The sequence below is a fragment of the Chanodichthys erythropterus genome, chromosome 13 (genome assembly GCF_024489055.1).
Source record: "Chanodichthys erythropterus isolate Z2021 chromosome 13, ASM2448905v1, whole genome shotgun sequence".
In the NCBI taxonomy this organism is placed as follows: Eukaryota; Metazoa; Chordata; class Actinopteri; order Cypriniformes; family Xenocyprididae; genus Chanodichthys; species Chanodichthys erythropterus.
In genome coordinates, this window is record NC_090233.1 from 52,804,287 (window position 1) to 52,876,375 (window position 72,089).

Below are 72,089 nucleotides of genomic sequence, written 5' to 3' on the forward strand. Positions count from 1 at the left end.
GGAATCTCCTCAGTTTCTGCTGCTGAAAAAAGCCCTGCTCAAAATTTCTTTATTGTGATTCACAGCAAAAAATAAATTTACTGTAGAATTTACCCACCATTAAACTTTAACCATGATGCTTTGCAGATTTACAGCAACATGCTGTGTACATGTTCTACAGTAAGGATTTGTTCATTTTACAGTAATAATGCTGTGAAAACTACAGAAATTTGTTACAGTGTACACATGTTCTCTTCCACAGTAAAATTTATGGGAACACTTTACTTACAGTTTTTTCCAATTGCTAACACACTAAAATGACATGCACAGCACAATTATTTAAACTGACACACAGAGAGCAAAACTTCTTCTCAAGTCTCCAAAAGTCTAAACACCTTTTCTGTTTTACACACATTTTGCATTTCAAAATAGCACTTTTTAAATTCACTAAATACAGTTCTCTGCATAAGACACAACAATCTGACATAAAGTCACATGTTTGCCATTTCAAAACACTGCCATTCAAAATGACACTACATGAGCTAATTGGCCAATTACATGTGCCACCTGGCCAAACACCTCAGTGGTTAATTGTTAACACTTCAATCAGGATGTAAGCACTATGAAAAGACCACAGGTGAGAACCTTTTTTTTTTTACAACAACAATGGAAGACATTGCAGAGAGAGGAAGAGGAAGAGGAAGAGGAAGAGGGAGGTTGAGAATAAGAGGGGACGGAAGAGTGAGAGGTAGGGGTAGAGCAGGTAGAGGAGTTCATGGCCAAAGAAGACAAACACTTTCAAATGAAATCAGAGCAACCTTAGTAGATCATGTCATCAACCATGGGTTGACAATGCGTGAGGCTGGACAGAGAGTGCAGCCAAACTTGAGCCGTTTTACTGTCGCCTCTGTCATCCGGACCTTTAGACTGGAGAACAGGTATGTAACCAAAATTTCATGTAGTACACATGTAGTATACCCCATGTCATAGTGTATCAGTTGGGTGACACCTGTTTACTTAGTGTATGATATCAGCCATTCATGAACTGTACAAGTTTCCTGTACAATGTACTCTACTGTGGGGGAAAATATTTAGGCTGCATTGTCCAAGCCCTATATATATTTTTATTTTATTTTTTCTAAAGGACTGAGAGACGACACCATGGTGGAGGAAGGGGCCAAATGTTCACCGGGGTACAGGAAGCTGCCATTGTAAACTTGGTTTTGGAAAATAATGAAATCAGATTACGAGAAATTCAAAGCCACATCATCCAAGACAACACCTTATTCAACAACATTCAACGAGTTAGTCTGTCCACATTGGCTCGCATTCTCAAGCGAAACCAAATCAGAATGAAACAACTTTATAAGGTGCCGTTTGAGAGAAACTCTCAAAGAAACAAAGAGTTCAGACGAGCATATGTGGATGTAAGTACTATATTGACTGCAGTACACTACACACAACATTGTTTCCCAGTGTACTGGATAACACCATATTGAGTGATTTTTGTTCTTTGTTTTCAGGGAGTACTGGAAATGGATGCTCATGCAATCCCACATGAGTTCATCTTTATAGATGAGGCTGGGTTCAACCTAGCAAAGACCAGAAGAAGAGGGAGAAACCTCATTGGCCACAGAGCCATTATAGATGTTCCTGGCCAACGTGGTGGGAACATCACAATGTGCGCTGCCATCTCCAATATGCATGGTGTCCTCCACCGTCATGCCAAACTTGGACCATACAACACAGCCCATATTCTCACATTTCTGGACAGACTTCACAACATTCTCATACCACCAGAGCGTATGAATGATGCAGACCATCAAAGAAACCGGTACGTTGTAGTATGGGACAACGTGAGCTTTCATCGTGCAGCCCCAGTCCAAAACTGGTTTGCTGACCACCCAACATTTCTCGTGCAATACCTCCCACCATACTCACCATTTGTGAACCCCATAGCAGAATTCTTTTCGGCATGGCGGTGGAAGGTATACGGCCGGCAGCCCTTTGTGCGCATGCCTCTTGTGCAGGCCATGGAAGAGGCATGTGATGAGATTGATGTGGGTGCAATTCAGGGATGGATAAGGCACTCAAGGCGCTTCTTCCCTCGATGTCTGGCAAGGGAAGATATTGCCTGTGATGTTGACGAGGCGTTGTGGCCAGACCCGGCTGTGCGGCAAGATGCTGCCTAATTATTTTTCTTGCCTTTTTTTTTTGTTTGTTTTTTTTACTGTAATATATTTTTTTTCAGAAATTTTCTTTTTCAGTTTACTTTTTTTGTAAGAATATTTTTGTTCAGTCCCATGTAAATATATCTGCTGTGCTTATGTTGTACTGACTTGTTTACTGTAGTGAAGGAATAAAAATAATTTTGCAACAGCATGTGTGTGTATCTGCAAATATTTCTGTGCATGTGAACAATCTGATACATATTTTAGTATTATGGCAAAGCATACTAAAGATGGGGGTGCTTTTCATTATGCCCAACAGTGTGTAGGTGGTTAGGCAAAAATCTGGTAATATGAATGAAGTGTGTGCCATTTCATGCAAAAGTTTGATTTTGATAATGCTCTGTGTAGTTTCGGTTGCAGTGCTTCATTTTGCAGGATATATGAGGTATTTTGCAGTTTGGGTGTGTGGTTTTGTGAATTGTGTTAAGTGTTTTGATAAAACCAGACTAGTTTGAAAAATTGTGTGTTAGCAATTGGAAAAAACTGTAAAGCCTTTATGTATAGTGCACTATAAAGGTATTCATAATGTATGTTTATAATGCATTATAACTTTTCATAAATAATTGTAACCAGTTAAAATGCATTATAATAATTGCAGATTCCTTATTACATTTGAAATTGTTTGTCACTTGTTTTAATGCATTATGGATTCTAAAGGTGTAACATAAGTATTATGATGTATTATAACTGTGTTAAAAAGTATTTTTAAGATTATGCAATGCAGTGCATTACAAGGAATAATTAACATATTAAAAATATAAGGCATTATATATAAATATTTTAAGTGTTACCAAATTTATATTCAATTATTGATTAGTGACACTATAATTCATAAATCTATTTTATAAATACTCTTATTTGTATTTGATTATTTTGTCTTTTGTATTTGATGATTTTGATAAAGTTTTATCTATACATAGGGAAAGGAAAGGGAAATGAGCCTTCGCAGGGGATGTTTTAGTTGAAACGTCAGGGCTGTGTTATCATCATATCTAAATGCAGGTCGAAAGATGGTGCTGTACTTCATATATCTCTCTTAATCCAGACACTTCTTCCTGTAGCTGCTTCAGTATTTCCACCCGCTCAGCCTCTCTTTTAACATTTAACACTTTCTTTACCCAGTGCTGGGTGGTCTGTCACATCTGAAGTTCTTCAGTGTTCACTTCATTCACTTTAACCTCTTCACCAAACTGCCACTTTTGCTGTCTGTACCACTTATAACTCAATACCACATTTATCTTGTCTATCAGGTCTTTATCAGCCCAAGACTTACTGATTTCCAAAACTTTCAGTATTAACCCAAAACTATACTGGCCAGAACCTCCGATTTTCCTTTAACTCAGCTGCCATGAACAGGAAGCCCAGAGCAGATTCCTGAGCATCTTGGGTGATATTTATAAATCTGTGTTATAAATCATTTGAAGTTATAAATCATTTGAATTTCAAATATAATTCCTTTGAAGTGATGGTGCTTTATGTAACATTATGTAAGTTGACATTTGTGCTGGCTACTGTATACAGGCCACCAGGGCACCATACTGACTTTATCAAAGAATTTGCTGAGTTTCTATCAGAGTTAGTACTGGCTGCGGATAAAGTCCTTGTTGTTGGTGATTTTAATATCCATGTAGATAATAATAAAGACGCATTTGGATTGGCATTTGCAGATATTTTAAACTCTATTGGAGTTAGACAACACGTGTCAGGACCCACTCATTGTCGTAATCATACCCTAGATCTAATACTGTCGCATGGAATAGATATTGATGCTGTTGAAATTCTACAGCAGAGCGATGATATATCAGATCATTATTTAGTCTCGTGTATAATACAATTAGCCAAGGCTACAAAACCACCACCCAGCCATAAATATTGTAGAACAATCATGTCTACCACTAAAGATTGCTTTATAAATAATCTCCCCGAGCAGTTTCATCGCCTTAGTATACCTGACAACTTAGAAGAACTCGATGCTGCAACAGAAACTATTGGCTCTCTCTTTTCCAGCACATTAGATGCAGTCGCTCCTTTACGTCTAAAGAAGATTAAGGAAACTAATCCAACGCCGTGGTATGATGAGCACACTCGGGCTCTAAAAAGAGCTGTTAAAAAAGCTGAACGTAGTTGGAAGAAAACAAAACTAGAAGTTTTTCGCCTTTCGTGGAAAGAAAAAATTATTGAGTACAGAACAGCCATAAGAAATGCTAGATCTACTTATTTTTCAAATCTCTTAATAGAAAACAAACATAATCCTAGGTATTTATTTGACACAGTGGCTAAATTAACTAGAAACAGAGATTCAACTGCTGACGTTTCCATAGAGCACAGCAGTAATGACTTTATGAACTTCTTTACTTGCAAGATTGATAATATTAGAGAGAAAATTATAAACACGCAACCGTCTACAGTTTCGCTTCAGACAGTGCACTGTAGTGTCCCTGAGGTAAAACTAGAATCATTCGCCGCTATAGGAGAGGAAGAATTATCTAAACTTATCAAATCATCAAAATCAACGACATGTATGTTAGACCCAATGCCGACTAAACTACTGAAAGAAATGCTTCCAGAGGTCGTAGGTCCACTTCTTGATATAATTAACTCATCTTTAACACTAGGACACGTGCCAAAAACCTTTAAGCAGGCTATTATCAAACCTCTTATTAAAAAACCTCAACTAGATCCGAGAGATTTAGTAAATTACAGGCCAATCTCGAATCTACCTTTTCTGTCAAAGATACTAGAAAAGGCAGTTTCAACACAACTGTGTTCCTTTTTAGAAAGAAAAGGAATCTGTGAGGATTTCCAGTCAGGATTTAGACAATACCATAGTACTGAGACTGCTCTCGTTAGAGTTACAAACGATCTACTCCTATCATCCGATCGTGGCTGTATTTCTCTATTAGTGTTATTAGATCTCAGTGCTGCTTTTGACACTATCGATCACAACATTCTTCTAAAAAGACTTGAAAACTATATTGGCATTAGTGGAATTGCTTTGGCATGGTTCAAATCATACTTATCTGACCGTTATCAGTCTGTGGTAGTTAATGAAGAGATATCGTATCGATCACATAAATATGGGGTACCACAAGGCTCAGTATTAGGACCGTTGCTTTTCACTCTGTACATGCTGCCCTTAGGAGAGATAATTAGGAAGCATGGTGTTAGTTTTCACTGCTACGCTGACGATACTCAGCTCTATATTTCCTCGCGCCCTGACGAAACCTACAAATTCACAAAACTAACAGAATGCATAGCTGACATTAAAAACTGGATGACAAGAAATTTCTTATTATTAAATTCAGAAAAAACTGATATCCTAATCTTTGGACCAAAAACTTCCTCACGAAAAAACCTTGAATACTCTCTAACACTTGACGGGTGCTCCATTAAACCTTCGTCCTCAGTTAGGAACCTGGGTGTGCTCTTTGATACCAATCTTTCATTTGAAAGTCATGTTTCTAGTACACTCAAAAAAATAACTTGTTGGTCTAACTTAATTCAATTATGACACCTATTTCCACACAGTTGAACTGATTTATTTGAACTTAAGCTAGGTTAATTGTACTAATGAGTGAAATTCATCCTAATTGAATGAGATCACACCAGTTTCATTTGACGTATTCTGTGTATGTTTCCTGAACATAATTCATTCTTGTTGATCCAACCAGTGCTTTTTTTTTTTTTTTTTTTTGTTACCATCATGGTGAAGATGTGCGCTTGTGCTTAGGTTTTGAGTAGCTGTTGTACACAGACATACATGTTTCATTACCATTGAGAGGGGAAAAGCTGATGACCATATGTAGACTGTGTAAAATTTGTGCTGGCCCTCCAAGTAATTTATTTATATTTCTATAAAAACTAAACTAAAATAACACTTATTCATATGCTAAGTAACATTTATAGCATGCAAGTAATGATCAGATAAAGAACTTCTCATTACTGGCTTGAGCACAGTTAATGCTCGTTGAAAACAATATAAATTTGTTTTACATAGCCACCTAGAGCCTAACCACAAGGTCTACACTTCAGCATAATGGTAACCTCAAAAAATCGACATAACATAAACTCTTTTAAATGTCAAATATAACTGAACTTCAAACTTTAAAAGGTATTTCCCTTTACTAAAAAACACATTAAACAGCACTTAAGTTCAACATTTACTGTCCCAATCTTTCCCTATGCAAAGCATGCTGGGAACTAGAAATCCACTGCCCAGGTTCAATCAATGCAACATAAATGATTCATGTAGTCCCAACACAAATGGTTTAGGTTGACCTAACATTTTGCAAATTTAATTTCATTTAACATAATACAATTGAGTGCGAATGCCAATTAAGTAAAAAACTAAAGATTTGTGTTGGTTCAGCTTATTTTATTTAAATAAACTGAACAAGCAGCTAGAATCATTTTTTTGAGTGTATCTGTAAAACCGCCTTCTTATCTAATTTATCTAAATTACGACATATGCTCTCAATGACAAATGCAGAACAGTTGGTTCATGCATTCATGACCTCAAGACTAGATTATTGTAACGCTCTACTGGGTGGTTGTTCTGCTCGGCTTTTAAACAAACTACAGTTGGTCCAAAATGCGGCAGCTAGAGTTCTTACTAGAACCAGAAAGTATGACCATATTAGCCCAGTTCTGTCAACATTACATTGGCTCCCTATTAAACATCGTATAGATTTTAAAATCTTGCTACTTACTTATAAAGCTCTAAATGGTTTAGCTCCCCAGTACCTAAGTGAGCTCTTAATGCATTATAGTCCTTCACGTTTATTGCGATCTCAGAATTCAGGCCAGTTGATAATACCCAGAATATCAAAATCAACTGAAGGCGGCAGATCCTTTTTTGAAATCCATAGTTGAAATCCTTTTACATGAGCTGAGTAATATGAATAGAGGAAGTGGTTTGTGACCAAGATAGTGTTTCGTGGTCGCGGTAGAAACCACCCAGGGGGTGACGGGGCACAGCAGTCCTCATCAACGACATTCATGTTTAAATAAAAACACAACATTAGTTGAGGTTTCTTAAAGTTACCTCTCGAAAAGTAACCTTTCAATTAATTTTGATGTATTGTAACGGTGCCTGGGAAGAGACGGGTTTGGTTCGGTTTAGTTAGTTTTGTCAAGTTGAGGGATCAACACCCTATTCATTGTGGCCATAAGTCTTTCTCTTTTTTTTAGGGGAAAAAAAAAATTCCTGTAAATTCTCTTTACAGGAATTTAACAAGAAGGTGCCAAAGTCCAAAAAAATATTACAATTAAAACTAGTACTAGGGAGGCTCTTGTGAAGCCTGTGACATGATGCAACTCTAGGGAGCCAGGATACTGAAATTAGCTGGAAAAACCTAGCTCGACCCAGAGGATCACCTTCAAGGTGACCTGAGCAGGGCCAACTACTTGGTAGCGAATCTAGAACTCTAGTACCATGGAGGCTCCTGTGGAGACTGCAATATGATATCAGTCTGCACCACTCTAGAGGACAAGGGGAGTACAGATCTCATATAACTAGATTGCCTAGAACACTCAACCTCGTGACTTGATGGTTACAATCAAGGAGCTTTCACAGGAGAGCCTGCTCTAAAAGGCCACAAGCTAGATAATGCTACTAACCAAAGCTCTAGAGAGCAGAGGCTTCAGCATAGTGCTTGCCACTTTTGAGAGGAAGCCTAACAACACCCAGAGGACATCCACAGTGGAGGCTTTCTAGGAAATAGCTTGCAAGTTGCAACACCTGGCTATTTGTCTGTTATTTGTCTATACCACTAGGGAACTGTAGCTCAGCATATCACATTTTATTCTAGTAACAAGAGGAATCCAGCTCAACCTAGACAGATTGAGGAGCCCACAGGGCCTGCAACTCGCATTGTTAGCCTAATGCAGAAGATGGGTCCCGGCCCAACGACTTTCACAGTGAGAAAAAGCTTACCAGGATCACCAGCTGCCAGCCTTGGGCTGGAGAGGCTCTCCTTTAGGAGCAGCCAACTCTGAGCTACTGCAGACAAGGAGATGCCTCTCCAGCCACGAGATAGTTTGAAAACTTCTCGTCTATAGGAGGCATTGGCATATATCCATGCTCATGAACCTCCTCTGCACCTGCATAATTTGCATGCTGATGTCCACGGATGTGGGTCAAATACAGATTCTTCAGGGGATGGAAATACATTTTGCAAATATTCAGAAGACGAATGTTATCAGTTGCTCATGGATCTGGTGGACATCAATCTCTCTGTTTTGAATGACAAAGATTCATCTGATCTCAATGTATCCATCAGAACAAAGCTGAACGGTAAGATTTTCCTAAGGTGTGCTACAAAATATATCATTAATGGCTTTTCAGCAACATTTAAGCAAGCTAATTGATGAAACCATAAATATGGATACATTAACATGCAAAAACATCCAAAACAACCACTAATTAATACAAGATACTGTACACAAACTAGAATTATACAGATAACAAGAACTCAATCTGCACATTCTCCTCTTTTTACAGAGCTCACCGGAGGCAAACATCAGCTGATTTTTCAAGAGGAAAAACTAAATCTCACTGATAAAGAAGCTGCAAAACAGTATATGAAACAATACACTGAGGATGTGTGTAATGATTTGAGTCATTGCTTCTGTTTCCGGCCTTTTGGTAAATTGAACTATCTTTACAATGTTAATTTGTATAATGTACTAAATTTTTGATTTTCAAGCCAGATTAATGTATAAACTGAAATGTGTTGATTCCATAAAGCTTCCCCTATTAGCATCAACAAAGACTGATGCCACAGAAAAACATTTAGACATCCAATGATGTACTTTAAAGCTGAAGAAACTATAATGAAACATCAAAAACTTTTCTCCAAAGAACCATGTAGTGAACTAAAAACATATACAGAATATAAAACAATATTGAAACCATTTACTGAATATAGTGATGATCTTGATCCTTTCACGGTATTATACACACAAAGAATTCACTCATTTAAAGGAATTAATCCTCTAGAAATCATCATTTACTCCCTCTCATGACATTCCAAACCCGTGACTTGTTTATTCTGTAGAACGCAACACCAGACTTTTTTAAATAAAATCTTGCTGCCTTTTTATTTATTGTAATGTTTGGGACTCGGAATGACAGAAATTATAAGGAGAGGATGACTGGTTTCACAACATTGCCAACACTATTTTATTCTCCTTTTTTTCATTCCTTCTCAACCAGAACATTGACTCTTGCAGCCTCTAGTGGGCTGGCCCAGTATTGCAGTCTGTGAACATTAACACTTATGACATTCATAATGACCACCAGAGTTCACACTAACCTAAAATGTACAGGATTTTAAACACATTAACTGATAATTACAAGTGCTGTATTTCTGGAATATAATTTAATATGTTAAACATGCTTCTGCATGTTTCAGTCTGTTCATTAAGCAATAAATTGCTGATCATTAATAATGAAATCAACCATAACACAGACTGAATTACAATTATAATTGCTGATTAAAATATTGTCTTACTTTGCTTCTGTTCCAATGAATTAATAAACCGTTCTCTAAAAATAAGGTTTTGTCCTGGTCATTTGATATCAAGCAGCACAAACACTCATTATTATAAAACTGATAGTTGTGGTCCTGGATGCTGATTGGACAATCCAGAGCTACAGTGTACAACCTCATATTAACCCTTTTTTCTAGCATTTTGGACATACAGTTTTTAAGTATTGATCAGTATTACAGTATTAATCTCTATTCATATGAGAAGAACAAGAAGATGACAGGAGAATACTACAGTAAGGATGACAGAACAATATGACACAAACATCAACAAGTATGAATTTATCTGAACAAGTAGCCAATGACTGTAGACAAGGATAAGTGTAAAGCAGTCAACTCATTTTTGGCACAAATGGAACCTCATAGTTGTGATGTAATTACTAATTAATAAGTACCAACTCAAGACAGTATGCTATTTTGGATACAGCCGATGAAGCTTTTCAAAACTTTGAATCAATTGAACCATGAATGGAGAAGATTACTCAATCAGCTCTGCTTCTACGGTGGTGAATCAGGTCATCGCTGTTCCAAGTGTCCTGTTAAACCTGCTGCCAACTCCTCTCCAAATTTGAGAGTGAGTTACATTTAATACTTTACAAATCAGTTTATGCTTGTCACTTCCCATGATTTTGTCAGTTGCTAATCAAGACAACCATTACTCTACTCAGCGCTAATAGATTCTGGAGCTGCTTCAAATGTGATTCATCAAGATTTAGTGAAGCAGTTGAATATTCCTACAACCAAATGTGAACCACCTGTTGCTGTTACTGCCGTTGAATATGGTCCCATCAGTAAAGGTCATATTACTCATCAAACACTCCCCATAAAAGAGTTGGCCTGCTTCACACTGAAGAAATCACTCTCTATGTCATATCATCACCACAAAACCCACTTATCCTATGATATCCTTGGTTATCTACTCACAATCACAGTTTTCATGGAGGGCCCATTGGTCACCTCATTGTCACACTCACTGTCTGGAACTGCCCACCAAACTTACAGTCTACACTACCCATCTACCCAAGAATCCTTTTTCATTACCAAATAACGTCCCTAATGAGTATGCTGACTTAGCCAAGGTATTTAGTAAAGACAAGGCCACCAAGTTGTTACCTTATCGCCCCTGGGACTGTGCCATCGACTTCCTTCCTAACACCTCTCCACATAAGAGCTGTGTTTAACCACTGTCCATTCCTGAAACAAAAGCCATGGAAGAATACATTGAAGAAGCCTTATCTTATGAATTTATTACATCCACCTCTCCTGCAACATCTGGGTTCTTCTTCGTTGACAAGAAAGACGGCGGCTTGAGACCTTGTATTGACTATCGACCACTCATCACAGTCACTGTTAAGAATCGCCATCCCTTGCCTCTTATTTCTTCCTATCTGGAGCCTGGTATTTCACTAAATTGGACCTCAGATCTGCCTACAATCTCATCAGAATCCGTAAGGGTTATGAATGGAAGACAGCTTTTCTCACCACCAGACGGCACTACTACAAGTAATTGGTTATGCCATATAAGCTGGCCAATGCACCTTCAGTTTTCCAGTCCTTTGATAATGAAGATTTCAAAGATGTCCTAAATCAGTATGTGATTGTCTACATAGACGATATCCTAATTTGGGGGCTCGTCCGGGATCGTTCCTCAGTATTGGGGAAGTTCTGGTAGTTAGCATAACTTGTTGTTTTGCTCTGAGGATGTGTGTGTCAAAACTAAGACTGACCGTCAGTTCTTGCTCACGATAATGTGTGTTGCAACTCGATTCCCAAAAGCAGTGCCATTGCGAAAAAATACTCCCAAAGCGGTCATTAAGGCATTGGTCAAATTATTTCTACTTTTGGTCTGCCCAAGATAGTGCAAACCAATCAGGGCACAAATTTTATGTCTAAGTTGTTCACTCAAACCTTGTGTTTACTGGGTATCAGTCATCGTACTTTCATCCATATCATCCTGAGAGTCAGGGTGTGGTTGAGAGATTTCACCAGACACTTATGTTAAAGAAGGCTATGTTAAAATAGTACTGCTGGGAGACAGGTAACGAATGGGACGAGGGTGTGCCATTTGTTCTTTTTGCTATTCATGAAACCACTCAGAAGTCTCTGCAATTTAGTCCAACTGAACTGGTGTTAGGACATAGTGTCCAAGGACCAATTAAAAGATCTTAAGGAACAAAGGCTGGGTCTTGACAACAGTTTAACACTAGAAGTCCCAGAGATTTGTAACCCTCCTTTAGCCAAGTGGATGCTAACTGGCTAGTCTTTTGGCTATCATTAGCATCAATTCATGTGTAAATATGGTCATATCTCTGTATAGAAAAATGTTTTAAGTTACCACTTGTAGTACACTTGAAACCATCTTTCAAACACTTTTAAAAATGGACTTATGATGTATTTCAAATATAAGATTAATATATAATGAATATATACAAAATGTATTTATAATATATTGCCAGGCAGTGCCAGGATTGTGAGTGATTGCTGGAATGTACTCACTCACTTTTTAATATTATTTGTAAATATGTGTACAAATGGTTGGTTTCCTTATTTTATTGTGTACTATTTTTATCAATAGATCTCAGCAACAAAGTAAAAAAAAACATGTGTGTTGATTTCTCCCTAAGATGGCAAAGTGAAACACAAGTTTCCTTGAAGTGGCTCAGCATGGCCCCACATTGTTTACATAACAAAAGCAACTGTTCACAGCTGATTAAGGATATTAGCCTAAAGACTTCCAGCCCATCGGCTGTCCTGCGGGTTTTATAGGTAGAAAAGCCAAATGGCTGCTCTCTGGGACTTCTAGTGTTAAGTCCTAGAAAAGAACATTCTTGATTATGTGGTCCGTTTTCGTGAATGAGTACAAGAAGCCTGTGCATGTGCTGTAGAAGCTCTTGCTGAAGCTCAGTCTAGCATGAAACATCATTTTGATAAAGCAGCAGTATCTCGTTCATTTTCAGTTGCTCCGAATGATCTTTTTGTCAAGGCCGAGAAATGTTACGTCAACCAAATTCCTGGGATACAATATTAGCCATTCAGGAGTTGAGAAGTATGATACCAAGGTAAAAGCTGTCACAGACTGGATCATACCCAGCACTATCAAGGTGTTACAATGATTTCTAGGCTTTGCTAACTTCTGCTGTAGATTCATCGTGACTTCAGTACCATAGCTGCAACTATCATCTCACTTCTTAAAGGAAAACCCAAGAAGTTATTATAGATGGAGGCCACTACATCAGCATTCAACAGGCTCAAGTCCAGTTTCACCACAGCTCCAATTCTTAGGAATCCAGACCACAGATACCTAGAATATAATAAGGACTACAAGCGTTTGAATCCTCACCAGGCAAGGTTTTCACTCATTTCAATTTCAGTCACAAGCTGTCCATGGAGCAAAAATAGTAAAGCAGATGCATTGACACGTATCCACGACTCTATCTAAACTATCTTGCCAACCTTTATCATCATCGCACCCATCCAGTTGGATATTATGGAAGAAATTCAACATGTCCAACATGTAGAGCCATCCCCTCTAGATGCCCAGCTGGAAAAATCTACATTCCATCCCTTGTTTTTAGACATCCTGAAATTAATCCCACCACTGCTTTGGTCAGAAATGTATTTTGGTGGCCCACATTATCTGCAGATGTCAATAATTATGTAACTGCTTGTCAGATCTGTGCTCAGTCACAAATACCTTGACAACTGCCTGCAGGACTTTTAGAACCACTACCTATTCCCCAACAACCCTGGTCAGACCTGTCCATTGACTTTGTCACTGATCCGCCTATCTCTTAAGGATTCACCACCATCATGGTCTCCAATGACCGCTATTCTAAGTCTTGTCATCTCATTGAATTGGAAGGTATACCCACTGCCATGGAAACTGCCCAAGTTCTGTTTAATCAAGTATTTAGAATTTATGGACTACCCGATGATATTGTTACTGATCGAAGGCAACAATTCACATCACGGGTTTGGAGAGCCTTTCGCAAACATTTAAACATCAATGTCAGTCTCACATCTGGCTATCAGCTAATGGACTTCCTCTGAAGAATTTTAATCAGGAAATTGGTAGATACTTGACATCGTACTGTCACCAGGAACAGGAAAAGTGGAGCATGTTCCTCCCATGGGCAGAGTATGCCCAAAATTCCTTCACACACTCTTCAACTGGTCTGGCCCCCTTCGAATGTGTCCTAGGATATCAACCTCCTCTATTCTCCTGGTCTGGGAAGCCATCTGAAGTGCCTGCCATAGATGATTGGATTAGAAGAAATGAAGAGGTCTGGGACAATGCTCATGTCCATCTCCAGTGAGCATTTCAATCTCAAAAGATTCAAGCTGATCGACACCGACATCCTCATCCTGAGTATCAGCCAGGTCAAATGGTGTGACTTTCCACTCGCGACTTACACCTGAAACTCCCTTGCTAGAAATTAAATCCATGGTACATTGGCCCTTTTAAGATTATATATCAAGTTAATTCTGTCATGTATCATTTAGAGTTGCCTGGTAATTACTGCATCTCTCATTCCTTTCATGTGTCCCTGAAACCAGCCCACTGCTCAATGAGTCCCGAAACCACTGATGAAGAACCTGCTCCACCACTTGGGATCAATGGAGCTCCTGTCTACCTAGTTCGAGAGATCCTAGATTTTTGCAGTAGGAGGGGTCAGATGCAATACCTTGTAGATTCGGAGGAATACGGCCCGGAGGAGAGATCATGGGTAGCAAATAAGTACATCAGTTCCTGTCTTGTAATTTCCTGTCACCCTGTATTTAAGCCATTTGTTATAACTGCCACATTGTGAAGTATTGCCAGTTCACTGCCTTACTAGCGTTTTTTTCCATGCCAAAGGGAGCTTTATTTGATCACTTTCTTTATATAATTTAATCACCGTTAAATAACAGATTATTTTCATCCTACTAAGAGAAACAAAGCAATTTGATGTTTAGTCACTGGTTTGATTTACTGACACACAGACAAAGAACATCTGACTGTACATGAATCATTAATATCACATCAGGCATTAGAATTAGAAGTTACTTACATGTTGCATTACTGTCGAATCCAGGCACTGCACAATATTTTGTAATCCTCAATGGCATGTTTATTGCTTGGTAGCTCGATCTGGTTTAGCACCACATAGGGCTATGTTACTTGTATGTCATGCACGAATCGGTGGGCGGGACTAAACAAGCAGTGATGAAGTAGGCGTTGATCTTCTTCTGCAGAGGCGGTGCTTGTTGCCCTTTGACGTCATAGATCCCCACCAAAACTGTCGTTTGCTGGGTCTGGTGTCAATAAAAGCTTTTATTGGACTAACAAGGAAGTTTTCAGCTCTAAAACTTACAGGATATTTTTATAGTATGATTAACCCCTCTTATATGTCAAAAGCTCAAGGAAAATTTGATTTCTCAGTTCATCACCCCTTTAAAATCTTCAGGAGCAATTGTTGAGCAGGGCTGGAGGAAGAGGAAGAGGAGGAAGGTAGATCTCCAGAAACAGGATTGGGCACCCCAACTGTAATCAATCAGGCAAAACAGCTCAGATTACTCAAACTATGCATTGTTTAGATGCAATGATAACTACATGTTTAAACCTGTGGACTTTTCGAAAATAAACTCTCTTAAAACACTTTTCACACTCTTTCTAGTTCATTTAGATGCAGAGGAGGTAATGTCTCCACAACACAAAACCATCCAAAAAGGTATTTTTGCTTGTGTATGTAAGTTTTAATTTTATTTTAACTGTTTTTTATCTATTACAGAAAGAAAGAAAGAAAGAAAGAAAGAAAGAAAGAAAGAAAGAAATCTGTACCAGCAAAGTACATGGAAAACTTTTTCCATTCCCTGGATTTCAGGTTTATCACCTCCACCTCCCACGCTAAAATCTAGACTTTCATAGTCCTATAAAAGAGGCTCTTCTGTCTGATCTGAGAGTCGACAGCTGCTGACTTGCTACTGATGAAGTCTCTAGATTTTATAAGCCTATTCAAAAACAGTGAGTATATGTTTTAAAGTTTTTACAACAGGGCAATTAATAGACTTAATATTATTATAAGTGACAACAGTATATGAATTAATGCATTTTTTTTTTTTTAGTAAAGAGCTTTAATTCATAATTAAAACTTCACCAAAATCAATGGCCTAATGCAAACTAGTAAATACTATAATTTCCACTGCTAGCAACTAACATTAAAAAAACACACACTATGAAGCATCAGTTAAGCGTTAGTAAATAGTCAATGAATCATTTATAAAACATTAATAGACATTAATAAGCAGTTTATAAATACAGCTATAAATGCTTTGTTCTTGATTTATAAGCATATCTTTAATGTGTTTAACTTTATTAATGTGTTAATATGTGTTAATAAAGCATTTATTAACACACTGAGTAACTATTACTATATGTCTAAATGATAAGATGTATAAATGTTTGTTTAAATAGTTTATTAATCATTTACTTCATTCACACTTTCTAAATGATTTTATGAACCGCTGACAACTCCTAAATAACTGGTTTGTAAATAGAAATGATAAATTGATCATTAATAAAGTATGAAAATACAATTATTAAACACATTATAGATATGCTTATAAATCAAGAACAAAGCATTTATAGCTGTATTTATAAACTGCTTATTAATGTATTTTAAAGCTTTATAAATGATTAATTGATTATTTACTAATGCTTAACTGATGCTTCATAGTGTGCAGTTATTATAAAGTGTTACCATAGATGTTAACATTAATGCTGACTTCATTGTTTTATAGATGAGTGCATCCAAACCCCAGGAAAGGTAATTCTGCTCAGATTTCTATGATTGAAGCTGTGCACTTCATTATATCACCTATAAGTACTGAACTGCATTACTTACACAATTAACGTCTATTACAAATTGAATAATTAAATACCCATTCAAAATACACTGAAGAGTTATTTAAATCAAAATGTATGAAAAAGCAGTATGTGATGTTAAATTCAGTCTGTCTCTGTCTCTGAGGTGAGAATCGAACACTCTCTGAATGAGAAGGAGAAGGAGTTTGTAGCCAGAAGGAGAAACGCTGTTCTAGAAAGCCTGCAGAAGCTTCAGATACACTGCAGTCAGGTAAAACCTTATTTATAGGCTACTTCATACAATGCAAAGCACAAATGAGTACACCCCCTCTGAACAAATACAAAAGATGTATTTTCTTTATGATCACTAATACAATTCATGTCATTAATAGCCATAAAATAAGTAAATTAGCCAATTTTTTTAAAATTAAGGATTGCAGAAATGAGTACACCCTAGATTTAATTCAACAAATGTATAACATTCCAGTATGTAGTATTCCCTCCATAATTGTGACCCTTCTTGGCACAGAGTGTACAAGTTGCAAGGTTAAACAGTATCAGCAGAGATTGAGTCAACTAGATCATTCACTGTGAAGGCCTCATCGACACGACAGCTCCTCAACAACCGTCCATACTGGCGTGATGAATACGATCCTCAACTGGATGGAACTGGAATAAATACTTTGACTGTTGCAATCCCATCGGACTTATGGTAGCTGCCAGAATCATTATAAAGCACCGTTCGCTGTTGGCCAGAGGAGAACTGGCCCCCTCAACTGAGTCTGGTTTCTCCATTTTAACACATTTTTGGCACCTGATGTCACCTGTTGGAGTTTGGGTTCCTTGCCACTGTCGCCTTTGGCTTGCTTAGTTGGGCACACTTGATATTTGATATTCAACAGTGTTTTGATCTGCCTGCATTGACATCATTGTATGCGAACTGAACTGAGCTGGATGATGACATCACTGTTTACTCCAGTGCTGATATAGATAAATTAACTAAATTAATAACTATTGATTCTTACAACTGAATGAATCAATACTGAATTTTTCTTAAAGATGGATAATGACACCATTTTCTTTAAGAGCTGCTATGCAGCCAAAATTATATACCAGTTATCACTGTAATGCTGCTTTGACACAATCTGTGACACAAAAGTGCTATATAAATAAAGGTGACTTGTCTTGTCTTTACTTGTTTAACTCCTGTATGATGAGCTCCTTAAATGGGGAATGTTGCTCAGCTTGTCTCTGCATCTTACTCTGTGAGAAAAACAGTCACTCTTTCATAGCTTTTGCTGGCTCTGAGACACTCGCTTGGTATTTCTCCTGCTCTTTGTCTAGCAAAAAAATCCCTCATCACTAAACGAAAGCTTAAAATGAAGGCCTGGTTATTTCAGGGGCCGTGTTACAAGTCCATTGTTTTTTAATTTCTGTTACTTTTGCTATATTTTATATTTTTAGGAGGGTATACTCATTTTTGCTACACCACATTTTATCACCTTGATAATAAGATTATTTTCTTGAATAATTCTGATATACTTCTGTGGTAACTGATTAAGCAGACTTGCTGGAACAGTATATCTCTAAAGAACCCTAACATTTCAGTAATTGCTGACTTTCAGAAGTTTCAGAGGGGGTGAACTAATTTATGCTGTGCGTTGTATATATGCCTGGCTATTCCTTTTTCAAACAATGTCATAACTGATAAACATCAAATGTCAAACTGTGTGTGTTTCAGGATGAGGTGCCAAACATTGCATTATTGGGTTCTGGAGGAGGAGAAAGAGCCATGGTGGCTTTGCTGGGATCCCTGGTTCAGCTCCAGAAAACAGTTCTTCTGGACTTCATCCTTTATCTGAGCGGAGTCTCTGGATCCACCTGGTACAAACCCTGAGAAATAACACTCACTCACACACACACACACACACGCACACTCACACACACACACACACACACACACACACACACACACACACACACACACACACACATTAACATCCCTAATGTCTACCCAGTGACCCTAAACCTACCCATCACAGAAAACTTACATTTTCAAAAAACATCATTCACTATGATTTAGTAATCGTAGTAAGTCAAAAATGTCAAAATTTTGACAAAAATGTCAAAATTGTTCCTCTGAAGGAGCATGGCCTGCTTATATAAGGAACCAGACTGGTCCACCAAACCAGAGACTGTGAAAGACAAGATCATCAAGAGACTCAGCAGTTCTAAAGTCAGCTGGAAAGAAGCATTTGCAAAACTGAAGAAATATTACAATGAGAAAGATGAAAACATATTCAGCTTGACTGACGTCTGGGCAGTGATGGTCGTCACAACATATGTGAAAGAGGTCTGTGCCACATACCTCAATGATCGTAATGAGGTGCTCGTTCAGACTTATATTTTAGTAGGCTATTGATGTGTATGCCACACTTGATTAAAAATAGGATTTTGTAAGTCATAATGATGAGAAACTCTCATAATCTCATTATATTGAGAAACTTTCTCATAATAATGACTTAGTAGTATGTCATAATGAGAACAATTCTCAAAATAATGGAAGATTGTAATTATTAGCCATAATGGCACTCAGCGACATCTGCTGGTCAAAGCCGTGTGAATGGGAGAACACAGCAGTTTATATATTTAATTAAATAAATAATATAATTTTACATTTTAATTTAAATAATAAACATTTGGACACAAAATATTGTTTTGAAATACAGTATTTTATTATCTAATTAAATTCAAATCTTCTGGAAAGAAATAAGTTTCTAGCAAGAGGTTTTCACTTGAGCTTGTTTGTGACTTAAGAAACTGTCTCAGGTCTCCCCTAAACTGACATGATAAATTACAGCTGTAATATATTTTTTTCTCTTCAGATAGACGAGCACACACTCACAGACCATTGGGACCAGCAGAGTAAAGACCCGTTTCCCATCTACACAGTCATCGACAAGGAATGCAAACAGCACAAAGATGGAGGTTTGTGTGTGAGAGAGAGAAAAACACAGAGTTAATGTGTTTGTTTCAGCTGTTATATAGACGTGTTTCTGTCTGCAGACCCCTGGTTTGAGTTCACTCCATATGAAGCAGGTTATTCTCTCACTGGAGCGTTTGTGAAAACCTCCAGCTTTGCCAGTCAGTTTGAAGATGGACATAAGATCGAGGACCAGCCTGAAATTGACATGCTGTACCTGCAATGTAACAAACTCTGTGTTAATAGAGAACTTATTAATATTTATCATGTCCACTTACATTGTACAGATTATCCATTATAAACTGTACATTAGAGAATACAGTAAAATAGATCAGTAGTCTCTGGGATGTAAATTGATCTGGAGATCAGGTCTGTCAAAACTGAAATATAAATATTACAATTAGAAATGTTGAAAAATTATTTAAAAAGCAATTTCACCAATACATTGAAGTGCTGCTTTCCAACATAAACTCATCATTACACAGCTCATTTTAGCTTAAAAATAAGAGCTTAAATAACAACTATGCATCAGACTGTATGTATTACACATTTTATTTTTGTTTACTGTAAATACTTTTAAACTTAAATGTGTTTTCTGCAGCTCTGTGTGGCAGCGTTTTAGCTGATGGAGATGAGAACAAGAAATTCCTCTGGGAACGAATAAAAGGTGCAGCTTAATTTGTTCTCAAGATTCATTTCTGTATAAAGCTGACAGTCATCATGTAAACTTGAATTCCAATTGATCTCCCCCAGAGTTCCTTCATCATTTCCTGCAAGAAAGAAAAACAGGGATATTTGAGGAAATAAAGAAAGGTAAAACTTTTCTTACTGCTTTTATTTATTGACAAACTGATCTATCTTTTGTGTCTAATGATCTGTTAATTCTACCTTCTGATAAATAATAAGTTAAACTCTTTAATGATGAAAAATAAAAGTGAGCTATAATGATGATTATCACCTGAAAACACCTGATGTCATAAATTTGGGGACGGAAAGACATTTTGCATGTTTGTTTTCTTCAGGAGATCCAAAATCCCCACCTGTAGATGAATGTTATCAGGTGCTCAAGGATCTGGTGGACATGAATCTCTCTGTTTTGAATGGCATCGATCCGTCTGCTCACGATAAATCCATCAGAACAAATCTGAACAGTAAGATTGTGTGCTAGAAAATGGCTTTTCAGCAACATTTAAAATGTAAAACAAACTACAAATTGATGAAACAACAATATGGATAGAATAAGAACTGTTTTGGCATACAAAAACTTTAATAACATAATATACACAAACTAATTTTACCTGCATCAGATAACAAGAATCTCAATCTGCACATTCTCCTCTTTTTACAGAGCTCACTGGAGGCAAAAATCAGCTGATTTTTAAAGAGGAAAAACTGAATCTCACTGATAAAGAAGCTGCAAAGCGGTATATGAAACAATACACTGAGGATGTGTGTAATGATTTGTATCATTGCTTTCGTTTCTGGCCTGAAAGTAGGTTGAACTGTCCTTACAATGTGTTGATTTGTATAATGTACTTAATTTTGGATTTTCAAGCCAGATTAATTTTAACTAATTCAATCAACTGAAAACATACAAAATATAAAACAATATCAGAACCATTCCCTGAGTTTAAGAACCACTGTGTATATGTTTTACAGATATTTGGATAAGAATTTTCATATGCATGGCTCAGTGGAAATGGGGCAGGAATAATAACTTCCTCCACAACATGAAAGGTGAGAACAGAAACTCAAATTGACAGGTGCTGACTGGAAATTCATTGTGAATAATACTGTATTATAATGCTGTGATTCTCAGATGAAGCAGTGCCCTCCACTCTTCAGGAAACTGAGACGAGAGACTATGAAGATGGTGGACTGTTGCTGAACTCACCCTACTTCTCAGTGCTGAGAAAAGAGAGAGACATCGACCTCATCATTTCACTGGATTTCAGTGATGGTGATCCTTTCACGGTATTATACGCACAAAGAATTCACACATTTAAAGGAATAAATCCCCTAGAAATCATCATTATGACATTCCATAACCGTGACTTGTTTATTCTGTAGAACACAACACTTCTTTAAAATAATCTTGCTGCTTTTTTTCCTCATGACATTAATGCCCTCCAGAGTTCACACTAACCTAAAATGATCTGTATGAATTCTGTATTGAATGTCTAGGGGAAAGACGCTTTATTGTCCCTCGGGGATGCAGAGTGTGAACACTGTGAAACATTTCCCATTAAAGTGCTCTGCTCCAGGCTTGCATATGTCAAGAGATCAAGAGCATGCCTGAGCATCCTCGACATTACATTCTTGGGGCTTGCGTGTCGATCTAGTGAAGGGCAAGAGACGGGTCCTCCTCATTCTCTTGCTCTTTCACCAGAACACGTGTTCCTCGAGCTTTTGAAGTGTGCCCCGGCGCTTCTTCAGACCAGGCTGAAGACACAAGCTCTCTTGGGGAAATGGTCTTCGAGTGCGCTGCCTCTGTGCGTTCATTACATGACGACAGATCGTACAATGAGCTTCACGAGGTTATCACCCACGTGTGAACAATCTTCAGTTAGACTGGCCACAGGAACAAGAGTTAAATTAGACGACAAGATTTCTGTCGGGTGGCTAAGAGGAAACCTCAGAGAGATGGTCCCTCCCCTTTTTCCAGATCCTTATGGAATAACCCATACTCCTCTTGTGTCTTTGTGCCCTCAACTTCTATTTATTCAACAATCGTCAGTGCGAAGGCACAGGGGTACTGTCAGGACACAGATGGAGGCAGACAGGTAAGTGTAAAACAGGATGTTTATTAGAACAGAGGCACAGAAACTGGCAGACAGAGGCACAAGCACTTTAGAACAGTCACTTAGCTGAAATGGTAATAGTATAATGTCCCTTTGCAGGAATGAAATCAACAATGGAATAGAGAACAGACCAAAGAAGATCCGGATGGCTCAGATAAGTAGCAGGTAAGTAGTCCAGGTACGTAGGTTGAGACCAGACACAGAAGTGCAGGGAATGTGAGTCTTTATAGTGTGTCTGATGATGTGCAGGTGATTAGAACTCGGGAGACTGTGAATGAGTGGGTGGAGCATGAAGATCTGGTGACGATGTGTTGGTGTTGGTGGGTGCTGGCTGTGACTCTGTGACAGTACCCCCTACTCCACGGGCGGCTCCTTAAGACCGGAAGGGGCGAGGGTCTACCTCTACCCCGGGGAGCAGGGCAGTCCGGATGTTCAGAGTGGAATTGTGTGAGGAACGTGGGGTCAAGGATGTCCTGTCGGTTGACCCAGGAGTGTTCCTCCTCCCAGTGGACAAGGTACTCCAGTCGGGGACCCTGTCGTCGCGAGTCGAGGATGGCCCGCACTCGGTAAATGGAGTAGATGGTAGCTGCTGACATGAGCTGAGTCCCAAACTCTCTCACTCTGCTGGAACCAGTGGTTGACAGTTGGAACCTTGGAGGGCTCACCTGACCAGGGGAAGAGAGGTGGTTGATAGCCCAGGATGCACTGGAATGAGGTGAGCCCTGTGGAGGTCTGTCAAAGGGAGTAATGGGCATATTCCACCCAGGGGAGGAATTGGCTCAAGCTGTCCTGGTTCCGGTGGCAATATAACCTCAGGTATCTCCCAGTTTTCTGGATCTTGCCATTGGTCTGCGGATGGTATCTGGATGATAGGCTCACTGACACTCCTAAGAGCTTGAAGAAGGCTTGCCAAACTCTGGATATGAACTGAGGTCCGTGGTGGAAGACGTTGGTGAACAATGCTTCGGCAGCTTCAAATGCCGTGGGAAGACCCTTTAGGGGGACAAGCTTACAGGCCTTGGAGAACTGATCCACTATTACCAACACACAGGTGTAATTATTCGATGATGGGAGATCTGTCATGAAGTCTATTCCCAGGTGAGACCAAGGTCTGCGAGGAATCGGTAATGGGACCAGCTTACCCTCGGAAAGTCTCCTAGGGGTGTTGGCAATGGCACAGACTGAGCACCCTCTGATGTACCGGGAGATATCCTGAGTCATGGAGGGCCACTAGTAGTGTTGACGCAGGAGCAAGAGAGTAAGCAAACTGCCTGGGTCTCCAGAGCCCGGAGATGTGTGAGATAAGTCCATGAGGGGCTGGTGATGGGCCGGTGAACATAGAGGAGCCCCTCAGGACCTCCTCGTGGAGCAGGTGGAGAGATTAGCTTGGGAAAAGTGTTAGTTGATAGACCACAGAATAGGGCTGACGATCATGGCTGGAGGGAGGACGGGATTTGGAGAGGAGAATTCTGGATCGGGCTGGTGCAAACGGGACAGGGAGTCCGCCTTACAATTCTTGTTTCCAGGGCAATAGGATACCATGAAATTAAACCTGGTGAAGAAGAGAGCCTAGCAGGCCTGGTGAGGGTTTAGTCACTTCGCTTCTCCCAATGTCATAGTTTTGCTCCGCTGGGGATAGCTTCTTGGAGTAGACGGCGCATGGATGGAGTTGTGGAGGATCACCCTGCCACTGTAACAACACCGCCCGACCCCGGTGAATGAGGCGTCATCTTCAACGACGAATGGGAGATCAGGATTGGGGTGTACCAGAATCGGAACGGTGAGGAAAGCTTCCTGGAGCTGGTGGAAGGCCTCTTGGGCAGATGGAGTCCAGGACAGAGACTTTGGCCGACCCTTGAGGAGCGATGTGATCTGACTCTGTGACAGGTACATGATGATGCCCCAGGTGGAAGAGATCTCTTCTCTGGTTGTGCATCATCATTAAAAAAGCCTGTACTTCTCTCCAGACCATGCAGAACAACATCGTCTAGGGAAGCTTTTTAGGCAGCGGTCAGGCTGGTGCTGCCCTGACCACCATGCCATTGTTGCAGCCATACGAAAATGATGGACCTGAGATCGTTGAAACCCCTTTGAACCACTAGAGTCAGCGCCAGTCAAGCTTCTGACTCTTAAGATGGTTTTCCTTATGGCTATCTCATCATTAAAGAGGATTTGCAGAATCTGTCGGTTCCACCATCCTGCTTAGATTTTGCCCCAGGATTGGTTAAGGCCATTTTGCACCCACACCCAGATATCTTCCAAAAGTTTAATTTTCGACCATACATCTGGTCATCCTTGAAGACTTCTGTCCTTCACTTTTCACTTAGCCAGAGCATGAGAGATTCCACTTACTGTGTCCAGTTTGTGCTCTTCAGATTTACGTCCACCGCACTAGCCAGAGGTGTGAGTCAGAGCAGCTGTTCATCTGAAAACCATTAAATAACCATTTTAAAATAAGTGCAAGAGTTTTCATTTATGATACCTAGAGAGTGCTATCTGTTAACATTTTCATTTATATCAGAGGGTGGTTCTCATCCTGATGATTTCAGTGAATAACTACTTAAATTTAAACATCTAACTCTTTTAATCAAACAATATTGTGATGCTTTTCCACTGCAGACAGTGAAGGAAGCTGCTGAGATGTGTAAGGAACTAAAGATCCCTTTCCCTGAGGTCAACATTCCCAGTGGACACTCAGAGAAACCGAAGGACTTCTATGTGTTCAAAGGCCAAAACACTCCAACCGTGATCCACATCCCTCTCTTTAATGTGGTCAACTGTGGAGGCAAGTTAAAGTCTTACAATGTCCTGAATGAAACTGAAATATCAACTGTGTTCTGATTTAAGTGTGTTCATGTTTCTTCAGATGATATTGAGGCCTACCAAAAAAAATATCACACTTTTCAAGGTCCTTACAGCGGTGAGATGATCACTGATCTTATAGAGGTCGCTGGAAAAAACATCACAAACAACAAAGACAAGCTGCTGGAGCAGATAGGCCTCGCCATAGGGCAAAAAATACACTAATAATGAATAATAAATATCAGTGGTGTGCAGCGTTCTTAAAAGTTCTCACTCTTTCTTTTGTTTTTCAAATGTAAATTCATGTTTACAGCTACACTACTCAGATTTATCATCTGAACGGAGCAATATGTTAATTTTCTGTTTAATATGTTAAACTTTTTTTCTGCATGTTTCAATCTGTTCAGTAAGCAATAAATTGCTGATCATTAATAATCAAATCTACACAGACTGAATTACAATTATAATTGCTGATTAAAATATTGTCTTACTTTGCTTCTGTTCCAATGAATTAATAAACCGTTCTCTAAAAATAAGGTTTTGTCCTGGTCATTTGATATCAAACAGCACAAACGCTCATTATTATAAAACTGATAGTTGTGGTCCTGGATGCTGATTGGACAATCCAGAACTACAGTTTACAACCTCATTGTCACGATCACCGTCTGCTCCTGTCAGTTCCCGGACTACACTTCCCACAATCCTCCCTGTCAGTCACACGTTCACTCCACACCAATCACCTGTTGCCACATACAGCCTAGCACACTACACTGATCACCACACCCAGCTGCAGCTCATTACCAGGACTATAAAGGACACACCACCTCACCGCAAAGTATTGTTAACTGTTGTTGTCAATTCCGAGTGTTTCCCTGTATTCCCTGTCTGCCTGTTGCTTGTTACCGTTCCTTGTTACCGTTCCTTGTTACCGTTCCTGCCTGTTCCCTGTTTATTGACCCATTGCTGCCTGTCCTGACCCTTGCTTTGTATAACGACGTGTGAGTGATATCTGCCAGTCCCGACCTCTGCCTGTACCTGGATTGCGATTCTGTTTACCCTCTGCTGTACCTGTCCAGAATCATGTCACGTCGCTGGTCCTGTCCGAGAGCGGAGAGGATTGCGTTCCAGCATGAATGATCCTCCACTGACTACAGCACGAGCAGCTGGCATTCCGAAACCCACGCCGACCGCTCAAGTCAGCCGGCCACTTCACTCTCAAGTCAGCCGGCCACTTCACTCTCAAGTCAGCCGGCCACTTCGCTCTCAAGTCAGCCGGCCACTTCGCACCCAAGCCGGCCGACCGCTTCGCACTCAAGTTCGCCGGCTGCAGCGCTCTCAAGTTCACCGGCTGTAAGGGGCGTTCCAGCCACTAAGTCCGCTCCAGAAACCACTCCAGCCGGTGAACCATTGCCTCACTCTCTGAGGAGGAGGAGGATGAGGAAGAAGGCGTCCTCCTCTCCTCAAGATGCAGACGTCCTTCAAGAGGCCGCTGTGGACCTGGAGATCACTCCAAAGGCTTCTCTTACTCCGCCCAAACTACTGACTCTGCCTGCGCCGCCCAGGCTTCTTGCCCTGCCGGCACCACCTGAATTCCTTGCCCTGCCTGCGCCACCTAAGCACCTTGCCCTGCCGGCGCCACCTGAATTCCTTGGCCTGCCTGCGCCGCCTAAGCACCTTGCTCTGCCGGCACCACCTGAATTCCTTGCCTTGCCGGCGCCACCTAAGCACCTTGCCTTGCCAGCGCCACCTAAGCGCCTTACCCTGTCGGCGCCACCTGAATTCCTTGCCCTGCCGGCACCACCCAAGCTCCTTGGCCATCAACCCGCTACGTCCTCCGTTGATTTCCCCAAGAACTTTTTTTGGGGGGGGCAGTATATCTAGGGGTGGGGAGGTTGTCGGTGGGTATCTTGCCCGGTCACTGCCGTCAGTGGCCTTTGGACTAATATGGCCATCCATGGACTATAACCCACTATGGCCATCTATGGACTTTGATCGGTCGTGGCTGCCTGAGCCACCTGACCTGCTGTGGCTGCTTGAGCCACATGACCTGCCCTGGCTGCCCAAGCCACCAGACCCACCGTGGCTTCCTGACACTCCTGACCTGCCCAGGCTGCCCAAGTCGCCTGACCCGCCGTGGCTGCCCGTGGCATCTGACCCTCCGTGGCTGCCCGAGTTCCTAGACCTGCATTGGGGACCCCGTTGCTGTCTGCATGCAGGTCTCCAATGCACCCAACCCCCCCCCCCCTCCCTAGCTGTTCCTTTTACGCCGCGAGGACGCGCCTTCCGGGAGGGGGGCATTATGTCACAATCACCGTTTGCTCCTGTCAGTTCCCGGACTACACTTCCCACAATCCTCCCTGTCAGTCACACGTTCACTCCACACCTGTTTGCTCCTGATTTACCCTGCCTGTACGGCCACGCTTAAATTTAATAAAACGCTGCACTTGGATCCCTTGCCTGAGTACTGATTCACAAAACTCATAATAACCCTTTATAATTTTTTTTATTTGATGTGGCCCACCATTTCTCTCTCAGTGTGTGTCAGAATCACTCTCTTTCCCAGGAATCTTCTCTCATAATGACAACTGATGATATTTGTTATAGACAAGCATGATCCAAAGTAATTATCACATCTGAGAACTTTCACTTGAAGTCCAGCAGGTTTCAAACACTCCCCCTATCTGCCACTGGCTGAACAAACTGGTAGCCCCGCCCCAAACTCACCCCATTGGCTGAATCATAGGCTGCATCCGAAATTGCGTACTTCCCTACTACATAGTAGATGAAAAACAGTATGTGACAAAAGAAGTATGTCTGAATTCACAGTCCTCATAAAACAGCAGGCAATAGTACCTAGATGACTTATAGTCTACTCCTGGCTGAAGTGTGCATACAATGGACACTTTACTATCCCATGAGGCCACGTGAGAGGATTTGTGAATGGTAGGTCACATGATAATGACAACATGATGAATGTATTATTCATACTACTCATATTTATACTTTAGTTAAGTCAAGTCACCTTTATATATATAGCGATTTTTACAATGCAGATTGTGTCAAAGCAGCTTTACATTGATAACTGGTACATAATTTGGCTGCACAGCAGCTCTTAAATAATAGTGTCAATGCAGGCAGATCAGAAGCACTGTTGAATAAATGTCAATAATACTATTGAATAACAAATGTCAAGTGTCCCCAACTAAGCAAGCCAAAGGCGACAGCGGCAAGGAACCCAAACTCCATCAGGTGACATCAGGTGGCAAACAAGTGGCAAATAGGTGTTAAAATGGAGGAAAAAAAAACCTTGGGTGAAACCAGGCTTAGTCGGGGGGCCAGTTCTCCTCTGGCTAACAGTGCTTTGTTACGAATCAGGTTGCTATCATAAGTCTGATAGGATCACAACAATCAGAATATTTATTTCAGTTCCATCCAGTTGAGGATCGTATTCATCACGCCGGTATGGACGGTCTGTTGAGGAACTGTGCTACTGGCTGTCGTGTTGATGATGTCTTCACAATGGATGATCTAGTTGACTCGATCTCTGCTGATACTTCAGGGCTGCGTTGTGGTCGTGTCAAGGCACCGGTCCTTGGTCTCAGCTGGATACGGCCCAGATCCGGTTGACTACGGTAAACCTCAGGATAAACAGAAAGACTAATATTAGCGTAGATGCCATTCTTTTTCTGATGTAACGAGTACATCTGGTGTTATAGGAAGTGTTCTCGGTTCCAGCTGACCTAATTTATGCTGCCTAATAATCCTTTAACGGATTTGAAAATATAAATTGATAATGTGTAATGTGTATGCCGGGTTAAAGAGATGTGTTTTTAGTCTAGATTTAAACTGACAGAGTGTGTCTGCTTCCCGAACAATGCTAGGAAGATTGTTCCAGAGTTTAGGTGCCAAATAGGAAAATGATCTACTGCCTGCAGTTGATTTTGATATTATAGGTATTATCAGCTGGCCTGAATTCTGAGATCGCAATAAACGTGAAGGACTATAATGCTTTAAGAGCTCGCTTAGGTACTGGGGAGCTAAACCATTTAGTGCTTTGTAAGTAATTAGCAAGATTTTAAAATCTATACGATGTTTAACAGGAAGCCAATGCAGTGATGACAGAACTGGGCTAATATGGTCATACTTTCTGGTTCTAGTAAGAAGTCTAGCTTCTGCATTTTGTACAAGCTGTAGTTTATTTATCAAGCGAGCAGAACAAACACCCAGTAGAGCATTAAAGTAATCTAGCCTTGAGGTCATGAACGCATGAACTAACTGTTCTGCATTTTTCATTGAGAGCATATGTCGTAGTTTAGATATATTTTTAAGATGGAAGAATGTGGTTTTACAGATGCTAGTAACATCGCCTTCAAATGAAAGATTGGTATCAAAGAGCACACCCAGGTTCCTAACTGACGACGAAGACTTAACAGAGCAGCCGTCAAGTGTCAGACAGTATTCTAGGTTATTACGTGAACTTTTCGGTCCAAAAATTAGAATCTCTGTTTTTCCTGAATTTAGTAGTAGGAAATTACTGGTCATCCAGTTTTTTATATCAGCTATACATTCTGTTAATTTAGCAAATTGTTGATTTTCGTCAGGGCGCGAAGAAATATAGAGCTGAGTATCATCAGCGTAACAATGAAAACTAACGCCATGCTTCCTAATGATATCTCCCAACGGTAGCATGTACAGAGTGAAAAGCAACGGTCCTATTACTGAGCCTTGCGGTACTCCATATTTAACTTGTGATTGATATGACTTCTCATTGTTTACTACTACAAACTGATAACGGTCAGATAAGTATGATTTGAACCATGCCAGTGCAATTCCACTAATGCCAACATAGTTTTCGAGTCTGTTTAGAAGAATATTGTGGTCAATAGTGTCAAATGCAGCACTAAGATCCAGTAACACTAATAGAGAGATACAACCACGATCTGATGATAAGAGCAAACCATTAGTAACTCCAATGACAGCAGTCTCAGTACTAAAAGTCTAAATCCTGACTGGAAATCTTCACAGATACTATTTCTTTCTAAAAAGGATTTGGTTAGCAGTGTTATTCAAATGGCGGAACATGGTGCAGTTTCAGACCTCGTATTGGGTCCATAAAAAACACTATAGTAATTTATAGTAAATACTATAGTGTTTTTGAACCATACTGTAGTAAAGAACTTGAATTAATTTGTTGTGTTAATGATTCTATAGATGCTGTGGTAATATAACAACTAGAGTAATATAAACAAATTACTTTACCCAATACTGTACTTAGTTTTCTACAACTATAGGGTATATTATACTACAATACACTACAGTTTACTGTAGTAAAAACTAAAGTATACTGTATTTTGTATTTATCAGTTCACTATAGTTAATACTACAGTATGCTGTAGCATTCATTAATAAGGTGCCCTAGAATCAAAATTTGAATTTACCTCGACAAGAGTTCAGTACATGGAAAATACATACAGTGAGTTTCAAACACCATTGTTTCCTCCTTCTTATGTAAATCTCATTTGTTTAAAAGACTTCCGGAAAACACGCGGATCTCAACATAACACCGACTGTTACGTAACAGTCAGAATCATTAATATGTATGACCCCAATATTTGCATATGCCAGCTCATGTTCAAGGCATTAGACAAGGAAAGGCAGAATTAACGGCTGGATCTGTGCACAGACAAGGTAAGCAAGCAAAAACAACAGCGAAAAATGGCAGATGGAGCGATAATAACTGACATGATCCATGTTATCATGAAATTTTTAGTGATATTTGTAAATTGTCTTTCTAAATTTTTCGTTAGCATGTTGCTAATGTACTGTTAAATGTGGTTAAAGTTACCATCGTTTCTTACTGTATTCACGGAGACAAGAGCCGTCGCTATTTTCATTTTTAAACACTTTCAGTCTGTGTAATGCATAAACACAACTTCATTCTTTATAAATCTCTCCAACAGTGTAGCATTAGCCATTAGCCACAGAGCATAGCCTCAAACTCATACAGAATCAAACGTAAACATCTAAATAAATACTTTACTCACAAAATTCGAAGCATGCATACAGCATGCATGACGAACATCTTGTAAAGATCTATTTGAGGGTTATATTAACTGTTTGAACTTTGTAAATGCACTGTAATATAGTCGAGAGCTCATATGGCAGGGAGCAGGCGAATTAAAGGGGCAGCTCGCTGCCAAAATCAGTGTATAGTTAATGATGCCCCAAAATAGGCAGTTAAAAAAATAAATTAAAAAAAATCTATGGGGTAAGACTTATATTACATCTTGTGAAAAAGCATTCTTGGGCACCTTTAACAAAGTGTTGAAAATACTATCATATATATATATAAGTATACTACAATTTACTATAGTACACAGTAAAATCCCAGGAGTTAAATCAACTCTGCTCAGAGTACATATGGTTCCTCTCTAAGTAGTGAAGCAGAGTTAAAGTTAATGAGATAATTAAGCAATTAATAAGGCTGTGACTGAAGTCAGTTGTAGCTCTTGTGTTTCTCTTTTCTTCAGTGATTCTGCTTGTTAACAGCAGGTGTTCATCACTAATGCTCAATCATCACTTAATTATCTCATTAACTTTAACTCTGCTTCAGTGTTATTTTAACACTATTTAGAGAGGGACCATATGTACTCTGAGCAGAGTTAATTAAATTAATATAGTATTTTTTCATGTATGGTTCCATAGTTAACTTTGTTTTGATTATTAGATTATGTACAAAGTTTGTTTTAGTAGTTTATTTCATTGAGCAAAATATAAAAATGATCCTTCTCTCAAGAGGTAAACCAGTCCCAATGCCTTCTATGGCCTTACACGTAGTATGTAAATTAATGTAAATATATGTAAATAATACCACACATAGAACTCCATAGCCGTGAAGTAATTACTTATTCTAAATAAGCACATAGGCCTACTCAAAAGATTATGCGATTTCGGATGCAGCCATTACAGATGAGAGAAGCTTTTCGAATCTTTGAATCAATTGAATCATTTGATACACAAAATGATTCAGTTTTGAAGCGCTCGAAACGACACGCGCTGCTGACGCCTGCTGGTCAAAACGGTGAAATGCAACGAAAACTTTTAAAGTGTAATCTATTAAATACAATTAACAAAAACAGACAAAAATGACAACAGTGCTATTAGAAATCTAAACTACAAATGAAAAATGTCCCCTCACGGTCACCGTACATAAATATGATCTTTTTAGTCATAATTTCGACTTTTCATCTCACAAATTTTACTATTTCGACCTCATATTATGATTTTTTTTTTTTTTAAATCATTAGTGTGGCGGAAATGGGTTTCCATACGCGTCTCTCTCTGACACGCGCACACACACGCGCACGGATCATCTGATGACGTGGTGCCGTTCGCTCAGCTGCGCGAGAGGATGGCGGACCAGAACAGGCAAATCAAGCTCGCTGCAGCCAAGAAAAAGGTACATTTATGTCCTTTGACATGATCTTTCACTCTTTTTGTAACAAAAGACATCTGTCGATTGTAGCTGAATCGCGTCGGAGCGTGAGCGTCCCATCTGTCATGTTGACATTCCACGTCTACCGGCCTCTCCGCGGGCCCGCATCCGGCTGCCAGCACTCTCTGACGGGCGCGGCTGTCAGGAAAGCTCGGGGATTGAGCCGAGATAAAGCCGGAATATTAACTCATTAGAGTTTGTCTCGCTGCTCGCGTTTATAACGATTTTAACCAGTCAGAAATGTGATAAAAGTGTCTGTGGGTGGATGTCAGTGTAACTTGGCATGCTAATGTTGTTAGCCTGTGTTTTGGCGTCATTTACAGAATTAAAAACAACAATAACAATGTGAATTGAATGTTGTTCATGACTTTAAACAGTTAGCTTACTAGATTAAATGACAGTTCTAATTGAAACAGCTGGTTGATTGTTTTTGTTAACAGTAAAAGTGCTTAACTAATAGGTTCAATTGGTTTTAGACCCCCTTATTGTGGTTTATGTTTGAGGTTTAATTGATTAAATGACAGATCAAATATGGTTATTAGTGTTTTTGTCCAATGATGCATGTGAGTGCGCTAAAAGTGCTGCCTAGGTAGGTAGCTACACTAGCTTTATTTCTATAGTGCTTTATACAATACAGATTGTTTCAAAGCATCTTCACACAAAATAAGAGAGGCTCAATAATGCAAATGTCATCAAATATGAGCTTTAAAAAGACAGAAGTTCAAATGTTGTTCTTATCTAATAGTGTCAGTGCAGTCCAATTGATAGTACTACTTAATATTAAGTGTTATATACACCCGCCAGAGGAACAGCTGCTATCTGTGGCCTGGAACGCCAACAACACGTCTTGAAAAAATCAACTTGTGTCTCTGTCATATGAGAGCTGATTTAGACCTATTCGTCCCATGACAGCTGAATCACAAATCTGACCTACTAGAGCGAGGGTGTGTTCAATCTCCATATCGCAGGACTGGACGGGAGCTTCTTTGTGAACAGAAAGTGCAGTTTGTTTTTTGTCATATCTGACTGTATCTGTTGTGTCACTGGTGCAGTGGAACTTGATTTCGTTATCTTGATTTAGTTTGTAGTTCACAATGTATTCAAGCCAGTGTGTTTAAACTTTGGCAGAATTAGGACAGATTATTGACTCGAGTTGTCAGTGGCAGTGGTGAATTGATGTTTGGTTTAGTTAAACAGCCGCTGAACAAAATTTTGGTGCAGAAACAGTTTTCACTCTGAAATTGCTAGTAAATTTCACTATTAATTACAAAAAAACGGACATTTTTAACTTTAGTTAGTGTGTAATGTTGCTGTTTGATCATAAACAACATCTGCAAAGTTACGACACTCAAAGTTCAGTGCAAAGGAGATATTTTCTTTTATATAAATTGCTTTTTAAGGCTGGTAGGGACTATAATGAGCTTCTTCCCAGGTTGGTGACATCACAAACCACAAAATTTACATAAACCCCTCTCCCGAGAACACACAACAAAGGGGGCGGGGCCATGTTGGGCTGCTTTAGAGAAGAGGAAGAGTTGTTGTAGTAGAGTGTTGTTGTCATGCCGTCATTTTACGCCAAACGAGGGTCAATTCAACACAAAAGATGAACATGACGACACATGCTAGTTACTGACAATCCTCATTTTGGCTGCGTGAGATTCTCCAGCTTTGTTGTTGTTGAGCTGTTAAAGCTCCGCCTTCTTCTGGAAAGCGGAGCTCATGTGCATTTAAAGGGACACACACAAAAACGGCGTGTTTTTGCTCACACCTAAATAGGGGAAAATTTGACAAGCTATAATAAATGATCTGTGGGGATCTGTGATATTACATCTTGTGAAAGGAGCATTATAGCTCCCCTTTTAATTAATGATAATAACCCTTGTTTGGATCTCCACGTTAAAGGATTAGTTCAGTTTCAAATGAAATTTTCCTGATAATTTATTCACCCCCATGTCATCCAAGATGTTCATGTCTTTCTTTCTTCAGTCGAAAAGAAATGAAGGTTTTTGATGAAAACATTCCTGTATTTTTCTCCTTATAGTGGATTTCAATGGACTCCAAACAGTTGAAGGTCAAAATTACAGTTTCAGTGCAGCTTCAAAGAGCTTTAAACGATACCAGACGAGGAATAAGAGTCTTATCTAGCAAAACGATCTGTCATTTTCGAAAAAAATGTATATGCTTTATATAAACAAATTGAGTGCTTCCGCCAAAACTGCACTTTCGTACACTGTATGTCCTACGCCTTCCCTATTCTAATTACGGAAAAAAATGGACTGGCGCTGCATATATATATATATATATATATATATAAAGCATATACAGTTGTATTTTCTTCGAAAATGAGTGATGGTTTCTCTAGATAAGACTCTTATTCCTCGTCTGGTATCACTTAAAGCCTTTTGAAGCTGCACTGAAACTGAAATTTTGACCTTCAACTGTTTGGAGTCCATTGAAGTCCACTATAAGGAGAAAAATACAGGAATGTTTTCATCAAAAACCTTTCTTTTCTTTTCGACTGAAGAAAGAAAGACATGAACATCTTGGATGACATGGGGGTGAGTAAATTATCAGGAAATTTTTATGTGAAGTGAATTATTCCTGTCATATATCTGCACACACATGACTGACAGTGGAGCTTTTATATGTTATATATTTGATATCAAACATAGCCTGTGTTTAACGTTCCTGCTCTTTTGTTCTGCAGCTGAAGGAGTTTCAACAGAAGACGATCCCATCCACAGGAAGTGCTGGACCAAAGAAGAAGAGGAAAGTGAAAGGCGGCGATCAGACGGACGCACCTGCTGACAGACGCTCTCCAGACAATGTGAGTCAGGTGCGTAATCTCTCTATACTGTGAAATCAGTGCTTCGCTGGCCGGATGCGATTGAATGTTGACTGTGTCTTTGTTGGGATTTGTTTGTCTTTTGATTGATCAGTTAGTGCTACTTTCCCACGGCAGGAATCAATCCTCGTTTCAGGAACTGTTTGAGGATCTAATCGGTTTTTGTCGTTTTTGCATGTAATGAATTATATTTCCTCTTCACCATTTTGAGGGACTGTTTTAGCATCTAGTCCTACTGTTTTAAACAGGTCTGGGTTTCTCATTTATTCTAATTGGCTCTGTTTGCACTGACGCAGAACAGTAATTACAGGTCACTTCACCTTTATTTCCACAGCGCTTTATACAATACAGCTTCACAGTGATAAACAGGAAAATAATGATTCAGTGATGCAAACAGAATTAATTTCTGCTGTAAAAAGACAATATTAATTTAGAGATTATTTAGAGATTAATTACAGAGAGTCTGATCCTGGGTTCTGTTTTAAAAAAAAAAAAAAGCTTTTGTTTGTTTAATTAAAAATAAATAAATCTGGAAAAAAAAAAATTATATAATATTCGATATAAATAAATAAACCAAAATTAGAAATTTCATCTTGTCAAGGTAAAGCACTAAAATTACTGGCTGGAAATAAATAAAACTAAAACTTGAAAACATTTTTGTTATTGTATAATAAACATTTTGTTAAAAATACAGCTGGAAAAAAATAAAATAAATGTTTTACTATTATTAATAGTTTAAGTTGAAGCATTAAAATTTCTGACTATCTGGAAATAATGAACTAAAACTGAACTAAAACTTAGATAAAAGCAGTACAGTGAAATATAAATAAATAAAAATATATAACATATATATATATATATATACATATATATGTTTATAATGTTGTTAATTTAATATATTAATGTAATCATTTAAATTCTCAGTAATAACTAAAGTATTAAATTAATATAATTAATTAAATGAACAGCTGTACAGCAAAATATAAATATAAAAATATATACAATTTGTTGTACTGATTTTTTTAAATTAAATTTGTATTTCATTTATTTAATTAATTGAATATATTAATATAATACATTTAATTATCTTTAATGATTAAGTATTAAGTTATTAAATAAATATATTTAATATAATTAAATTGGCACACTGTACAGGTACTGTATACATTGTTTTGTTTATATTATAGTTGTTTATAAATATATTTAATAATATATTTTCCATACAAATCTTTGCTATTATTTTTCTCCCTAAAATCTTATATTTTAAGTTTTTTTCACACCATATTTCATGATAGAAAATAATAAATATAATAAATTATATTCTATTTTTGTATGTCCTTAATTAATTGTTGGTTGTTTGTTGTTGCATTAAGGGGAACAAATCACTATATATCATCACATGTACAAATAAGAACCTTGAAAAACAAATGAACCCTAAATATTAATTGTTAGTTTTAAAAAAAACAATATTCAGAAAAAGCTATAAGCGAAAGGTCTGTTTTGCGTATAATGGCTGGTTGATCAGGTTCATGCACTGCTAACCCTTCATCCAGTCTTTCCTGCCTCCTTAGTGCTTCCTTTATCACTTTCTTACTACTTCCTCCTCTCTCAACCCTTCTCCTTTATCGTCTGCCTCTCCTTCCCCTGTAGATTGAGAATATTCTCAAAGTTATGGTGTCTGATCTTAGTCTGACTAATGGAGTGTCTCAGCCTCCATTCGTCAACATCAGTCAGGTGAGCTGCTCGCGGTCCCTCCTCTCCTCCCGTTGGCTTTTCTCATCTGTGTTCCCTCGCATGCTGTGAGATCATCGCAGGAAGAAGTTTACGTTTGCATCATCTAAATGAAATCGGACTCATCAGTGCACGCTGTTCTGAAGGAATGCATGTTTGATATATTTTACTCCGCAGTCATCACATGCTGTTTTATGTTGACTTTAATGCATCTTTGATTCATGTTTCAGTCTTAATCAGCAGCATTAGTGCCTGCAGGGATTGAATGTTTTTGAATATATGTTGAATTGGGTATGCCTGGAATATGTGTGAAAGCTGAGTTTAATGCGTGTTTGTCGCTGTATTGCGTCAGGATCGAGTGGACGTGGTGACCCGGGTCTCGCAGGAGCTGGAGGAGGCCAGTGCTGATCCCGTCTCTAACCCCGCTTCTGCTATTAACACCGAGTGTGTCGCTGATAACGCTGTCCTGCAGGTCTGTGTGTGTCGATGTCCTTCACCTAAGCTGCGTTTCAGAAGCGTCACTGGGTGTTTGATGCTGTCTAGGTCGCAGATCACTAGGCTTTGAAACACAGCCGTTGTCTGTTTGTGTCTTTTAACTGTTTAGATGTTGTCTGTTCATGTTTTTAACCTGTTACATGCGTGTCATTTAATTTAGTGTATTGCTTTTTTCAGGTGTTTCTTGTGTTGGCACATATTCTCAAGTTTGTGTTTTTGATTCGTATGTTTTTCCAGCAGAATTACACTGCAGATGCAAATGGCGACGAACATCCTCTGGAAGATAAAAGGTGAGTTTGCTCTTTATTTCAGAACAAGGTGGGCGTTCCAGTTGTCTCTCATCGAAAACGCATCGTGACACAATCACAGCCAATCAGAACGTTTCATGAGTTTTAGAGAGGAAACACTGACAGACTGTTTTTTGATTCTGGATATATTTACACATTCATTTTCTATGGATGAGACAAAAAAAACACAGAACAAGCTTTGATTCACACAGTGTTATTTTACTGTTACAGTTTTTAATTAACTATTTGAAGTAGTTAATTTATATATATAGTTTTTTACTAATTTTATATCAGTTTTTATTTTAGTACATCATTAAATTAAAATGAGAAATGTTTTCTGGACAACTAGCTGAAATAAAAAAAAATCTTAAGTGTTTTTTTATATTTTATTTATTTCAGTAAACATTAATTTTATTTCAAGTAACAAAAAATGTTAACTAAAATAACCCTGAATTTAAGGCGGAAGTCGAAGCATCTCATTGAGATACTATTATAATGTTTTATTTTTCTATTTTCTGTTTTCATTTTAGTTAGTTTTATTATTTTTTTGTTGGTATTTTGAGTTGTATGTTTTTAAATGTATTTATTTCAGTTTTAATTATTTATTACATCAAGTTAAAATAAATTAAAATGATAAATGTTGCTTTGACAAATAGCTGAAGATTTTTGTGATTTATTTTATTTACATTAACGTTTATTTTATTTCAAGCAACAAAAATGTGTTTTTTATGCTTTTATGCTTGCTTAACCAAGGACAAACCCTCAGATTTTATGTTTATAATGCTTGTTTAGTTCATCGTAACACTAAATGGTTTATTGTGTAAAGTTGAGCTCATGTTTGTGTTTGCAGGCCGCTGTCGTCCACAGAGAGCCTGAGACAACTTTCCCAGCAGCTCAATGGACTTCTGTCTGACGTGAGTCTGTCTGCTTGCTGTAATGTCTGTGTTTGGGTGGATTATGATGCTATGATGTTATTAGCTAATGTTATTTTTCCCGCCCTGCTTGGTTTCATCAGGAGACACGTCATTTCAGAAGTATTTAACTTTTAATGAAAGATTACATTAACATGCACCAATGAAGATTTAAATTTCTATAAGAAAGTAAATTATTTATATTTTTATGTAAAATATTTATATTTCAATTGATCTTTACTTTTAGGAACTCAACCAATGGTTCCTCTCAAATGAACCAACAATATTTCATTAATTTACATGCCTTGAGAGAGTAAACATATTATGCATTATAGCTGTTCAATTCTTATTTAACACTTATAAATAGCCCAAATATCATCAGTTTTTTAGGATTAAATGATTCAGGACAAAGCTTTGAATCCCCAAAGACGGCGATTCATTTGTGCAATTTGTTTTTTATTTCCCTCTTGGGTGAAATGCAGTCATCAACATACATTAATGGAGACAGTGATCCACCGACGGTCAACGAGAAGGAACTGGAGGTATTCAATCCGTTTTACTGTTAAATTACCTCTGCTTGTTAACTTTAACACCATCTTTTCTTTAAAAAGAACTAGATGTGCAGAAGTGTATTACTGTACTGTTTACTCTAGAGGTTTATAATGAACACTCCAAACGGTCACTAATCTCTCTCGAGCAGGATAATCTTATTGAAGTTCTTACGATGAAAATAGCTTGAAGTCTGTAGGGGTTTACAGCACTGGCTGTTTCAGAGCGTCTGTCACTTGATATCATTTTCACAATTATATCCCAGATTGATTCCTTCATGGTTTACAGACAACATCAAGAACAATTTACACTTTTCTTGCTAAAAATAAAACATTTAAAAAATCTGAAACTATTCTCTCTGCTATGTATTACTTGAGTCTTAATTGGTGTAGTTAGTTCTCGGTATGTGCGTTATTGCAGTGTGTCCTGTGGTAGTGCTGGTGTTTAATCCGGGCGCTCACATGATCTCCTGCTAGACTGAGCAAACATCCTGTTTCAGCTTCACAAACACATCTGTAACCTGCTGCTCGACCGATAGAGGCTCAGTTTATAAGTTAGTCTAACTCGCTTCGTCTGCTGTTCAAAAGTTTAAAGGAAGTCTCTTCTGCTCACTAAGGCTACATCAAAAATACAGTAAAATTGTGAAATATTATTACAAATTAAATCAGCTGTTTCTATGTGAATATATAGTAAAGTGTAATTTATTCCTGTGATCAAAGCTGAATTTTCAGCATCATTACTCCAGTCTTCAGTGTCACATGATCCTTCAGAAATCATTCTAATATGATGATTTTCTGCTCAAGAAACATTTCTGATTATTATCAATGTTGAAAACACTTCATATTTTTATGGAAACCGTGATGCATTTTATTTTTCAGAATTCTTTGATGAATATCAAGTTCAAAAGAACCGCATTTATTTGAAACACAAATCTTTTGTAAAATTATTAGTGACTTTTGATCATTTTAATGCATCAAAGTGTTCATTTTAATAGAGATAACCCATTTATTTATACTATAAGGACTCACTTTAGAGTAAAATGCTTAATGTCGCCCTGCTAGGATACGAACCAATGCCTGTTTATCCACATTACACAGTGTTGAGAGCGTTCAGTTACACGTATAACAGATTCTTTGTGTTACACCGTATCACCGCCTGTTTGTTCTATCATGTCTAAGTCTTTCATTCGTCCTCTCTCTCTCTCTCTCTGTGCATGCCGCCACGTCAGACTCGCAACCAAGAGCTGGCAGCTGCTCTGGACTCCAGCGCGCTAACAAACACCCAGCTCGCGTCCAAACTCGAGACACTGGTAAGAGTGTGTGCATGATACATGACTGTGTGTCCGGAACGTCCCGTGATACCTGAGGAGACATTCGCACAGGGACACGTTCTTGCATGCAGAACAGTGTACAATGAGACATTAAAGTTTGCAACATAGTCTCAATATTCATATGCAATTACAATACTCAAGAATGCATTCTTTGTGAACGTCACACGTACTATTAAACACACATGATTAGCATTTGTTCATGAGTGCGTGACCTAGTAAACATCTGTTTTGATACTCACATGTGAGAGGTCGTTTAATGTTGACCGTGTTTGTTCTGTGTTTTCAGACAAAGCAGTCTCAGGAGCTTTCTGATCAACTACAGAAGGTAAGCGGGCAGCAGTGTTATTATATTGCTCGTTAATCGTTTGTTTTGTGCAACTACTCCTATTGAGCGTTCTCTCTTCTCCTCAGGAGAGGAAAGAGTTTGAGCAGAAGTTCAGTAAGGAGCAGGGAGCGATGCGTGAACAACTACAGGTGAACAGATGTTATTCAGTACTGAAGTCAAGTCTGATTTGCTGATGAATTACTCTAGGATGAGCTTGTTGGAACAGTCAGCGACTGAATATTTGGCCATATTTTCTACAAACAGGTCTTATATATTTGGTTCTTTTGCTGGTAGTGTGGCACAAATATAATCTGGATCGCAGTTTGTGTGATCACGTCACACTGGAACACATATATTTACATATAAACATCACAAGTTAAGAATTTTAATGGGATAATTCACCCAAAAAGGAAAATTGTCATCTTTTACTCACCCTCATGTCGTTACAAACTGTTTCTTTCTTCTGTTGAGAAAAGAAGATATTTTAAAGAATGTTTACCAGTTTACAGTAGCCATTGACCTCCATAGTAGAAAAAAAAATTAATCGTACTATACTATTGAAACTATCAATTTTGTTTTTTTACATTTATAAATATCTTTATAAAATAAATAATGGTTAAAAAAATAAATAAATACAATGATGTTGAACGAAGTGATACTTTTAAATGTTACATTAAAACCGCCAGTAGGTGGCGGCAAGTCACTGGTTTTGTGAGTGAATCATCGAGTCATTCATTCATTCAGTATCAAAGCAAGCGGCTGTATTTATGAATGAGTCATTGAATCATTGACGATTCGTTCAAAGCTACAGATTCGTTCACGAAACACAGTTTGTGTGCCGCAGTTCTGCTGTGGATTTCGTTGCAAAATAGAGCAAAAATACTGACAAAACTGTTTAAAATGTCCATCACTTAATATGACACTTTTGTTTGTTGAACTGTTGTATAAAATCAATGTCACATTTGAAATCGTGTGGATATTCGGGAAACATTGCATTCTTGCTGGTATAATATGATCAGTATTAACCCTTAAATGCATGACTGTGTCGCCAATCATTCTTACATATTTGGGTCTTTATCGACCCGGATCAATATCTAACACGGAAGGATCTCTCCCTGTCGCAATAATATAAAACTCCTCTGATATTATAGTAACAATTACAGAAGAATAAAATAAAGCATATTTTATTACCTTTTGGAGCTTGAAAGGGCTCCGTTTGAGCAGATGTTTTATGCCATCATCACTATCCTCGTCAGAGCTCATTTCCCAGTAAATTCAGCAAATAATGGGCTAGTTTTATGTTTGAGGTCACGAATGTGAGCCCATTCGCGATCTTAAACATATTCTCAAAACTATATAATTTTCAACAACTTCAAAATCAATATTTTGATCGCTAACAGCTTCACCAGATCCATCCAGTAACAGTTACAGTCATATTTCATTGCGTTCAGTACTTGTTCTGCAGTAATCGCTGAGCCATTTCATGTTTCTTGTCGTTTTCTGTTTGAATGAGTCGTCACTTCAGCATTGTGTATCAGACATTGCCACCTTGTGGAATAAAGGTGAATTGCACTTATTCTGTCATCTGAGATTAAATTATTGTTGTGCAGAAAAAAATATACGTACACTCATACATACCTCGGGTCGTTTGTGACCCTATACAATTTTTACAAAAAATGAATACAAAAATAGGCATTCTTTTATAATTTTATGATTTTTTTTTTCTTGTTATATTCTTTATAATGAATTGATTGAGGAATACCAAGAAGGTCGAACTTTAAAAAATGAACGAGGAGGAGGGTAGTGAATGGCGTCCCGGGTCACTAAAGACCCGATGTATGCATTTAAGGGTTAAAAACAATATCTCACAGAGTATGTTTTTGTTTCGAAGACAGTTTTAATCTTAAATCTCTATATAGTCTGGGTCTTTATTTGTTCTTCATTTTTACAAAAGTATATTGTCGAGAACAGCACGAATGTAGCAGGATTTGCTGCCGTGGATGCAGTTGGTTTTGACCGCGAAAGATGACTGAATGTCGTATTTTTGCGGCACTTTACCTGCTAGAAATACATGCTCAGCTTTAATGTTATATTGAGGAGGAGTAGAAATAAATGAACGGCAAAACTCAGCATTTTGCTGCTGGATATCAAGCTGCACTTTGGTTGCAGATTTAGTCAGCAAACGAGCAGCGCAATATAGACCGACTAAATGACATTTTAATTTAAGTAGAAAATCTCAAATGTCTGTTTTTTCAGATCATCCGTGCTTCTTCCTCAGTGTCGAGAGAGCTTGTGTGTGTTTGGTTGCCAGATTGCAAAGATTAAGTAAAAAGTGTTCTTTTAACAGAAAAGCTCTGATTAGGGGTTAAAATTCTGGAAATCTGGCAACTTAAGCATGAACGCTGATAAAAACAGTCTGTAGCCTAATGTTTTGTCTCCTTTATTCGACAAAAACAAAAACGTGATTTCAAAAGAGTGATTTTGTTTTTTTTATTTAAACATTTTAATCTTTTTTTGTCAACAATATTGCATGTGTTGATTTAGTCACAGTTATCGTTTAATGACATTGGTGTCATGAAAAAAAAGGTCATCAACGAACATTTTTTCGTCATAACTTTGTCACTTACAGACGAAAACTTTCATTTTTGGGTGAACTATCCCTTTAAATCCGCTGGCTATTAGCGGCTACTGGTACTGCCGCACGGCAGATATCACTTTAAATGATCAAATTTATCTTTGCTGGGACAGATTCATTTAGACGGCCACCAAAATATATTCAATGCAGGGAAACCCCTGTTGATGTCAGTGCTGTTATACAAACATGAAGTTTTGTGTTTAATGATGCATGTCCACTTTCAGGTTCACATTCAGACCATCGGCATCCTGGTGTCTGAGAAATCAGAGCTACAGACGGCCCTGTCTTACACACAGCAGGCGGCACGGCAGAAGACAGGTGTGTGAGAGTGTGTGAGACTGTGTGAGTGAGCGTGTGTAAAATAACACAGTTAAAATCTTTTCCTCATGAAACATGTCCAGAAAAACTATAGCTGCACACTCACTTAAGTTTATTTTTAACCAGTGTTTCAGCAGCAAGCCTAATCTTTTAAGTAGGTGTGCTTTCTTCAGTGTTTTTCATTTTCACAAAAAATTTAATTTCTTTCTTTTGATTTATGACCTGCACATATTCTTACGAGATCTACCTTCTTATTACACTAACCTCTCCACATGTGTTTGTGTGCAGCCGAGGCAGAAGATCTGAGCTCGCGGCTGCAGGCCAGTAAACACAGAGTGTCTGAGTTAGAGAGAACGTTATCTACAGTCTCGACACAACAGAAGCAGTTCGAGAAGGTAGCAGGTCCTCTTTGTCTTCATTATCAGTTACATTTGTCCTAAAAGACATGGTTAAGTTTCAAAATCCTTGTTTCTGCAGCATAATAAAGAGCTTGAAAAGGAGAGAGACAGTCTACGATTGGAGGTTCTCAGGTTTAAGTAAGTATGTTCAGTTGTTTTTTACTCATTTAGCAGATGTTATTAATGAATGAATGTATGTTTTTAGATTAGAACCAGCATTAAAGTGCATTTAAGATCCAGACCAGTCAGTAGAAAAAATATATATAGAAGATGTTCTGCTTGTGAAGGAGGTAGAAATGGTAGATTATTGTCACAGTGCAAATTGAGATGAATAGTGTGAAGTAGCATATCATGTAAACCTGGTTCTGAATATGAGATGTTATATGAATATTTTCTGTGTGTCTGTCAGTAATTTGAGCGAGGAGTCCAGGCAGCAGAGCTCAGAACTTTCTGAGCAGCTCAAGCTGAGAGTAAATGAGAATAATGCCTTGAAACAGGAAGTTGATGATCTTCGTAAGCGGCTGGAGATGGCCGACGACATGCTGCAGCAGGTGAGAAAACACTGTACACACTTAGGGCCAGATTTACTAAATGTGGCAAATGAGACTGCAATCCCATAAAAGCGCAGATGGCAGTGGAAAGTTCTGCGGATACTTGTTGTAAAATATAAATTTTGATTCCACTTATCGATTCCTGTGTGTGTATTTTAACCATTCAAGTGCAAGAAGACACAAAAAAGAACTCATTTCAATATTCGCACAATCTTTGAGAGGTGGCTTTCTGTGTGCGCAAAGAAAACGGCGCGCAAGTTCTCTTTCACAATAGTTATGTCTTATGTAAACGTAAACAGTTGAGAAAGAAAACACATGTGTAACAGTATAGTGGATCAGTGCATTCGCTCTTAAAGTGACAGCAGCCTAATATACCAGCTGCTATCTGCGTCATTAATTTTGATAAAACAACAAAAGTTCATTTTATTTATAAAGTGAAGACTGTGCTGTTCTATTTTACATTTGATAAAATTTCTGTACCTGAATACTAGACCTACCTGAAACAAAACACTGTTTATTTTATTTGCATCTTTGTTAGTTGTATTTATTTGTTCTATTGCTAATTAGTTTATTTGTTCTTATTTTATGGCTGACGGTTTGTCTTTTAATAATGTTTTAAATTCATATTAGTTGTTTTTGCTGTTGACTTTTTGTTAAAACCAAAGGCAAAAGTTCCTCATGTAAGGGTATGGTTACACAACAACAATATACTAAAAATGGAAAAGTCCTTTTCCCGCACAGACCAGATCCGTGTAAACGACTAAAATTGCTGTGTTCTGCTGCCAGGCCAGTAGATGGCGATGTCAGTTTGTAACGTTTGCACCGTTTTCACACATTCATGTTTTTGTAGTTTACACAGAGATGATAATGGTATAGTTATCAATAACGTGGTCTTTGCTTTTTTTCAAAAGTTTGCATTTTCAGGCTCCCAAAATGCTGTTGTCATTCAATATAAATATATATAAATATATAAATTAACAGCTAAAACGCATACATTTTTAATTGAAAATGGTGTTGTGTAAACGGCCTCTGAGCTCAGATTTTTGTTCATAGTATTTATCTAAATGTTTGACTTGATTTTTCATTGGAATCGAAACTGGGAGTCAATAAGAATTTGATTTGCTAAAATGACTTAAGACCTGCTCGCTTTGGACGTTAAATAATGGCGCACATACCAGTAAATTGACTAGTGCAAACCTTAGTAAATCACATTGTATGATTCATTTGAATATTCTCCTCCCATTAATGTTGCGTCTGAAAGGGAAACTCCTACACAAGCATATGCAATAATTTTTCACTCTGTTTCTTTACTAAATATTGACAGTAGTTGTAGTAGTAGTTTTTTAATGCCAAAATGGCGTTTGCATCGGCGCAAGCTGTTAGTAACTCTGGCCCTTACTGTGCACATGATATAACTACAGATCACGGAGTAATTCCTGCTTGTTAAATTAAATCCTGCAGTTCTCCAGTCAGTCGGGTCCTCCATCAGAACACCAGCAGGTTCAGCACCTCCTGGAGGAAAAGCACCAGTTAGAGGCTCACACGGCTCAGGTGTGTGAAGGGCTTGTAATTTGGGGATTATTTGCGTCTGTATTTTTTTTTCCCGGTGTCATTCTGAATTTCCTGTGTGCAGCTGATGGAGTCCGTCGCTCAGCTGCAGGTGGAGAGAGATCAGTACGCTGCACAGATTCAGGAGGAGGGACGCGTGTGGAAAGACAAAACTGAACAGCTCCTGTCTCAGGTAAACACACACTGTCTGTGTGTATAAACAATAATAATGGTTTTATTTTACTATAAGTGCTTCTCATTACAAATATGATTAAATAATTGCCACGTTTAGTTCCCAAATGCACGTTATAAGCAACATTCAGAGATGGAGTTCACTCTGAAACACAGTGCATATATTAATTTCATTAAATCGTGTGTTGATGTATTGTGTGTGTAGGTTCGTCTGATGTCAGAAGAGAGGGACAGCACAGCTGCTCAGATCCACGAGCTGCAGGAGAAGATCACAGAACTGGAGAACGCTGCAGGTACAAGACATGAGATCCACCCCATTCACATTGAACACAACACAACCAATCACTTACTTTTTACCCAGTTGCCAAAAAACAGGTCCTAAAGGGCCCAAAACATACTTGAAGTAAATGCTTTAAGACAAATTCTTCAGCCTTACACTCTTCAGACAGAAACATGACAGATTTGTGTTGTCCACAGCTCTGATGAGTAAAGAGCAGGAGCTGCAGGCCGTGTCACAGGTCTCAGGCCCTTCAGAAAGTGAACTGGCCCTTCAGGAAACCGTCAGTAGCCTTCAGCAGGAGAGAGACGCTCTCAGTCTACAGTACCAAGCACAGGTGACCTGCGTTGACCATGTGATGCATGCTTTGTGTCATGCATTTACTGTGTTCAGCAAATATGCAACTCATATTTTTCTAAATTTACATGTGAAAATACTCATTATGCAATTCTATTGCAGTATATTTAGATTTCTTAAATGCAATCCACAAAACCCTTTTGACTCCAAGGCCCCCTCTTTACAATAGCTGTTTATATCCACCTGTTTTTATGCACATTTTGGGATATTGCATAAAAAAAACACTGGATGGAAACGCCAAGATGTGCATAAAAGAACGCATGCGCTCAATTGAGGCAGATGCATTTTTTTTTTTTATCCAATAAGAAGACATGCGTATAAACTATGATGGAATCACATTTACTGAATAAATCTCTCAATGCGCAACGAAAAACGGAAAGATGCTGTGATTGGATAACTAGACTAACCAGCGGACCAATCGCGTCGCAGCATCTCAAATGTTGGTTTGGTGGTTCTCAAACAGTCAAAGTCTGTCATCAGAATGATTTGGTTTAATTCCTCCAGAAGCGTCTCACACAATTGTGTTCCCAAACACCAGCATCCGAACGCAAGATCACATGACAGCGTTTATTATGTTTCGTCTGACGCAAATCATTTATGATGGAGGAAAAAAGAGCCACAGTTTTTTTTTTTTTCCCAGATTTTTATTACTGATATTTTGCACCAATTTCCCAGAAAGTGATGATTTTATCAATTTACATTACTTTTTGAGGTATTATGTTATCCATATAATCATGGTTCTTCATAAACAAATTTTTGAGAGGGTGAATTAAAGAAGATTTAGTTGTTAAATGATTTTAAGCCATCTTGTGGCCCACTTGGAAGTTTATAGAGGCCCCTTATTGAGATCCACTGCATTTGAAGCTGTTTGCATTTGTTTCTAACCTCAACATGCATTTGAAATATGTTGCATTACAATTGTAAATGATATAAGGAAAAACTTTGTTATATCACCAGAAAATTCTTGCCGTATATATAATTGCATCATTCATTCCTAGCAGACACTCCTTACATAAGTGTTTGAGCGCTCTCTTGTGGTCTGTAGGTGCGGGACAACGAGCAGCTGAGCCGACTGGTGCAGGAACAGGAAGCAAGGCTGGAAGAACTGGAGAGACAGGCCGAACGGGCTGCTGAAGAAGCTCAGGATCGACTCCGTATTCTGGAGGACGTCCAGAGCGATAAGGCCACCATCAGCAGAGCTCTGGCTCAGAACCGAGACCTCAAAGACCAGCTGGCCGAGTTTCAGAACGGCTTTGTCAAGCTGGTGAGCTCTAGTGAAAGATGACTTATATGAACGAACGTTACTTCTGAGCGATGACCTCTGACCTTTCTCCTCCTTCAGACCAATGAGAACATGGAGCTGACGAGCGCTCTGCAGTCCGAGCAGCACATCAAGAAGGAGATCGCTCGTAAGATTGGTCAGCTACAGGAAGATCTGCACAATGCCAAAGAACAGGTTTGTGTCCGTATAGATGCAAATGACACTGGGGTCACGAGCTAATTATTAGGTTTAGTTATACTATTGTCCTTTTACAAGGAAATTTGTCTTGGACACTAAAGCCGCAGTGATGCACAACAAACAACAATTGACATGTCATAGAAAACACAGTTAAAAGAGAACCATACTGATTACATTATTCCTACAACTACTTAAAATATTAGTAGATACCGGTACAAATTATTTTTCGTAACGGTTACATTTACATAAATGGAACCCTAAACGCTTCCCTGGTGGTAATAATTGATACATTGTTGATAAACATGGCTTGAGTCACTATTCTTTGTGCATTCTTAAAAACCTGAAAAAAAAAATTGAATTGCGATTATAGTTATCAAATATCTAATTTTCCATTAAATTCTTAACGGAATTTAATATTAACTTTGTAACTTGTAGTGTAAAATAAAAGTACCATTATAATTAACTTCATTTTATTATTTTAAAGTACAATTATAATTTGCAACAGTAATATTTGTTTTATTTATATAATTAGAGTTAAAACTTAATGATAATAATAATAAATATTACTATTAGCAGTATTATTATTGTTATTATGAGGGTCTTTCGCACCAGGTGGTTATAGGAACTAGCCACCAGGGTGGTTTCCTGAGAACTAACATTCCCCTAGGGCTGTTTTCCTGGTTGCATTCGCATCGCAAGTAGGAACTATGAAGGGACGTAAGTTGCGCTTGTTGTTGTGACTTTAATTTTGACAGCGCGTCAGACCTTTATTTTGACGCCACTGAGAATGTCAGAGCCTGAGCACACAGTGCTCACATTAGTTTTCAGTTTGTTTAAAGGGTTAGTTCATGCAAAAATGAAAATGATGTCATTAATGACTCACCCTCATGTCGTTCCAAACCCGTAAGACCTCCGTTCATCTTCAGAACACAAATTAAGAAATTTTAGATTTAGTCCGAGAGCTTTCTGTCCCTCCATTGAAAGTGTTTGTACGGTATACTGTCCATGTCCAGAAAGGTAATAAAAACATCATTAAAGTAGTCCATGTGACATCAGTGGGTCAGTTAGAATTTGTTGAAGCATCGAAAATACATTTTGGTCCAAAAATAACAAAAACTATGACTTTATTTTATCCCCCATGTCATCCAAGATGTTTGTCTTTCTTAAGTCAAAAATGTTTTTAGGAAAACATGATTTTTCTCCATATAGTGGACTTCACTGGGGTTCAACGGGTTGAAGGTCCAAATGTCAGTTTCAGTGCAGCTTCAAAGAGCTCTACATGATCCCTAACGAGGAATAAGAGTCTTCTCTAGAGAAACCATATTTTAGACATTTTCTAAAATAGAATAAAAATTATATACTTTTTAATGACACGTGCTCGTCTTGATGTCTCTGTGATGCTCCACGCATGACGTAATCATGTTGGAAAGGTCATGCGTTTTCCTCAATTTCTTTTTGACTGATGAAAGAAAGACATTCACATCTTGGATGACATGGGGGTGAGTAAATTATTAGGAAATTTTTAATTCTAAAGTGACCTAATCCTATAAAGTCCAGCTACAAAGTCAAAATAAAACACTTAAATTTTTTTTAAAATATATTTTACATATTTTATCTGTTTACTTGCATGTATTAATTGACCATTAACTGACTCTTAAGAGAACTGTGAACATGCAAATGTGTTGTTAAATTATTTTAACAATTATTAACAATAGTATATGTTATTTTAACATATACTTCTGAAGGTTTCAGCTGATAAAATGTTTTAGGAACCGCTGCCTTAAAGGGTTGCTTGTTTTTACTCAGCTGTAGTCTCTTTTTCCCACCGTAACCTGATTATTCTTTTATCATATCAGCTGCTGGAGAAGTCGAACGAGTTGGCGTCCGTGGCGGAACAGAGGGATCAGTATCTGAACCACCTGCAGCAGTACACGGCCGGATACCAGCAGCTGGTGGCCGAGCGAGAACATCTGCACAAGCAGTTCCTGCAGCAGGCGCAGCTGATGGACCGACTGCAGCACGACGAGGTGCAGGGCAAAGTGCAGCTGGAGCAGAGTCACATGCAGCTGCAGGAGGCGCAGGTAAACGCCGTGACGCTTTCTCTTGTGTTCACACCAAGAACTGTAACTTGCAAGTTTTCTAAGCATTCACTGCAGCCTGCCACTTTAAATGCTTGATAATAATCCATCCTGCTTTACTGCCCCCTGCAGGAGAAACTAAACCAGCTGGCCAGAGACAATGAGGAGCTGAAGACGGAGGTGCAGGAGCTCCTGAACAGCTCCGTCCTGAACACGTCTCACAGAGACGAAGGTGAGTCCTGCGTTACACTGACGTGTGTCCGAGAAACATCCGTTTTACCACAGTGGCTTTACTGATGATTATCCTGTGATGTTTGAAGGTGATGGGCTGGAAAGTCACTCACTCCCAGAGAGCTTCCAGAAATCACAGATTGTCATTCCACAAGACTTCGAGAGCAAAGAAGAAATGGTGAGTTTATTCAAATACGCAACAACTGAATTGACTTGTGTGGCGTTGGATATGGAGATTTACAGTCAAAATGGATATATTATATTATAAAAATGTATATTAATGAATATTAATAATAAATACTATTAATAGCAATATTAATAAAAAAATATTAATTTTCATGATCCAATCACATCCACCCAACATTTTCTCCTCATTAAATGGTAAGTTGCACTTTGTCATGATTGTTTCTTTTCTTCTGATGGTTGCAGGAGGAGTTTATTCATTCGGCTCTGTCACGACTGGAGGATGAGCGAGATGAGATGAGCCGCCGGTTCGAGGAGGAGAGGAGGCTTCATCATGCTGCCCGGCAACAGATGGCGGCCATGAGCCACGAGCATAATCTTCATCATCATCATCATCATCACAGCTCAGAGACAGGTGCAGCTTCATTATGAGCTTCAGAGCAAACATTCACTGCACTGAAATCCCCCAGACTTCCACACACTTTTGTGCAGACTCGGTCAAATGTTTGGTTTTAGGGCTGTCAAATAAAAAAAAAAAAATCTAAATAAAAATCTACATTTGAATGCAAAAACAGTCCATTCAAATGTTAGGTTTATCAGTGGTGCACGAGATGCGATGATGATGTGAGAGTCATTATTGCTTTTTAATATTTTTTTGTTTACCTATCCAGATTTGGTGCTACTGCGTTGCTCATTCAAAACATTCCAGAAATGGAGCAGCAACTAAGTCATTTACACAGAACACGTTTTCTGCGCTGCTTTCCATTGTTTTCCATGTAAACGTGCTAGACGGACATCTTTGACCATTGAACTCATGTCTCACACAAGAAAGCCACGTGTTTAGCCATGTAAAGTTAAAAAGTTCAACTTTTAAAAAACATGTTTTGAGACTTTTTTTTTTTTTTCATTCAACTACATCTAATGTTTTTAAATGCAAAAAGTACTTCAGCTCTTTTTACTTCTCTGTGTATGAATGCATGATGCTGTAGTTTATGCAATTTATGAAATTGTATTTGATTTATAAATGTTAGTTTATATTTTGCACATTATGCACTTTTTTTAGTTACAGTCGTGTCATTTCATTGCTTTCAATTAACAATTTAATGTGGTGCATTAATATTTTTATATAAAATATAAAATTAATTATGCGATATAATATTTTCTCATTGCGCCCTCTTGTGGCCTCAGCAGACAAGCCAAAATCTTTTCCCCTAACTGAAATTATGCCTTTTAAATTTGAATATAACTTGAATATTAGTAATATTTAAGTATACATTTCAAATTAAAAATATAGTAAAAATGTGAAATATTATTACAATGTAAAATAGCTGTTTTCTATGTGAATATATAGTAAAGTGTAATTTATTCCTGCGATCAAAGCTGAATTTTCAGTATCATTACTCCAGTCTTCAGTGTCACATGATCCTTCAGAAATCATTCTAATATGATGATTTGCTGCTCAAGAGACATTTGATTATTATCAATGTTGAAAACAGTTGTGCTAATTGTGTGTGTGTGTGTTTAGGAGGCTCTGACGGGGTTCCGGTGGAGGTGCACGAGGCTCTGCGGGTTGCCATGGACAAACTCCAGGAGCGTTTCACCAGGCTCATGCAGGAGAAGGTGGATCTGAAGGAGCGATTGGAGGAGCTGGAGCACCGCTGCATTCAGCTGTCAGGAGAAACGGACACCATCGGTGAGACGCTACTGCACACACACTATCAGCGCATTTGTATCTAACATTGTGTCAGAATGCATAAAGTGCAGAATGTTTCTCACCTGCTTAAAAAAAAAAGAATGTGGCGGTATTTGATAATACGGTATGCTATTAATATTGACAAACCACTAATCTGCTGATGTTTGATCATCTGAGTTTATCAGCATTGGAGGAATTTTCTCTTTACTAATGTGTGTTTTGTGAATTTTTTGTCCTTTCGGACATGTAGGTGAATACATCGCGCTGTATCAGAACCAGAGAGCCATCATGAAACAAAGACACTTCGAGAAGGAGCAATACATCAACATGCTGGCCAAAGACAAGGAGGAGATGAAGGTATGAGGAGCAGCTCTGTGATGGTGTGACGTCTGTGGCGTGATGTTGACAGATGTGTATTTGTGTGCTGTTTAGGTGAAGCTAGCCGAGCTGCAGGACCTGGTGATGCGATTGGTGGGGGAGCGTAACGAGTGGTATAGCAGATACATGAGCGCCGTCAGTAACCCCGAACTCCTGCCGTCCGGAGGAGACCAACCTCAGCCTGCTGACGGACACGTGGACATCAACAGTGAGGACAGTCCAGGTATAACGGCACATGCACACGTGTTCATTAGACGTGCCGATATTCAGTAATGCGATATATCACGATAATGAATATGCACAATATTGATATCGTGGGCAAAATACCGTAAATAATTTATTACCAATTATTAATTTTTATAAGGCATTAAGAATATTTTCCCCATCAACCGTATAAAGTGCACAACATCGCTGTATTCTGCGTCAAAGGGACACGCGCTCAGATGTGCATGAAGCACACGGTGGAACGAGTGAAGGAGACGCGCTGAATGAAAGTGCACGTTCACTCTCTGACAGCAGAGGGCGCTGATGCAACAGCAGAAATGCAGCGGTTACCCCGGAAACCCCGCAAACAAAGTTTTTAACATGCTTCAAACAGCCATTAATTTTTTTGTAATCTCAATGTTGTTCATCTCAGCACCAAATACTGAATACTTAAAGTCTTAATAGGATATTTATTTTCAAACTTAAACATTTTTATATTTTAATCAGGACTACAACATGCACTAATGATTAGAAATGTTCTGATTATTTGTTATTGTTCAGTAAAACTTTGAGACATACGGCTTCATTAGTTAACTTGTTAATTCATTATAAGTATTTTTCATTGTCAGTTTGGTAATAAAGCATTAATTATTCTTAGTTAATGTTAATTTCTTAATTACTGTTTAATAACATTAATAAAATCAAAAGAACTTATTTAATGGAGCTGAGATAAAACTAACAATGATCAGTTGTGTTTCTTGACTAACATTAACAAAATAATAATACTTTCTGTAACAAATGTAGCTATTGCTCAATCTTAGTTAATGCATTAAATAATGAGACTTTATTGTAAAGTGTTTCCTGTCTGTTTGAAAATGTTACTTTATATATTTTTGGTGTATTGTATTATTATATTTAAACATTGTTATTACAAAAAGAGTTCTTAAACCTGTTATACTGACAACACATTTTTTGCAACTTATCTAAATATCGTAATTGCTTCAGCAATTAATTGCAACATGAAAATTTGATACCGTCACATGCCTAGTGTTTATGAATCATAAATGAAACAAGGATGTCATTTGACAGTTTTTACATAATCTGATTAGATAAAATCTAAGTTCTGTCATGTAAAAACTGGCCTTTTCCTAAAATATTCCCTGTTCACACAGCTGTTCTGGACATGAGCACAGCGATGGACGTGTCTTCATCGGTCCAGTCCAGCACAGACCCTGAGATCCACTCCCAGAGTTCAGAGAGGCCCGGATCCGCGGCAGAGCTCACGGCCGGCCCGTCCCTGAGACCCAGAGAAGATGGCACGGCCCGTCAGATCATGCAGCTCCTGCAGGAGATCCAGAATCCTCAGGCCAGACCTGCTCCCTTCCTGGGAGAAAACCCATGCATCCCGTTCTTCTACCGGCCAGACGAACACGACGAGGTCAAGATTCTGGTGGTCTGAAAGCCTCTTTGTGCGTCCGATGGGGCGAATCTGAATCCTGAATCTGTTTCCTGCTTGGGTGCTTGGCGACATGGACACGTGGGTTTTTCCCCCTTTGTTTCTCTGGTTTCTACAGAGAAATTTGATTCATTCTGAAGCTCTTCGGCTCCATTTGGTTTGTGTGTAAACCAGTTATTCCATAAGAATATCAGTTCTCGCTGCTCTTGTGTCCTTTCCCTGATCGATCAGTCCACTTTATCACATATAGGTGCAATAGACAGATCACTGATGATTCATATCAATATGATTCACTGATTCAGTGAACTTGTTACATAATAATCTCACACATATATGATATGATATGATATGATAGAGCAGGTCTGGACTTAGAAGATGAAGTGTTTTCTAAAAGAATAAGGTTGTGAAGTGTTTGTTCGCTTGCAAAGCATGTAGGGCAGAGTATTAAGAAGGAAACGTAATAGAAGCTGAATCAGAACTGCAAATTCATGATCTGAAAAGTGTAAGGTATACACAAGTCAGCGGCGTCTAATATGAGCCATCTGACGGCAAGTTATTATTGGGATTCGTTGAAAGATGTAATTATTATTTCTTCCCTACAGACTCACGAGCACCTTGTGTTTTTCCCCAGACTGCACTGTAAACATGTTTTTGTTGTTTCAACTTAAAAAAGTAAGTGTTCGTGCTGCTTTAAAACTTTTAAGTTTACTCAACTCAAATATCCAAGTTGTCAAACTTCACATTTCAAGTTGACTCAACTTAAATTTTTAAGGTAGCACAAACACTTGTTTTTTTTATTTGAAGCAACATTTTTTATTTTTTTTACAGTGTGTGCGAGTCGAAGCTTGTCAGATGTTGAAGATTGTTCGCGGCTAACTCTATGACGCGGTCAGCTGAGAGTTCAGAGTGTCGTCCGTCGATGTTGAGTGAATGATACGAGTGTGAGTTTATGAGAGCTGTACAGAGATGATAGAAAACAGAGTTTGTGTGTGAAAAAGCTGGAACTTCAGATACTTTCTAGAGCATAATTTGATAACACTTCCTGTGAAGCCGTTCTTATGCACCTTGTAATTAGTTGTACGTTTTTGTACGTAATTGTAATGCAGATTTCCTTTCATGGCTACACCTTTAAAGAGCGGTAATGCATTGCATTTAAATGCATGAAGCTCTTTAGAAGTATTAGAATCTGCTTACAGGTATTTACAAAAACACTCAACCAGTTATAAAGCAGAATGCATTGCTTTCTAATGCGTTATATATTTACACACAGGCTTCATAGAAAGTGTTGGCATATCTATATTCATAACTGGAAAGCGTGTCGAACATCTGAATACTGTGTTTGGTCTGCAGTACCGGGGTATTTGACCCTGCTGTACTCTGAAGCACTTTTATTAGTCACATCTGTGAACGTCAAGCTTATGCATTTATATCTGCGCTCTCATGTATGAATATATTTTACAGTGATTATTTTGGGGCTTTAATCGGATATTTTCGAATCACGTCGATTATTTTGCAGAGGCTTGTTGATGTAACAGATGTGTAAATAGTGTAACTGTGTATCATACTGTATATTCATGGAGGGGAGAAGGATGGAAGTGATGCTTGCGTTTGCCTGCTGAGGAAAAAGACGAATCTTGTGGGAAGAAAGGACGCCCCGTTTGTGTGGTTTCGTACTACAGCTGAACTAAAGGAGAATTCTATTTATTTGGGATAATTAATGACACACTAATCTGTTTTAATTTAGACTGATGGAACACAATGAAGGAATAATGAGTTGTTACAGCAGAAGTATTTCTGCGGTGATTTTCCTCCTAAATAAACCTGATTGAGCAAAACGAAACCTGTTTAACGTCTGAAGTTAATGATGTGGGATTTAAATATTATTTCCTGCTCTTTTTGAGGTTGACGTGTTATGGGCAATGCTGTCATTTCAGGTGTATATAATGACAATGTACTGCTAAAATGATTTTAAACAATCTTTCAGTGACCTCACTGAGAAACTACATTGAATATTTGCTCTATACTAAAGGTTATTGGTACTTTTCTTTAAAAAAGCAGCCCCTGTGTCCCTCCTCAACTTCCTGTTTCAATAGAGAGCATTAACGCTCACCCCCTTTTGTCGGCTTCCGTAGTTTTCCATTCATTTTTCCCATAGGGATTTTTAAAAAGTCTTCTTTAAAGCGTTATAAGCCATGAACTAAACCAACCAGCTACGATGAGAATCGCAACATTACAAACTTTGATTTAAAGCAAAAAAGTATTTGAAAAATCGGGCAAAAAGAAAGAACTACAATCCCATGAAGCATTGCAAATAGTATAATCAAATTAAAAATGGAGAAATACGGTATAAAACTACTCATTTACAAATGTTGATAATATATATATAATTAGCGTAGAGAGATCAACTTGATTGCTTCATTTGCAGTGCTTCATGGGAGTGAGTGGAGCTAACAAGATCTTTTGGCGTGTTTAGCTTTTTTCAACTCCCTGTTTGATTGGTGGATTTTTCTGTACAGCATTATGGGTAATGTAGTTTTCAATTTCCCTATGGAGAAAATGAATGGCGTTTTTACTTCCAGAACCCAACTGTTGCACATAAGTCAAAATTATCATCATAAGACTTTTTTTGTCATAATTATGACTCAGTATACCATAATTGTGACTTTTTATCTCTTAAATATGACTGTGACATTATCATTATGCCTTTTTATCTAATAAGTTTGACTTTTCATGTCATAATTTATGACTTTCTATGTCAGTTGACACTTCATGTCATAATTATGATTTCCAAAAGCATATAACTTCATATATGCTATAAAAAATTATCTTTAAAGTCCCCCAGTGGTGAAAATCAAGTTTTTAATGTTGTTTATATGTCTTTGTGGTGTTTTTAATATGCTTTAAGACAAACCATTGCTGAGTATTTTCTCTTTAAAACATCAGGGAACCAAAGAAAGTCTCAAAAACATGGTTTGAACTGGTGTGAGTGAGTGGAGGTGGGGCTAATTTACATATTCATAGAACTGCATACTAAATGAGGCAAGGTACATTCAAGCTATTTTAAGGCATTAAGACTTTTTTTTCAAGGCAAATACATTTAAAGATGTCATTTTAGTGATCAAAGATGAGTTTTAACAGATAAAATGATTGACTACAGTGGGACTTTAAGAGTTCAGACCATCTGAAGATGAGAAAAACAGCACAAAAGCAAGGTTTTGGTACACTGAACTTTAATGACGACAAAGCCCTGCTTGACAAGCAGAGGACACGTTACACACATTCATTCATCCATTCATTCACACGTTACACACTCAATATTGATTCACCTTTCTGTCCAAATGCAGAAAGAGGCCCGGTTTATTCCTCTAGACACTCCATTTCTCGCTTTGCACATGATCATAAGCTTAATTTAAAGAAATCACTTATCCATAATAATTTAATATTCAATAATCGTACATGTGGACTACACTAGTCTCTAAACAGTGGAAGCACAATTTGCATAAATGCACCACAAATATACGCAACGCACTTAAGATACAGTATGCCCATGACAAACATTTGAACTCTTAAATAACAGTAATTCTTTTCTCCTTAGTGGGATTTACTAAGACTCGGAGTGGATTCGGGGAAGGTTTGGTGTGAATGATGAAGACAGAAAGATACAACTGATACGGCACTGTTGAAACCGCAGACGGTCTGGTCACGCCACAGAGCGTGAACTATTAGCAACAGGGCTTTATTATTATTTATTAATATTATTACAACAAATCACAGAATTACGAATTACAGTGTGTAGGGTTGCACTCATATTTTCTCATTTTCAACCAAACAAACAACATCTGAACAAACTGATGATTTCTATGCATAGACCAGCATTTGACTTTTCATTTTTGCTTTCGTAATGAACCAAGAAAATCAGATGTGAGGATAAATGTGCATAATTTCAATGCACAGTTCATATATTGGGACAGTCAATGAGAATCTCTGTCATTCAATTTGTGGGATGGTTGATATGACATCATGTGACTGAAATAAAAAAATTGCTCACAGCACCTTTAATCATATGTGGCTATGTTCAGAACATCATACTATTTCTGCAGTATATAGTATGTATGCACAGTATGCAAATGCTCAAAATGCAAATTTCATGACTTAACTTTGGTCAGCCATGAAAAATGCAAAAATAACTTGATTTCTGGACACAACTTGCTGAATTAAACATGCAGTCAGTTGATAAACTACTGTTTAGCATTGAATAGTGCACTTTCACATGCTGTTTGTTAAAAATAGTAAGCAGTATATACTGTATGTACAGTAAAGCAAGTATTCAATTCCAAACAGTCTCTGTGTGGAAAACCTTCCCGACATTTAAAGAGATACAGCCAACCTGAATTCGTAGCATTACGGTCTCTACTTCTTTATGAAATGAATTAAACAGGTTTTGTAAACACAAGCGTCTCAGCGAACGTCTGTCCACCCTAAAACTGCACTATTATGTTTTTAATGACATGCATGTAGATACGGCTGCCTGCCGATTATATTGCACTCTCAAATTGAATCCAGCCCCACTAAAGGTTCAGATTTCACTAAGCGAATGAATGATTTCTGTGCACGATGATGAAGGGTGAACACACGTCCTCGTACCTGAAAGCTTAACATCGTCACAACAACGTTTGCACTGCGAAAAACTCCTTTAATTAGTGCTTTTGTCTGGTTTTCCAGTCCATAAACATCTTTTTACTTGAAAATGAGACAAAAATACTGATTGGGACATTGATTTTTTTTTGCAGAGTGGGAATAAATGGCTTTTGAATACTACATGAGAAGTCATCTGAATGATTTGTTCCAGGAAAGGCCGCCTTCTTCACTTGGGTCACAATGTGAGGAGTTTCTCCAAGAAGACTGAACTCATTTCTCAACGATGAGCCGAGGATGCAGGAAACATCTTCGTCTTGTTCTTTTGCTCGTGTTCGTGGGGTTGATTTACTCAATGAGGGGAAAAACTGAGAAGAAAGTAGGGAAGAAGAAGGTGCTAAGGGTCACGTGGAGAGAAGGGGACCTTCGGGGCTGCTCTTGTTTGACCGACTGAGCCATGAAAGCAGAAAAGGAAAAAGATAGTTAGACTTGAGACAAATGAAGCCTAGAATGTGTCCTCAGAGTCCACACGCAGAGAAGACAAACCCCACGTTCCCTCCGTTCTATCAGGAGACGTATAGATGTGTGCTGTTTACAATATAAAGTTTCATTCATAATAAAACATTGGAATATTACATAACGGTTTGCAGATTATCCATTTATATTAAGTAAAAATGTCATGTAGTGGCCACACAAAGCATATTTTTACTAAAGTCACATTTCAAAATGTCTCAATGTCATTGTATAAAAAAAAAAAAAAAAATGTTTTCAAAAATATAGGCCTGTCTATGATCGCATGACCAAGATGTTGCATTAGAATATGATTTGTGTGGAATTAATCCTTGTTATTAAATAATAAATCAAAATTAATAAATAATTTATTTATCATTTCATTTATTGTTATTTTTAGTAGGCTATTTATTTACTACGTTTTTCTTCCAAATCCGCATGACCTACACTCGAAGCCAGACCTGTTTTAGCATTTTACATCGTACAAACTTATTTTTTCTTTGTAAAAAGCATTTTCTCCAGTGTCTAACTTAATTCGTCAATCACGCGGTCAAGTATGCCCGAATAATCAAGTGTTTCCCCCCATTTTAACTGTAACCTTAAACTGTACACTAAATATTGATAAACGTGTTGTATTTGATATATTAAAATAGCCTTGGTCCGTTAAACCGCTATACCGGTACTACTTTCCCGCATCTCATATCACTCCGCCTTTTTCATTCAAATAGGAAATTGGCGCCAAACGGTTAATGCGTCTGTTAAAATCCCCTCAGAAGACTTTTATATTACTTTTATGGCGAAAATAAAACTTTTGACTGGAATCCACCCCAGGAGACGATGGTGCCCACACGAACTTTGTGTGTTTCAACTTTAAACTGGTTTAACTGTCAAATAATGAGGAAAAATGTTGTATCGACCTCAGGTAAGACTTTAGTTTATTGTCTGCCGCCGTGCAGTAAATAACATCACTATTAACAAAGTGTTCAATGAAAATAGTAGCTTAAGCTCTCTTCTTGTACTTCTTGTAAAGTTTGACAGCCTTGTTTATAATATCTTGCGTAATGATATAACTAATAATAACACGGTTTAACTGATCTCGGGTCAGTTTTATAATTTAGATTTAGTTTTAATGACAAGCACGTGTGTTTACTGAAAAAAAAGTGGTTAGTTAATAGTTAATTACCTCTAATTAGCATGATTAACCAAGCCCTTGCAAAAAAATAAGCACTACAAATGAATACAGATACATAAATTATACATCCACGTCATATTTATTGAATTGTAGAATATAATTTATATATGTGTTCTCGTTGCATTTACATCGTTTTTGAGTTTTGTTCCCTCATAAACAACCCAAGAGAAAAACTGTCACTATCTAATTGTCATGATTACCATCTTGTGTTTTGGACTTTTATTTTGAAGTTCTTATAAAAACTATATACTTATTTAGTTTTGAATTGTTCCTGTGTTTTCAGTTCCTGGTTTAGTTCCTGTTTGTCACTCTAGTTTGTCTCTATAGCAACTAATGATTAATCACTCACACCTGTTCCTTGTTCCTGCTCTTACCTCCTGTGTTTAATCCCCAGTGTTTCTTCTGTTCTTTGTCTAGTGTTGTTCCTCATGAATGTATTTTGCGCATTTGTTTTCCCCATGTCTAGATTATCTTGTTCTTTGTCAGGATATAGTTCTGTTATTCTGTTTAAATAAACGTTATACTGCATATTTACTGAAATACCACTTTACTCTAATGTAATGACATTTAGACATTTAATTGTGGCTTAAGTGTCCAAATATGTTTATGGCCACTATTTTCATGTTTTATATTGAAATGTATACGAACTACTATGGAAATGATGACTTGATATTAATGCAAGTTATTATAAAGTGTTACTAGTGACTTCATATTTTATTTAAGGTTCAAGATTTAAACAATTTCTCATGATGCAGACATGGAAAGACTCATGTGGAATGACTGGAACTATGGGAAAGTTTATTACCCTTCGGGGAGTTTGGTGTCGTCTTCTGGCCCGTGAGCTCAGGGACCACTGCAGCCCGACACACATACGAAACAAAAACAAAAAAAGCCAAAAGTAATGTACAGAAATACAGATGCACACGAGCACATTCCAGAAGATGCAGTTATCATGTGACTCCAGAACACACTTTGGAGAGATAATGCATCCCATATACAGTGGGAAATCAAGCGTCTGCTAGCCGGGCAGTAAACCAAAAGAAGCTTAAAGATGGCAGAAAATAAAGTGACAAAAATCAGAGAAAAATGCATTTATCAAACCCATTCATCGAACATTTCCTTTCAAGCTTATTCTTTATGATAAGGAGCCATATATGGTGAATTAATATCATGAACAGTGATCTAAAACTCATCAACCATCTGTCAAAGAGTTTGAGTTCATTAAAACATTGTGTTCTACATTTCCTAAACAGGGGTTTTCAAACTTATGCCCAAAATGTCAATAGTTTTCTGAATTTAGCTTTGGCCTACAGTGTTGTACATCATCTGCACTTCTCTAAAAGGATGGTTAAACGGTAGCCTAAGGGCTTGTTCACACAGAACGCGTCTTTGCGTCAAACGTGAAAGCACTCAGGAATGGTTTTTAAAAAAGTGCAGTGCAGAATGTGAGGGTCTCGAGACGCGCTTTTGAGACGTGATGCAATTACGAAAAAATAATAGAAATAGGCAAATAGAATAGATAGATGGATAGATACTATTTTTGACTTGGGGGGGGAAAAAAAAGAAAATAATCGCAAATTAAAGCTGCAAGCAGCGTTGAGAGGGCCCTCGCACCCGGGCTCACCACCACCCGTTGGCCTCAGGAAAACAGTGAACAGTGGGCGACATGCATTTAAGTGAGTGAATACAGGAGAATTATGCCAAAGTCATTTCGAAATGCCACACTTCCTGCGGCCAACAGGTGGCGCTTTTACCGTAACTGAATTTTTCCATGTTGATGTCTTCAGCCCAGAACTATTTTCGAACATGTGAAGTTTGAAACAGATCGGACATTGTATGTCTGAGTTACAACAACTTCCTGTTTCTTTCGTGGCGTTAATCGCATAAATTAGCACTCAGCCAAGTGTTGCATGATTTAACGTGTTTCTAGCATGTCTGGTACTTCGTGGCATGATGAAATGTTACTCTGGTAGTGAATTTCAGTATAAAGCATGCCACTTCCTGTTGCCAGCAGGTGGCGCTATGACTAACTGAATATTATCATATAGACGTCTTTAGGCTAGGACTCTTATCACACATGTGAAGTTTGGAGCAGATCAGACATAGTATGCCTGAGTTACAACAGTTTCCTCTTTCATGGCAAAACATCAGACTTTGTCAGGCCGCCACGGACACGCCCTTCAGTGAAAACTCAAGATCTTTGATATTTATCATCGCTAAGGTCTTAAGATTAGACTGACAACATATGATGTTGATCTGGTTAAATCTCCATGAGGAGTTAATCACAGTGTAAAACATGTCATTTCCTGTTGCCCCCAGGTGGCGCTATGACTGTAACTGAATATTGTCATATAGATGTCTTCAAGTCAGGTCTCTAATAAAACATGTGAAGTTTGGGGCAGATCAGACATTGTATGCCCGAGTTACAACAACTTCCTGTTTCATTGCGAAACATCGAACTTTGCCAGGCCGCCATGGACACGCCCTTCAGTGAAAACTCTAGATCTTCGCAATTTAACGTGTCAAAGGCCTTTAGATTAGACTGACCAAATATGATGTTGATCTGATTAAAGCTCTAGGAGGAGTTCGTAAAAGTACAACATGTGGAAATGGCAAAAACTGCCAAAATTTTGTAGAGAAATTTCAAAATATCTCACTTCCTGTTGGGTTTACAAACTTTGCACCCAGGGGCTTTTTTGTAGGTATTGGGCTGTTACATCTGTCTACCGAATTTCATAACTGTACGTGAAACGTAGCACGAAGGGCGCTTAATTGAAATTTTGTAGGTGGCGCTGTCGAGCCATTTTGCCACACCTAATTCTGAAACCCATATCAGATGTACATTTTCCCCACTTCTGACGCGTGTGCAAAGTTTCATGAGTTTTTGAGAACGTTTAGGCCCTCAAAAATGTGATTCATTTTGGAGAAGAGAAAAATTTTGGCTGAGCAATTCCAATAGGGTCCTCACACCATCGGTGCTCGGGCCCTAATAAAACAGTTCCCTTGCCAACTTGCTATTATAAACAGAAGCTCGCAACGCTTGCCCCGCCTCCGAGTTCTTCTGATTGGTCTGCTTTTTTGAAACTGACATTGATGAGCAGTGCTGCGTGTAAAAGTTGAAATTCTTTGAGATGGCGTCTTAAAAATGTGGCGCTCATGTGCAAGGTGCTGCAAAAGACACGAGACGCGGCGAGTGTAATGGTCATACACGTCCGTCTAGCACGTTTACATAGAAAACAATGGAAATGTAGTGCATTGGAATAGAAAAACGCGTTCTGTGTGAATGGCCCCTAACGCAGTAATTACTTTTCGCTTGAAAAAGTAAAGTAATGGATTACAGTTACTTCTGATGTGATTGCATTAAATACAGTATAGACTCTTTAACAATACTATATAAAACAATAGTAGATTTAACACAAAATTTAACTTCTAGTGGTAAAATGTATTTTATTAATGTACACTGTAAATACATTGGTCAGTTTATGCAATGTTGTATGATTTATTCAGCCGTTTCCTGTCTATACTTGTATTGTTCAAATGGTTAACTGATCAAGAAAGTAATTATTAATGCAATACTTTTTAGAGCGAGTAATTAGTACAGTAACCTAATTGCACTAGTGAAGATGTAATTAGTAGCTAGTAATTAATTACTTTTTTTTTTTTTTTTTACAAATTACTCAGCACTACATAGGGGTTTTCAAAATATGTAAAAATAATTTAATAAATAATAAGAAATAAAATTAAACTTAATAAATATAGTAAAATAAATACATTAATTTAACAAACAAAAAAATAATGCATAATTTTACACAGTATAAATTTGGTCTTTATACATGAAAATGCATAGGTGCCTTTTAAATTTTATATATTTTACCATATTTGCATCTAAAAGATTGAAAATCCCTGGTTTGAGATCCATGACCTACACAAAATGAACCATTAAACTTGTGACAGAGGGTTGTAGAGTTGTTGTTCTCTACAAGTGTCCAAGTGAGGCTGAGCTGTGTGTTTTTGTGTGTGTGTGATGAGGAGCAGGAAGGGGAGGAGTTCTGGCTGGGTGGGCGTGTCTGTCCTCGCTGTCTGTCTCGGGTGTGGGAGGGGCTAATAGTCTAAGAGGGAGGAGTCTGTGGGTCAGTTGGGTCGAGTAGGTGATGCCGGGGGTCGTCGGCTGCCATGGGAACACAGAGAGAAGATGGATGAGTAACAGAACACACACTCGCGCACGCACGCACACACACACACACACACACACGCACACACACACACACACACACACACACACAGAGAAAACATTCAGTCGGTAAATGTCAAAATTAAAAAATGTGAGAAATATTATAGTTCATAATAGTATAATACAGTAAATTACTGAGTGCATCATTCAGGATATTTAATCTCATGATTTTGCTATGTTATGATTTGTTATGAATCAAATAATTATTTAATAATATTAATACTATTACACTAATACGTTATTATTTTTATGTATTTATTTTTAAAAAAGCTTACTAGCATTTTTGACATTAAACAAGTTAAATAAATTGATTTAATAATAATAATAATAAATATTTAATACAAATTCCATTTGCTGATTATTTTTGGTTATTTTTATTGTAAATAAAAATGTAATATTCAAACATTACAGGATCAAGTTTTAAAACATGTCACAGCATTCACCGATCACGTCTTGACAGAATGAGATGCCATGAGGAGACAAACATGGACATCTGACACTTAACCTTTGACCCCACTGTTCAGTTTCACCCTAAAGATCACATGTGTAGAGTTTGAGTGGATGCTTGTGATTTTTAGTAAGAGGGATCATAAATGATGGTAAAATCGAAAAAAAAAAAAGTGCACAGGGGCTGCAGAAGGAAAGGCTTTTCAGATCTTGATTAAATAAAATAAAATAAAACAAACTAAAATCAACCTTATGCACACATTCAGAGAACTGACGTGATGTTTGCACATTACAGAATCTGTTCTGAGGCATAATCACCAATCAGCATACGAGATGCAAATCATGTCTAAGCTGGACAAGGATTTGATTGGCTATTGGAAATGTGTTCACATCCAGTAAGTTAGATCTGCTATAAACACTTAAACAATATTCCGGGTTAAATGCAACATGATATGCTGTCACAATACTGTAATTCTGACTCGCCCCTCACCGGAGGGTTTCAGAGCAGAAATGCCCGTGGAAACCGACAACACATCACCAAGCTTCAGCTGTATTTAACAACACCATTCCTGTTTAAAGAGTCTCGTCTGACATCTCGTATCCTGAGGGAATGTGCAGCATCTCAGAGATTCTGTCCGTCTGTCCCAGAGTCTGAATGATGAGAGGAAGACGTGTGCATGTGCATGTGATCTGCAAAAAGCTGTAGTACCTATTTATACGCAAAGTAAAGTCTCGATATTTACTATTTGTCACGATGCATTACTCACACGAGTTAGAGAAGTCTGTCTGCTGTAGGGGCCGGATTCACTAAACATTTTCTTCTTATATTCTAACTTAAGAATAAATAATATTTTGTATTCCCAAAAGTACTTCTTAAGAATGTCCTTAACCTGAACATAACGCATGCTACAAATAATACATAATATTACTAATAGGGATGTGCACAAGTTCTCTAAAGTGACACCAATGTTCAGTCGTAAACAGTGATCGGTCATGATTACGCAAGATTATATTGTGATTCATATTAGTCTATGAATTGCTTTTGTTCTGCTTTGGATGCTAAATGCACAATTATAAACATGTTGATTGAGCTCAAATGAACTGAATAACTGCTGCATCAAGCTAGTAGCGACGGAAATAATGCGCACACTTTTTCAGATATCACTGACACCTGTCATTTTATTCTTAAAGTGCCCCATTATGCTATTTTAAAGGGTTAGTTCACCCAAAAATGAAAATGAATTCCATAATTTACTCACCCATAATTTACTCATCTTCTTTCAGTCAAACACAATTGGAGATATATTCTGGCTCTTCCTAACTTTATTATGGGAGTGAATGGAGGGCAAGATTTTGAAGACCAAAAAAGTGCATCCATCCACCATAACAGTAATCCTTTACGGCTTGAGGGGGTTAATAAAGGCCTTCTGAAATTAAGCAATGCGTTTTTTAAAGAAAAATATCCATATTTATACCTTTTATAGACTAGAATCACTATCTTCTGGTAACGTCCATCCACGTGTTCACGAGAGAGTCGTTGCGGCGTATGACGTAGGATGTAGGAGTAGTAGTAATAAATTCTTGTTTTAGACTTCTAATTCGTGATCAGTGTTTTGTTTTGCTCTATTCTCTGCGCTTCCGCGTTCGTCAATACATCATGCTCTGGTCAAAGTTCACAACAAAAAGCGTACAAAAACAAAACGGTACAGTTAAAAAAACTCACTTAAATAAGCGCTTTTACATTTGACTTTGAAACCAAATCTTCCACCATCGTCTTGTCAGTCAGCTCGCCTCACTCTTGTCATGTGATAAATTAAATCTGACTCCTGCTGCTGATCTGTGCTGCGACTGTTGCTCGGCTCCCTCTGAATTGAGCAAATGCGTTCGGTTTTTAATTGTAGTGTCTGTTCAGTCAATTAACTAAATGTATTTTTATTACTATAAAAAAAATCAAAATGACGGAGGGGGCGGTCCCACGGTGGGCAAGTGATGTAGCCGGAGTTGCGGCTGAACAGATGATCGCAGCAAGCCTAATCTGGAGATACTGTACTCGTTTAGAAGATGTGTGATGGCGCCCCCTAGTGCATTACAGTGAAAACATGAAAATCCCGTCAATGGAAGGGAAGCGTTTTCTCATAAAAGAGGAGATGACTTGTCAAAGGCGGGGAAAGAGTTAAAGATTCAGTCTCTCTAAACCCCCTTTTTCCCCGAGAGCCTGCTCTGCTCTGATTGGTCAGATGGCCCAGTCTGTTGTGATTGGTTGACTGCTTACGACACATGTCGGAAATGAAACAGCCATTACCATATCTGAATCTGGATTCACAGCACAGAAAACGGTGTCTTTTCAACATGAACAACACCCTTCCAGTCTCGGATGCAACTACAACTACAAAATAGACGTTGTTCACGGGAAGCCAATGAAAACCATAGGCTGGCATTATGCAAATGTGTTACATTGTTATGCAAGTATGTAACAGGAAGTGAGACTGGAATTACTGACTACTCATTTCAGCAGTTCAGAATCAATTCTTTCTTTTAGGAGACATTAACTTTATTTGTATAGACCTTTTACGTTCATAATCCGCTATATTGCACACTGCATGAAAGGTAAAATGCATAATAGGGGCACTTTAAAAACGGATGTTCTTAAAATATTTGACTTATGAATATTCTTATATTTTCGAGAATCCTAATGATTGTCAATCACAAACACTGACCGTCTGAACTCTTCTTTAGTAGCTGTGCTTATCAGTAAGTTATTTTAGATTAATAAATCGTTCCTGGACTGTGTGTTTGTCATGTTGTGTGTGCGTGTTGAAGGGTCTCAGAGACAGTCGGCCATGCAGAAGGGAGGGGGAATGGCGAGAGAACCACAGACGTACCAGAAGCGTTAGTCCTCATTGGTCACTGATTGTAATTCTGTGAAAAATAATCAATATCAGCAGTAGGGATTGAGCCAGAGCGAAGGGGAAGAGGAAGAGAAGGATGTCCAAGACACACACACAGTTAACATGGAGGAGACACAGAAACATGAACACTTCTCCAATCCAAGCTAACCAGAGACTGACGTCCAAAACCTCTGCGCTGAGCTCGGTAAATCATTACTTAGCCAATTATGAATTTAAATGCAAAGTCCTAATCATCATGATGGATATTTATGGATTTTTGAGATCAGAGGTTTTGCAGATCAGCGTGCAAATCATTTATTAGGGACTTCAGCAGTACATTTAGGATTTAACTAGGGTCAGAATGAAAGGTGTGTGTGAGTGACTGGGAAGAGTGTGTGTGTGTGTGTGTGTTGCTGTCAGGAAGCAAGCATTTGCCGTCAGTGTTAGAAACGATTCAAATCACACGCAACAGAAGACAAAATTCAGCAATGGACAGAAAGAAAAACAAACAACATAGAGAACAGAAACATCCCTCATGGCCTTCCTTTGGACGGTTAGTAAAGCGTCTGTCTGCTGTTTGTGAGGTGCTCAGCGCGGCGCGTGCTGATGTGATCGAGACGTCCATTCAGTGACACATTCATAGATGAGATGCTGACTGTTAGAGCTGGGTGATATAGTAGTTGAAGCATTCAAAAGCCTGAGATTTATAAGCCTTTTGATGATATTTTGGGGAACCATCTTTTTAAACAAACAACCCTTTTAGGCAAGATTTAAAGTACTTACAAGATGTAAAATAGAGGGAAATGGATAAAATAATCTACTTTTTTGTCATGCATATGTATATATATATGCATATATAAACTGACGCTCAAATGTTTGGAGACAGTAAGATTATTATTATTTTTTTTAAAGAAATTAATACATTCCTCAATGATGCATTAAATGACTCATAACGGTAAAGACATTTACAATGTTACAAAATATTTCTATTTCAAATAAATGCTGTTCTTTTGAACTTTCTATTCATCAAAGAATCCTGGAAATAAAAATTTCACAGTTTCCACAGAAATATGAAGCAGCTCAACTGTTTTCAACATTGATAATAATACGAAATGTTTCTTGAGCAGCAAATTAGAATTCTTGACAAGCTTTGATATCACAGGAATAAATTACATTTTAAAATATATTCCCATAGGAAAAGGGTATTTTAAATTATAATAATTCACAATATTACGGTTTTTACTGTATATCTGATCTTTGGTGAGCAGAAGACACTTCTTTCAAAAACAAACCCTCTGGTGCTCTTCAGTCACTCTTGACCAAAAAAATCGAATGTTTTTTTGTTGTTGTTGTTGTTTTTTTTTTTACTTTATAGGAACACTTGGCACTTGCTGTGCAAACACACACACACACACACACACACACACACACACACACACACAAAAGCTAATTTCATCTAGTGGAAACTTTTGGTAATGCGCTCATCTCAAAAAATGAGCTTTTAGTAAGATTTTGTTTATCAACCTCAAATTTGCAACACAACTTGTTTAGATTTATGGCTTTGATTTTCTCACAGTTTTAGAGTAAAATGTGTTTTGGAAAATATATATTTCATAAACAAATTGAAAAGTTTTTTTGTGTGTGCATTTTCATAACAATAAACAAAATTCTACAACTTTTTTTTTTTTTTAAATTCACTTCTTTAAACTTTTTTTTTTTCAGTTCAGTAATAATCTGACAAGTGTCTTTAAAAAGAGACCAAACTGAAGTCTTTGATCCAAAGCATTCAAGATTTACGACAGTTAAAGGAAACATTATAGAATAAAAACATTATCAAACTAAAATATACTTTCATTTCAGTGAAATACATAAATAAATAGGAGCACCAGAGTTAAAATCTTACCAACCCCAAACTTTTGAATGGTAGTGTATTTATTATAAAACATTTTAATACATGACTTGAACCCTTTTGATCGATGACGCGAACTAATTATTCACTGAATCTGACAATTTGAACTGATTCACCGAAATGAACTGAACTTATCAGCTGAAAACATCTGCCTGAACACACTCATACTCACGCGTCACGAGACGATGAAGAATCCTGAAACTAGTCTAAAGACACAATCTTTGACCAATAAGAAGCACATTAAAAATGTTTTATCACCAGCAATGTCATTGTGAATATTGGATATATCACCCAGCCCTACTGAGAACATATCAAATGGTTTAAATCTGTAACGTTTGAACGATAATAAGAGTTAGAAGCAGGACGCCAAACTGTGGACATCTAAATATGATCTGATGGCACTTTGATAACCATAATAATAGCAATGAGTTGAATTTCAGTGATGGTAAGACTGCGGCTGCTTATCGTTTAAACGTTGGTACGGTGACCGGTTAACTCACCCACACCACCGTACTTATTCCACCGGTTCGAGTCTCACATTCCGCGGCTAAGAGCAAACGGATGTTCTTATTAGACTGCAGAAGGTTAGTCTTTTCTGAGCATAATGTTTCATGTACATTGTTTTATGTTGTCATTTCTGCTCCACTAGCGACAGCAGACGGAGGAATTGGTGGTCTTCTATTGGTTGGACAAACATATAGACTGGTCATGTAAAACAAAAATATTCCATTAGGTGGCGCTAGTGCTGCAGAAATTACACATTGCAGCTTTAACATTTACACCTCAAATCTGAGCGCATTATTGTTTTCCAGAACAAATACATTATTTCAACGTTCATCCTGCTTTAGTCTCACCTGGGCACGCCGGGCGGTGCGCGGTTAGGCCGGGACGGGACCTGAGGCGGGGGCCCGCCGAAGGGGTCCGGAGAGGCTCCCGGGCGAGAGGGAATGGGTGGCCCACCGGCAGCGGGGGGCACTGGGGCCGATCCACGAGAACCTGGGCGTGCTGGAGGCCCTGGAGGAGGGGCCCGTCTCTGAGGGGTGGGGCTGGTGGCCGGAGACCTTACGGAGGAATATGGAGATATTTTGATTAGCTTTTGAGGTCAAATAAGGAAATCAAAATGGACCCGGTTCAGGTCGGTTTTCTTTTATACGGTTTTGA

The 72,089-nt window shown here is 38.1% G+C and overlaps 3 protein-coding genes across 14 annotated transcripts in view; 2 read left to right on the top strand and 1 right to left on the bottom strand.

Annotated features, from left to right (window-relative positions):
- Window positions 1-8,420: 8,420 nt before the first annotated feature.
- On the top strand, window positions 8,421-27,071 carry LOC137035031 (cytosolic phospholipase A2 gamma-like). The gene is made up of 19 exons (XM_067408276.1): window positions 8,421-8,505; window positions 8,713-8,856; window positions 13,557-13,622; window positions 14,318-14,487; window positions 15,159-15,251; window positions 16,771-16,875; window positions 18,346-18,488; window positions 18,750-18,957; window positions 19,490-19,592; window positions 19,671-19,811; window positions 20,189-20,254; window positions 20,341-20,400; window positions 20,610-20,738; window positions 20,936-21,079; window positions 21,247-21,324; window positions 21,407-21,561; window positions 25,008-25,173; window positions 25,255-25,399; window positions 26,345-27,071. Exons 1-19 carry the CDS (start codon window positions 8,421-8,423, stop codon window positions 27,069-27,071), a joined length of 2,928 nt encoding a protein of 975 aa, XP_067264377.1.
- Window positions 27,072-32,518: 5,447 nt separating this feature from the next.
- On the top strand, window positions 32,519-56,950 carry golga2 (golgin A2). Of its 12 annotated transcripts, none has more exons than XM_067406312.1 (27): window positions 32,519-32,649; window positions 35,393-35,521; window positions 37,181-37,264; window positions 37,994-38,046; window positions 38,894-38,957; window positions 39,437-39,496; window positions 40,732-40,812; window positions 41,120-41,158; window positions 41,245-41,307; window positions 44,018-44,111; window positions 44,400-44,506; window positions 44,589-44,647; window positions 44,919-45,060; window positions 46,522-46,611; window positions 46,694-46,801; window positions 47,006-47,093; window positions 47,278-47,414; window positions 48,480-48,698; window positions 48,777-48,890; window positions 50,750-50,974; window positions 51,104-51,203; window positions 51,292-51,380; window positions 51,632-51,800; window positions 52,911-53,078; window positions 53,329-53,435; window positions 53,511-53,679; window positions 54,833-56,950. In XM_067406312.1, the coding sequence occupies exons 1-27, from the start codon at window positions 32,602-32,604 to the stop codon at window positions 55,117-55,119; spliced, it is 3,093 nt and encodes a 1,030-aa protein (XP_067262413.1). In that variant the 5' UTR covers window positions 32,519-32,601; the 3' UTR covers window positions 55,120-56,950. The 12 variants fall into 12 exon arrangements, with proteins under 12 accessions (XP_067262413.1, XP_067262414.1, XP_067262409.1 ...); XM_067406313.1 differs by having other exon boundaries at window positions 37,997-38,046; XM_067406308.1 differs by lacking the exon at window positions 37,181-37,264 and adding an exon at window positions 37,614-37,733.
- An 8,357-nt stretch (window positions 56,951-65,307) lies between these two features.
- dnm1a (dynamin 1a) overlaps window positions 65,308-72,089 on the bottom strand; it is a 75,199-nt gene continuing 68,417 nt past the window's right edge. The window contains exons 21-22 of the mRNA XM_067406707.1: window positions 71,783-71,989; window positions 65,308-65,621 (exon numbers count right to left, since the gene is read on the bottom strand). Of these exons, the coding sequence (XP_067262808.1) occupies window positions 65,585-65,621; window positions 71,783-71,989 (244 nt within the window). The 3' untranslated portion in view covers window positions 65,308-65,584. The remainder of the gene's footprint in view (window positions 65,622-71,782; window positions 71,990-72,089) is intronic.

Bases quoted from the DNA above. Each gene is read 5' to 3' on its own strand.
- LOC137035031 (XM_067408276.1), top strand. From the start codon at position 8,421: ATGGATCTGGTGGACATCAATCTCTCTGTTTTGAATGACAAAGATTCA. The intron at 13,623-14,317 runs GTATACCCACTG...CCCTGAAACCAG, and splicing joins TCATCTCATTGAATTGGAAG to CCCACTGCTCAATGAGTCCC. The intron at 20,255-20,340 runs GTGCAGCTTAAT...GATCTCCCCCAG, and splicing joins CCTCTGGGAACGAATAAAAG to AGTTCCTTCATCATTTCCTG.
- golga2 (XM_067406308.1), top strand. From the start codon at position 32,602: ATGGCGGACCAGAACAGGCAAATCAAGCTCGCTGCAGCCAAGAAAAAG. The intron at 32,650-35,392 runs GTACATTTATGT...TTTGTTCTGCAG, and splicing joins TCGCTGCAGCCAAGAAAAAG to CTGAAGGAGTTTCAACAGAA. The intron at 51,381-51,631 runs GTGAGTTTATTC...TGATGGTTGCAG, and splicing joins TCGAGAGCAAAGAAGAAATG to GAGGAGTTTATTCATTCGGC.